The sequence below is a fragment of the Fringilla coelebs genome (genome assembly GCF_963513975.1).
Source record: "Fringilla coelebs genome assembly, chromosome: 2".
In the NCBI taxonomy this organism is placed as follows: Eukaryota; Metazoa; Chordata; class Aves; order Passeriformes; family Fringillidae; genus Fringilla; species Fringilla coelebs.
The window spans coordinates 5,700,876-5,771,815 of record NC_140029.1 but is presented as its reverse complement, the minus strand read 5'-3'; the positions used below and the strand labels follow the sequence as shown (position 1 = coordinate 5,771,815).

The 70,940-nt window shown below is 47.4% G+C and overlaps 1 protein-coding gene across 2 annotated transcripts; it reads left to right on the top strand.

Annotated features, from left to right (window-relative positions):
* The first annotated feature begins 48,573 nt into the window (after positions 1 to 48,573).
* SIK1 (salt inducible kinase 1) lies at positions 48,574 to 59,541 on the top strand. Of its 2 annotated transcripts, none has more exons than XM_084201497.1 (14): positions 48,574 to 48,708; positions 48,845 to 49,096; positions 49,868 to 49,984; positions 52,600 to 52,663; positions 52,859 to 53,020; positions 53,312 to 53,436; positions 53,551 to 53,674; positions 54,594 to 54,817; positions 55,049 to 55,198; positions 55,797 to 55,919; positions 56,166 to 56,391; positions 57,057 to 57,332; positions 57,857 to 58,091; positions 58,868 to 59,541. In XM_084201497.1, the coding sequence occupies exons 2-14, from the start codon at positions 48,944 to 48,946 to the stop codon at positions 59,289 to 59,291; spliced, it is 2,403 nt and encodes an 800-aa protein (XP_084057623.1). In that variant the 5' UTR covers positions 48,574 to 48,708; positions 48,845 to 48,943; the 3' UTR covers positions 59,292 to 59,541. The 2 variants fall into 2 exon arrangements, with proteins under 2 accessions (XP_084057623.1, XP_084057624.1); XM_084201498.1 differs by having other exon boundaries at positions 48,596 to 48,708; positions 48,892 to 49,096.
* Positions 59,542 to 70,940: the final 11,399 nt, after the last annotated feature.

Below are 70,940 nucleotides of genomic sequence, written 5' to 3'. Positions count from 1 at the left end.
GAAGGCTCAAGGAGTACCTGTTTGTGCTGAAATCTGCAGGGATGTGGGAACACAGCAGGGAACATGGGCATTCACAGAGAGAGAGACTGGATCCACAAGTCTCTCACACTGATATTCTGTGTCTGCAGCAAGCTGGGCTGCACTACTTTCTGATTTTGTTCTCTGCCCTGACTTTTGCAAGGCACCGTGTGTCCCTGTCTATGCCAGCGGGCTGGTTAAGTCTCTTCTAATTATTCTAGAATGAATATTGGACAGATGAACCCAGGCAGTGCTGCCAGCTCTAGTGATTTTGCCAGTCTTGCAATATTTGCTTTTTGTTCCCGTGGCTTTTGCTCCTAGATTCATGCAATGAAATTCCACTTTCCACTTGCAAACAAGAGGAGGGGAAAGAAAAGCACTCCAGGTGTCCAGTCTACCTGGCAGGGAAGGAAGGACAGGACCAGTGACACAGGAACTCCCAGACTGTCAGAACTGGGCTCATCAGCCCCATGAGGGCTCCATCTTTCCACCACAGATATTGCATAATAATAATAACAACAACAACAACAACAACAACAATAATAATAATAATAATAATAATAATAATAATAATAATAATAATAATCCCTGCTCAATAAATCAGACTAACAAACTACTGCTCCTCTTTCTCACTGCTGCACATCACCATCCACATTGTCTCATCACTCTCTTTTCTTACAATTTTCTTTCCTGCTGAGAGATGCTTGTGGTTTGCTGCTTTTCCAGGGGAGGAGCTTGCAGGGAGAGTGCTGCCTTCCCCACACAGAGGTGCTGGAGCCAGATGCAGCAGGGCCCTGACTGAGCCTGGGGAGAGCAGCCAAGGCACAGCTCTGACCTCCTTGGCAGCTCTGGGCTGAAGAGAGCAGAGTGGAGAGACCAGGGATACCAGACCCATGCAGGATCTTTTCTCAGCAAACATGGGGTGCTGCCTGGGGGATGGACAGGTGCCCCCAGGGGTGTCCTGGTGCTGTGGGTGGGATCCACTGCTGGTGCCTCATCCTGCATGGGAGCCACACTCCTCTGCTGTTTCTAGCAATGGACACCATCTTCCCCATCAGGCTAAGCCCCTCAGCCAGCCTTTCACAGATTTCCTGTACTGCACTCTCAAATGCCATGTCCTGTCTGAGAGGCACATGGGACACAGCTTTTCTTGTGTTCTTTTGCCATCTGGCCATTGCCTGCAGCACAGGCTCTCTCTGCACATGTGACTCAGCAGCCCAGATGTCCCAGATGTTTGCAAACCCTTCCAGCACCCTCCCCTACCCTGAGCCTGGTGCACTTTCTTCCACAGCCCCCAGGCTGATAAGGCTAATCCTTATCACAGAAACACTTCAGTTTTGGTCAAAAGGAGCACAAGCTCGCATGGGGGCACCTTGATCTAAAGATTTAGAGAAAGATCTTTCTTTAAGGAAAAAGCAGTTGTATTGCAAAGGTTGCTGTATACAAACTCAGATTATCTTGTTCAGAGTGTTTATTCTTGCTTTTATTCTTCTCCTTCCTGTTAAAACCTATCATTGTCAGTGAGCTACAGACATGATGCATGTCTGGAGATGGAGAAGTCATTTTCCTGCTGCTTCTGTTGGTCAAGCCCTGCTCCTGTGAGCACATCAGGTATAAGCATCCCTCTCCCTTTCTCTCTCACCAGCACCAAGCTTCCCTGGCTGTAGCTCCCAGATTCAGCTGATGAAACACAGAGATCTGAGCTCTCCTGCTTCTCTTCTACACAGGGATAACCCCATGGAAGTCATCAGCACTGGTAACTAATGTGCAGCACAGATGGGAAGTGCTGTAATTTTCTTTCAGTGGTGTAACTCTCCTGATGTAATCATTACCCAAGGATTTCATCAAAATCACAGTTGTGTTGCAAAGGTGTCAGTACACACAGAATCTCCCTGATATGTCAGAGGTGATAACGTTTTCCTGATACAGCACATAAATTGCCAAGTAAGTGTTCTCCTCATTTGCATCACTTTTACCCCAACACAATTCCACTAATTTGACAGTTGCAGGAGTTTTGGATCTCCCAGGAGGAAGCTCACCTTTGCAGTTCTTGAAATTGATGATCTCTGGGTTTCCAGCCACTGAGCTGTGATTGTTCAGCAGAAATGAGCTCTACACAGAGCTGATGGAGCTGCACAGCAGCAGGGTCATTAACAGGCAATGAGCAACCAGATCTTGTTTGCATCATTTCAGAGGCCATTTAGAGTCAGAACTGCACAAATGAAAGACAAGAGCCTTTGAGGAAAGAGTGGCTTAAGCTTTCTATCCTTAGGCAGTCACTAGCCTGAGTAGGAGTAGAAATTTTGGGTTCTCCCTGATCCATCCTCTGCCCAGTGGCAGAGAGATCAGCTCAGAGGAAGGTCTGACCTTGTTCTCTTTTCCTACCCCTCTTGCAACACCATGCAAGGGACATTCCTGCTTTACCTTTTCTCTGTGTGGCCGAATCACTTGCGCCCATTTTCACACCCCTTGGGTCTGAGAAGATTTCTCTGTGATTTTCTGCTTGCAGTTAGAAATCTGTAGATCACTTTAAAGCTTTTATCCTAGAAAAATGCTCTCTAGGAGCCAAAAAGGTTGCTGGCTCTTGTGTGAGGTTGCTTGTACTTTATATGATGTCTGATGCAAATTGAAAAACTGACGTTTGAATAGGAAAACTTTTGGTCTGCACTGTAGGTTTGGCTGATAGGAAGCCCTTCTGTGCTTCAAGGCTTTCCTAAGATGTCAAACATTTCAAGTTAATTAGGGTTAGGAACCATTTGAATTTGTGACAGCAGAGAGTTAAATAAAGCTTTGCTTACAAAGTCTCTCACTTGGAAACACACACAAAGCTGTTCAGTCTTAATTCCCGAGTTTGCTTTATGGTTTTTGGGTAAACATTGTCTCTTTTCTCAGCCTCTGTGAAGGAGCTCTTGCAGGTCTTTATTTGCCTTCCTTTCACAGCAGAGTTTGCCTAGGCTCGGTGGGGATTGAGCTAACTTTGCCACCAAGTTTGCAAGGAGACAAAACACTTTCTACTTGTGCCCCAGCCCTTTGGGATGATTGCTAACAGAGGGCTGGGGCTTCAAATACAATAGCAGCACTGAGATGATGACTTAAGAGTTTACAGATGACTTCTAACAAGACATTCAGAGCATTAAGGGAGGCTCACCACTTAGAAGTCGAAAAAAGCATTCAGGATTGTCACATGAGCAAGGTGATGGTGCCTTGGTTATGTCTATTCTTGACATTTTGACTAGCCCTGTAAGAATTTTGCATAAAAGATCTGCAGTCTTTAGGCTTTTGTTAGGATGTAGGACATTCTTCCTTAGTTTTATTTGAATAATCACTTCAAAAGATGTTAAGGTCTTGTTTATGCTGGAAAATTTACAATAATCTGTTTTAATATCAGAAAAGCAAAGCAGACAGCTTCATGCAGACTCTCTGATATGACATTAGACTCTTTTATCAATTTCACTTATGCCTCTTGGCAATAGCTCACATTTAAAGTTAAATACAAAAGGTCATTTTTATACTGGGCTAGGGGTATTTCCATGGGGAAGAGATGATGGTGTAAATGCACCATGTATGTCATAGGTAACTTCTAACACTTTGATAAGTAGACAAGGTCTTTGAGATTGCATGAGGGAGTGATTCCAGACCTAAATCTTGGCCCAAAGACAGGCTTGAGGCTTATTCCCACACATCAGGCCCTCAGCTGGGGTAAGATGATGCCTCTCTATTGATTTCTGAAAAGCTAAACTAATTTCCAGCAGAGGAGAATCTGCTCCAGATTTCCCAGCTGCCCTATCAAAAATCTTCTCAGAGCATTGACTGGGGAAAGAAAAAAGGCCTCAGCCTGATTTGAAAGAACATAATAGACCTTTAATTTAATTGACTTAATTTTATTGGCAGCCATTGAATGGTGAAATGAAAACAGATGATCTAGATGAACAAGAAAAGGTTAGATGGGAGTAACCCATTAGTAAATATCAAGGCATCATCCTATTGTCCTCATTTAATAAAGGAACGGGTCAGTAAGTATAATCATAAACATTTTTACATTTTAGTGAAGATTTATTTGACATCATTACTAGCAGAGAGATGGATTCTTGGAACAGCAAAAGATGAAACAATCTAACAGATGAGAAGTTAGCTCCTTTAGCTTGCAGAGAGTGGCACAGCTCTACAGCCTGACCTATTTAATTCCACCTTTTTAGCAGCTGAGCTATTACTTTGGACTGCTGTGGGATATATGACATTTTTTAAAAGTTTTCTTTGACAAATCTTCCATGCTTACATCTTCTCTTGCCCATTTGGCATTGCTCTTGCAGGCTCCTCACAGCCAGCAGGTCAGGAGTGGCTGGACAGTGAAACTGGACCCAGGGCTCTGTGAAATGGGCCAGCAAAGCAGATTTCCCACATCCCCCAAGCCCAGCAGAGCAGGGGAGGGGTGGGCTGCTCTGGAAACCTGCACAGCACAGCTGAGACCTCATCTGGAGATGCAGCTTCTCCCCTGCATTCTGTGCAGCCCAGCTTTCAGCTGTCTAGGCTGTCTGGAAGTCCATTCAAACAGGATTTAGCAGCCACACTAAAACTTCATCCAAGGACAGGAGTACCCTGAGGGGTAGAACAAGTATGATATGATGTGAAAGACAGAAAATTCCAAGTAGATGCAGGGAAACCAGACCTGACTCCTCACTCAGTCCTTAAAATTCACTTGTGGTGGGTGCCCCTTGTGTAGGAGTTTTAACAGAAAATTGTCCAGACCAACTTTGAAAAAATTTTTTTGCATTGCTATCTGCAAATAAATAAGTAAACAAACCCTAAAAAATATTTTAAAAAAAGAAAAATAAAAACTTAGATTTTTCTTCATTTTAGATGGAATTGGTTAGAAATATAATAGTCCAGGAGTGAAGACTTCTTGCAAAGGTGGGACTGGGTTATCCAACCTGGAGCTCCCATTGAGGATCACCAGCCTCACTTTGCATCTCTGGCAGCTGCCTGAGGGCTGCCCCACTCCCCTTGCTTGTAGAGACAGCCAAATTCTTGATGAGCACCCTGGGCACTCAGGAAATCTCCAAACCCTTACACCACCCCTCCTGGCATCAGTTGCCTCAGTCCCACTCCAGAGGGATGATGGATGCTGCTCTTGTCCCTGTGCCACAAGGAATGCTTAGGCTGTGCTGGTTACTGCTTTGGTTTTCTTCTGCCCTCTTTCCCCAGCTTCACTGAAGCAGCCAAACCTGGCTCTGTGCTGCATTCCCAGCCCAACCTGAGGGGCAAAAAGGCAGAGCCACCAATGGTAAAGAGCATGGCAGCCCAGTGACACCATACAGGCTGGAAGGGCACTCCATGGAGCTGATCACACAGCAGGAACTTCATTTTGCAGTGCTCCTGACCTTTCTCCCAAGATCTTTCCTTTGGGTTTGATAAGCAGAGGCCCCTCAGGCTTCACTGTGTGCTGGCTTACAGAAAGCTCACAAAAATCAGTGCTCATCCTTTGGTGCCGTGGCCAGGAGTGAGGAGAGGATATGAAGGTTTCTGGTTTTGGAGAGGGACTCTGGCAGCTTCTCTTGTCCCAGAGCAGTGGTGAGTTACAGGCATATCCTCTCCTCCTGGGGGGAAAGACTGCTGAGGGCAGAGTCTCTAATGTTGCATTCCCACAGGGCATAGCCCAAACCACTGCAGGATACACCTGCTACTGTGAGACCAGGTGTCAGAACAAGCCAGTTTCACCTGGAAATCCAAACACTTCCTCTAGACATAACCCCAGATCCAGCCCCTTCCCCTAAAGAAAACCCTAAATACCACCAGCCCCATTCTAAGTATTTTCATTTTCAGCACTTTTCAACAACAACAACAACAACAACAAAAAGGTGAAAAAAATTAAGGTCTTCCTGGGAAACAAATTCTTAGTGAAATTTTTCAGTCTGGTCCAGAACAGAACATCTTGCAGGGGATCTCCCTGTCTGAATTCCAGCACCAGCACCAGGCTGTGACTCAGAATCAGGACTGCTTTGCTTGGCTCCCAGGGCTCTTGAAATCCAAGCACCACAGACTGTGCCTGGCGTGGGGTGGGCTCCAAGAGGGAGGGCTGTTCCCTGCACTGCACCCTGCTACAGAGGAAAAGCAGCTTGTATCTTAACACATTTTGCCTGGCAAGCATTTCAAAGGCTTCTCCTCTGAATCAGGGCTGCAGGCACTGCCTACATTTCCTCTTCACAGGACCTGGCAGGTTGAACTATGCAAAATTCCTTAATCCTGTTTATCTGCTGTCTCCTTCCTAAGAGGCACAATGCTCCTGTGGCCTCTCTGAGCTTTCCTCTGCTCTGTTACCAGAGTTACATTTGCCCATTTGAAGGCCAAACACAGGCAGGATGAGAGCAAAGCAACCAACAGCCCCTCAGCACACCAGAATTTGGGATTTCAGTGTGCAGTTAAGGCAGGCAAGTGTAAAGGTATGTGCCCATTTAGCCTTTTCTGGATTAATGAAATCCACAGTAGATTCTGAGCACATAAAATTATCCATTCTGAGCTACAAGCTCAAAACAATGACCTTAAGGAAGGAGCAGTGAAGGTCAAACTCCTCCTTGCCTGTTCCTCCTGCCCTGCAGTCCTGATGGGGCAGGAGGAGAGTGGATTGAGGATTGGAGAACCATGGTTACCTGTCTTCTGGGCCAAAATCTTGATCTCAGGGCTCTGAGCTGCTCATTGCAGGGATGCTGTTCTGTGCAGCTGAACTTTGTATCCCTGAGGGCAAGAAGAAAATAAATCAGCTCTGTCCTTAACCTTTGCACAGGGAAAATCACTTCTCTGCTTGCCAGGGAGGAGCAGTGGTCTGTCCTCAGGGATTCTGCTGGACTGGGTGTCTGTGGGGGATAGAGAGTGACCTGGGGAGCTGAGCAGGGCTGAGGTGGGGATGGTGACACTGGGCCAGGTTGCAAAGGTAGGAAGTGAAGCACTGCTGGAGGGGAGGAAGAGGAAATGCTCAGGCAAAGTGTAAGGACCCAATCAAGCACCTTGATGAGCCTTTTAAAAGGGCTTAGCAGTGGTTCATGTACTCTGAGTTGGATGCCAGGAGAAATGAGATATTCTTAAGGGGTTAAAAGGAGATATTCTTAAGGGGTCAAAACAACACCAAAGACTTTACTGACAAAATTCAGAAAATCACCAATAGTTTGGCAAAACATTCAATCAACATAAAACACTTATCACAGCATTAACTTGGCCCATTCAACTTAGCAAACTTTAAGCCTGTTTGATGTTAAGTTACTCAAAATATTCCAAGCAGAGAGAATTAGAAGAAGAAGGAGAGAGAGACAGAAAAGATATGGAAAAGCACACATATAGCTACCAACTCCTGGGTTCCAGCGATGATAGAGGAGAAGTATGGTCTGGTTAAACATAATGGCCTCGTGTTCAGCCTTAAACACCCCTTGGCCTTCCTGTGTCGGGACCCAGGACATTCCTCTGGCTGCCCTGGGTGATTCAAGACCCTGGCAGGGGGCTCAGAGACCTTGGCACGGAGTCAAAGACACCTGTGCCTTCCATTTTAACCCATGGAAACAATTACCAACTTTGTGTGAGGAGCTACAAGCCACAAGGGTTTGAGTAGAATGACAGTGAATTTATCACAGGGTGAAAAAGTGGAATTTTGGGGTTTTTAGAATGGAGGTTCAAGAGGCAAGATGGAGGAACCTGAGCGTGTCCTGTCCTTCTTCTCCTTCTTCTTCTTGTCCTCCATCTTCTGCTGTGATGCTGACACTTTTGGATTGGTTTAGAGTAGAGACAGACTGTCTAACATAGGTGTTGAAAAAAGATTGTAAATAAAGTACTCATAGTTTTAGCATAAAAAAATAACACCACCCTGAGGGCAGTCAGGGTGCCTCAACCCAACCTGCTGGACAGATCTCAGCAGGACAGAATGACAATGTATTAGAAGAGAAAATAAGATAAAATAAACAACCTTGAGAATGAGAGCCGAAGAATCCTGTCTTCTTCTTTGGTCTCAAGGCTGAGAAAAAGAGACTTTCTAACACCTCGGAGTCATCTCGACACCAAAGGCCTCGTCATTCCTGAACCCTTCTCCCAGGTGGGACTTGTGGTCACTTTGCCACTCGGGAGCTGGGTCAGGGGCTCCAGGGGTGGGAGTGGAGCATTGCCTCCCCCGTGCCCGTGACTGGCAGCACCGCGGGGCTGGGACACGGGCTCCAGAGGGCTGGGCTCTGAGGAGCAGGGCAAGGGCCCACCAGGGCAAGGGCCCCCTGTGGGAACTCAGCACATCGCTCCGGATGTCCAGAGCTACCGAGAGAACCCTTGGGGGGCTTGGAGGTCTTGGAATGTTGCCAAAAGCACCTGGTGGCTTGACTTTGACCCTTTGAGAGATGTACCACCTGTATATGGGGATATGAGAATCACTGGGGTTTAAATGGTATAGAAATAGTATAACTACAGGGCAAAACACAGGTTTTAAGGTTTTGGTACAGGGGGGTTATGGAGACAAGATGGAGGAATTTGGGCCTGTCTCATGGTTCTTCTTCCTTCTTCATGTCTTCCATTTTCTATGTGATGCAGATATTTTTTGATAGGTTCTTGGTGAAGGTACACTTGCTAATAAGAATGATAAGTATTGGGAACAAAAGGTAAATAAGATTTACATAGTTTTTTTATAAAAGACACGACTGCCTTGTGGATGGTCAGAGTGCCTTTGGCTGCCTTACTGGTCAGATCCCGGCTGGGCAGAGAGAAAACTTTGTAGATAAGAAATAACAAACCACCTTGAAGACCAAAAACCTGAGAGTCCAGCCTCGTCCTTTGAAGCCTGATCAGAACGAACCATCCTGTGCGTGTCTGGGCACAGACAGACAACAGCCGACCCGGACACCTCCCCCTGCCCTGCCCCACACACCTGCATCCCAAAACGTCCCGAGGCATTAACCTTGCCAGTCTCTGACACAAGGGCAGCATGGAGGAGGAGGAAGAGAGAGGAGGTGTCCCTTTGGGAATGGCCCAGGCCCTGTGGCAGCGGGGGCAATGCTCACCTCCTTGGCCGGGCCCGCAGTGACGAGCGCGCTCCGCCTGCTGTGCCTGAAGGCATGTGAAAGCTCTCGGCGTGCTCGTGCCTCACCCTCTGCCCTCCTGGGGTGTGCAGGGATCCCTCACTCCACCAGGTCCGTGGTGGAGGTCCAGTGATGAACCTGAAGGTCTGGATCCTGCTGCTGAGTGCCTCGGGGGCTGGCACACGGCTGCGGAGCAGCCCCAGGGCGGGGCTGGGGGCACACGGGTGTCCAGCCGGCGTTGGGGCCGAAATCTTGGCTTTGCAAAGTTTGCCTGTGGGTATTGACTGAGCCAGGATCCCGCCTGGATATGATTCACCTTCCTTCCCCCTCAAGGGAGGTACGTTTGGGGACCTATGACCAGGTTGGCAGCGGCTCTGTGAAACGCTGACTGTCTCTTGTGGGGCTAAGGAGGGAGGTCGCCTCAAGCTCCTTTCTCGAGTCAGCCTCTTTCTGTTATTTACGACATAATTGTGCCTTATGAGGGTTGCTCGTGAGCCTGTTCTCTAGGATGGCAAACTGAAGGACCATATGTCATGGTTTGGACTGCCAACACATCAACATTGCAATCATTTGCAGACTGTTTTATATTTCTTTGATTCGGGAATGTGTGTAATTAGCTCCTCAGAACAGCCGGGTAGAGGAAACGCGGTCTGTTATTTAGGCAGAATTAACATCCTTGTTCTCTGCATTGTGATCCTTAGTTTCCTAGCGCTGCTGCCAGAGCAGTGGAGAGATCAGTGCTGAGACATTCGTTCTTTGAGCCTGCCTTCGTTGCAAAACTATTTCTGTTCCTTTTCTAGGCTATCCCGATGACCTACAACTGGCACAAGACGTGCTGATGCTGTAATTAGTAAATACCCTCTGCAAGTGGCAGCAAAAGATTTATAGCCACCATTGGAGGCTTCGCTTTCAGCAAAAGGAGAAGCACCAAAGTGTTTGTTGCTGTTTACTGCATTTTTCAGCAGATTCCCAGCAGGGCCAAGCCAGCATTTCGTGCTGCAGGCCTGGTAAATAAATCTTTATTGACCTGTTGTGGCAGAAGACACGTATGAATGTGCTGGTGGGGCAAGAGTTATGTTATTTTAATAGGTTAACAAACCCATACAGGCTTCTGCACTGTTAGCATTTGGCCTCCTACCAGGAGTATGATCACTCTGCTATGCTTTCCACTGCTATCCCGGTGGTTTATGTGGGTTGGTTTTTAGCAGTCCCTGTGTACAGCCAAAAAGGAGGAGAACAGCCATGCCAAATGGCCTCCCAGTCACTTGTGCTTTGGAGGCAGGAGAGGGCTCTGTCCTCAGGGGGAAAGGGAAGAAGTGAGAAGGAAGGCTATAAAAGGCAATTTCATTCTTGTATTTGCCCTGGCATTTAAATCTGTGGGGCATCTGCAAGGAAAAGGAAGCTTGTTTTTTTTTCCATTTCAAGTAGAATGTCTTCCAAAGAATACCAGCTCCATACTGTGTCTTGTGCTTAATTGGCCTCAATCAAGAGAGCTTGGCCAGAGGTGTTTCTGGTGCTTGGACACCTCTCTTGCCCTTTTTCTTCCTCACCCCTTCAAAGGTTTGTGCACCCATGGATCTTCTGTTGCTTAGAAAATGGTGAGACTATACTAGTCTCTCAAATAGGAAAAATTCTCTTCTTTGCCTGGCCTGACAAACTCTTACAGGGATGATATCTTTGATGTCATTGCCTCTTAATAAATTCAGTCAAAATTAGCCACTAAGTTCAAAAGTTATTAAAGTCAGGGGGAGGGGTGAGAATTTCTTTGTTTCCATAGTAAAACATGCAGAAGGGGGCAATGTGTGTGTCACAGAGGAAAATGGAAATGACTATTTACAGTCTTAGCGTGCTGTAACTTATCTCCCCTTCCATATCTTCTCTTCCACACATAAAAATGTTTTAACAGATCCTTTTATCCTCCCATCCACCATTTCTGCTCCCTTGGCCAGCTCCACAGGCAGCATGGACAGACTCCTTGGGTCATTTGGAATGCTTTCCTCATCCCAGACACTTTTTCTCCTTGGAATACCTATCCTCACTGCCTGGAAGAACCCACTCAGCTCCTCATCTACAAATGCAGCCAGGTTAGAAGTGGTACAGCTTGTCAGGTACCTCCTCATGGCTCCTGGCTCCTGCTACACCAGATCTGCTGTCCTAGCGATCCCCTTGTCCCGCTGAAAGGCGCTGTGGCCCCGCTGGACGGTTGGACACGGCGCTGGGCGCGATAGCCGGGGACAGAGCCAAAGTTAGGTCAGCTGGATGAGCTGGAACGTCCCCTGGGAAGCGCCTGACTCGGCTGCAGTAGCTGGCCTGGCTGACCCTCAGACTCGTGGCGTTTCAGTTGGGGGGATGCTATTTTGATGGTGCTTCTGCAGATTCAATGTCATTTTGGCCTTGCTCCCATTGACGTTGTGGCCGTAGGTCTGGACATCAGCTGGCCACAGCCTCTCCTCTTGCTCCCCTCCTTTCTGCTGCCTTTTGCCTCGCTGTACTCAGCCCTGGGTTCTGGGCTTTGCTTTCAGATGGGAAAGGGCTGAACAAACTGCTTCTGCCTCCATTTACTCCACCTCCCTTCTTCTCCCTTGTGTTGCTACTTTGGTTCATGAACTTGAGGTATTTTCAGACTTCAGGGTACCTTTTTGTTATTTAGTCCTATTTCTAGAGGTTTTTTGAGGAGCTTGAGGTGGTGACCCCTCCTGCTAAGAACCATTCTTGTCCTCAGCCACCATCCCTGTTTCATTCCATTTCTTTTTCATTTGGCTGCCACTTAACCATCCAAAGTTTTGGCAGCTGTAGTGGTATAACCAGGTATGAATTTTACTCCTATAAAGGATTTGGAAAGAATTGGGTCCTAGGTTTATTGGCAATTCAGTTGATCAGTAGAATAGGAAGGGGAATTATTTGCTGTCACCCAGAGGATGGCATTGTGATTGTAAATAGTATGAAAGGCAAGAAACACTAACTGTGCTGCATTAACTTGTTTGACCAGAAACTGCTTAGAAGATACAGAGGTTTTGGTAAGTTATTTGGTAAGAATGAGGCTGCTGCTGATATCTATTTATAGATGACTGTGACCCTGAAGGTTTCTGGTAAGATGTTTGCAAAGCCACAGCTATCCTGTGAGCATTCACGTAAATGAATTGGCATTTTCCCAATGATGAAAGGCCAGCTCCAATATAGAATCACAGAATTATAAAATCATTTAGGTTGGAAAAGACCTTTGATATCATTGAGTCAGTGCATCTGATCTCTTTCTGACTACATGTTGCAGGGCATTTGCAAATGAATGTAGAAAATAGATATCTGGGGTTATAAAAGGGCATGTTTGAGAGATTGCTTCTGGGGCTTTTCCCAGGATGATACTGGTCTGCCAAGCAATGGAGACTGTGAGCATGGAGCTGATAGCCACTCATTAATATGGTTTGTTCTATAAAAAAAGGCCCCTTCGAGTCAGTGGTTAAAATGTTCCCTCTTCCCTTGGCTTCTGCTGGAGTCAGCCTGTGACTTCCAGTAATAATTTTAATCTTTGTGTTAAGAATTTAACCTCAAAAGCATAACTGCACTGCATTAATTAAGCTTTATCTAATCTCCAGCTAAACTGACAGTCAACAAACAAACAGAGCTTTCTCAGGATAGCCTTGCCTTGCATTTACGTGATTCCCAGCACAGTTTCACCTCCTGGGCAGAAAGGTGTTCCTCAGTCATTGTGTGGTGCCTTTTCTGGGAGGAATGAATCCCCTCATTACAGCTTATCTATGTCAACCATAAAATACCTCTAAGCCTCTTGTTCCAGGAAATAGGGAGGGCAAAAGAGACTGCGCAGCATCCTCCAAGCACCTACAGATGTGACACCTCATAAAGTGCTCAGTTTGTAAGATCTGGTCTTATTCTGCAATTTTGTATTTCCCTCATTGCTGCAAGCACTTGCCCAAAATACTGCCTCTTTGAGGAAGGTATGGATGTCCACTTCCATCATATCCAAGCTGGGAAATACTACTAGACCCGTGCCTTACACAGAGGTGTTTACAGAGATGTGAGAACATCCCTAGGACTGATCAAGACTGAAGTTGGTTTGCTGTTTGCTGGCAACGTAGGCCAGATGGGCATTTTGAATTTAAATGGAATGAAAGGCAAGAAATGAGGTAGTGACTGTTAATATATACATTAGTGGGTGCCTGTGCAGGTTTTCAAGGAATACCAAGCTGCTATCACAACTGTTTTCATTAAAACTAAGCCCATCAGGATGTTATGTTTTCACAATGGGATTCTTAGGTTCTTTTTCTCTCTGAGACAATCTCACTGTTATCCACATCTGAACATAAATATCCCATTCCAGCCCGATTTTAGTTCAGAAGGAAAGTCATGAAAGATCTGTTAACTCAGGTGTTGTCATTGCCTGTGAGTTCCAGTGAGGCAAAGGCATCTGGTCTTCCTCTGGCTCTAGAGTCAGAACTGAGCAGCTCTGCTGCAGCAAGAGGGCCAGAGAGAAAGGGAAATGTGCAATTGTAAGGCCCATGGGTGTAAGAAAGTTATAAGAGAACCTGAAATCATAAATTAAAAATCTTTCCTGATTCAGGAGGAGATGCATTGTCTTCTTTCAATGTCTTCTTTCAATGAATTTTCACCCTTGAAATCTTCCATGGGAAGAAACACAGAAGGAAAACCTTTTCACTTGTACATGGTGGGATGCCAGCATGTGGCAGCAGCTCCCTGCCTGACAAAGAGGCTGTCCACATCTCACATCATCTGCCTGCTCCCTTGTTTATCTGAAAACAAAGCAGTAAAAAAATGTGCACATCAGAAACTCTTCCGACACTGTTGGAGTAGCTTAGCCCAGGTCTGGCTTGAGGGGCTGCAAGAGGTGAACAGAAACTTGGGGTCCTGCTCTGATCCCTTTGTGGAGAGCTCTAAGGAGACCAAGTAGTGTGGAGAAAAGGAGGGATGTGGGGTTTAGGAAATGCAGAATTCCTTTTCTGCAGGAGGAGCTCCTGTTGCTATTCTGGTTTCTGTGTCTTCATCATCAAATGCAGCTTTTGTCTTTTGATAGGACAAGGAGGAAAGTAGTGTACAATGGTGTTCTGACAGCCTGGCACACCCCAAATCAGTGATTTAAAGCTTTCTTTGTGCTGAATTTGTTCTTGTAGTGCTAATGACCAGGTTGCCATAAATAGCCACTAAATGGGTCTGACACGGTAAAGCAAAGTGAAGGTCACTGTTGGATCTTGTGTTGTATTTTAGATCTCTGTATCAAAGAACTTCATAAGGAAGGGGAAGGTGCATTTTCAACTTGGGTTTCCTTTTAGATACAGAGGGGGAAACTGAGGTATGAGAACGCCTGGTTGTCAGAGCAGGATGGGGATGAGAATGGAGGTGGGCTCTGCCTGATGTTCTGCAAGGTCACAGCCAAGCAACAAATTATCACCACACAGGGAAAAACTAACTCCCCATTGAAATCAAAGGTAAAACTGCCAGAGAATTCAGTAGAGGTGGGATTTGCCTGCAGCCCAGCTCCAGCAGCCTAAGCTTTGAGCCAAGTAGCCCAAGCTGAATGCCTGTGTGGGGAAGGAAGGCAGGCATTTTGGGATGCTGGGGTGAAGGTGCTGTGCTGGCCACAGTGGCTGCACAAGCAGGGATGGAAGGGGACATGGAAGGTGCTTGTGTGTGAAAGCAGGTGCTAGACTGCATGGCCCATATAGAGCTGATAGCTCATTTTAGGATCCCAGCACTTCACAATGTGTTTTCTTGATGGCTGGGTGGCTGAACCTGGCACCCTGAGAGGACATCATCCTTTTCATGGGTGCCAAATGGGTGAGAAATGCATCCTTGTGAGAGGCCCAAGTGCCCTCCCTCTCTGCCTCACTAAAAGGGGCAGATGCCTGTCTTGCACCTTGTGTGGGGAGCAAGTCACTGGGCATTTTTAAAGATGGGCACTGACAGAGGTTTGGTGGCTGCATTTCCTTAACATGCCCTAAGCCAGGCTTTGAATGTTACATCCTGAGCACTGAACCACACCACCCCTTGGATGTACCAGACCTCACTGCTGGCCACACAAGCTCAGTTATGCCCCAGAACTAGAGGAATTTAGGATGTGCTTCCCTTTTCAACCTGCCACAACAGCGGGACCATCAGGACTACAAGTGGCCAAACTGGTATGCATTTCACTGAGTGGAGATAAGCCAGAGCCTGGCTTGGATGCAGTCCCTTAGTAAAGCTCTGGTTGCACAAAAATAACAAATTAGGCAGGGCAGAATCCCTCTGAGACTGGAAACACACTTTTCTGGGTACCAGTGGTTGGATGGAAGGGAGAGCAAGGCACAGTGCAGTACCACCAGGAACACCAGCTCTGCTCCCAGTGACTATTAATATATACATTAGTGGCTGCCTGTGCAGATTTCAAGGAATATCAAGTTATTATCACAACTGTTGTCATTAAAAACAGGGTGCCAGAAGGTAACTCCTGCAAAATCAAGTACACTTCCTGCTAAGGAGGTTGGTTTTCACCTCAGGGCTGTGTGAGACTGCTCTGGGTTGGCAATGCTGGCACGTGCCCCACTGCCACACTTTGGGGACCACACTGGCTCCATTGCCCAGGGCTTTGTGGGGCTGGACAGAAAGCAGCTTTACTGTTGTTGATGCAAAAGGGATCATGGATAGGCAAGGGACAAGGAGCTGTCTCATGGAGAGCTGGCACCTGCTTTATTACATGGTAACCACAGCAATTTGTACTGGTGGGAGGACACAGAAATGACAGGTTACATCCATGGGGGCAATGCTAGACAGTGATGGCATCTGCCAGCCCCTGAGGATCTGTGTTTAGTTTGCAGCAGCTCAGGAAATACTCCAAAAGGAAGAAAAGGAGGGAGAAGTTGTCCTGCAAGAGAGGCTGTGGCTGTGCTAAGAGGGTCGAGCTCATTTCTGGGCAGCTCTGAGCAGTCACTTCAGTTCATGTGTTTGTGAAACACCCTGTACTGGCTTGAGTGACCTGTTCCTCTCCTCTTCCTAAGAAATGACCACTTCCTTTGGACATCTCTGTTTTTCCCTAGCACCTGTGCATGCCCAGAGCTTCCCTGCCTGGCATCAGCCCCTGTCAGGGGCTCGGGTGACAGAAGCTGAGCCTGAGAAGGCATTTTCCAGAACAAACCACTGCCCAGTACAGAACCCTCTTTCCAAGTAGGACAGGCTGGGTTGGAGGCCAAGGAATGACCTTTTCTGTGTGGCATTCTCCCACGTAGTGTGACCTGATGTCATTCAGCTGCTAGGCAGGGCTGTGACGTTGCAGCCCTCCCCCAAATCCAAATCCAGGCACTGCTGGTAAACCGCACAGGATGCCAACCAAATTTTGCCATTCTTCCCTTAATGTTGCTTAGGGTGAAAGTATTTGACCTTAAATTACTCTTCTTTTTTTTTTTTTTTTGAGAAGGGAGCTTGTTTCTCAGGAAAGCTGGGTTTGATTCTTTGGTTTTGGAATAAATCTGGTATGAATCCCCACATGGTTTCGTGCTGCCTGTCCTTCCCACCCAAACAGGGGCACTTCTGTAGTGGCTGGCATCAGATGTCTGTTGTTCAGGTAGGGAGTCTGAACCCTGCTCTGTGCTCTCAGGTTGGGTTCAGGCAGCCACCCAGGAGCAGGGACATTCCTGGCTGCAGAGCAATGCAGGCTGTGTACCCAAGCTAAATGGAGTTTACCACAGGCTGGTAAACAGCTCTGTTTAACACGTCAGCTCAAGTGGGAGACAATCCAGTGTGAAATGCTTGCACTGAGATGAAATCACTTCTTTTCCACTATCTGGTTTCATCCTGATACTACTCAGGCAGGCTTGAGGCCGTGCTAATTTGTATTGAGGGTGAAATTCAAAGAGGTAGAAAATAAAGCTCTGAATCTGCCACTGCCACTGCACTCCCTGACCTCATCTTTTGCAGGCTTCTTGCTCCCAGTGCAAAGAAGCAGAGAAGAATCATGGAATGGTTTGGGTTGGAATGGATCTTAAAGATCATCCAGTTCCAACTCCCCTGCCATGGGCAGGAGCACCTACCACTATCCCAGGCTTCTTCAAGCCCTGTCCTACCTGCCCTGGGGCAGCCACAACTTCCAGGGCAACCTTTCCCAGTGCCCTTACTACCCTCACAGCAAAGAATTTCTTCCTAACAGTGAATGTAAACATAGTCACAGTTTGAAGCCATTGCCCTGTCAAAACTATCCCTTTATCTGTAAGCTCCCTGTGGGTACTGGGAGGCTGCAAAATGTAAAATATATTCCTCCTAATTTCCCTATCTGACTTGCGTGTTGTCACACAGCAGGTTTGTTTTGCTTTGGGGAGTGGAGAAATGAGATGGAAATGACAGAAGTCTTTGATAGAAATGCAAAGATGGGAATGCCCACGAAATCAACAGAGTAAGTCAAAATTCAAAACTACCTTCCAGAGAACTGCACTCAAGAGTTTGGGATCTGTTGTTGCTCTAGTCAAAGAAAACTTTTTGGACTTGATAAAAAATAAAACAAAAAGGTACCAGCTAAATAAAATAACATGACTTTTGGAATCTGTGTGGTCAGATGATAGCATTCAGTGTTCGTATTTTGACCTAAAAGAAATCAATTAATAAAATGCTCATTTTATAAATATGGCAAATTTCCAATATTTGTACGTCTTGCTTTCCAAAGTCAGCTCAACTACTGGCAATAAAGCTTGTTTCTTTTTAATTTATTGCTGCTCTACCTTGTGCAAATTCTATCTGCAGCTTTACTTTTCAGTGCTAATGATGGCTCTGTAAGGAACCTGGCTGGGCTCTGAGAATGCAGGTGGGGTTTGTACCAGGAGCAGTTTAGCAGACCTTCCTGCTGACCTCCTGATGCAATTAGCTGTGGTCGTGCTGTGCTCAGAGAATCCCCTCTGAGTGCAGCTGCAGTGAACAAGCAGAAATTTCTGAGGCAGCACAAACTTGCAAACCCTTCCACAAGATTATCAAATGACAGCAGGTTGGAAGTATGTAATGAGAAGCACGGGTTCACTGACTAAGCATCCCTAAAGGGACTGCTGCTTAATCCTTTCGTACATCGTGCCCTGACACCCTTCTCTGAAGGAGCAGGAGGAGGCAAATGTGCTCTGTAATTGAGAGGAAGGTTGATTTACTGCTAAATGAGAATAATATGCAGTTTGCCTTCTTACTGATCTGCCTACAGAAGATCAAACAGGCCACTCTGTACAATCCTTGATTTGTCCCCACTCCTCTCTTTTGGGAGGCCAGAGAGTGCTCCCACTCAGCACACAGCAGTGGGAATTATGCAGCTCCTGCACCTAAGCAAGCCCATTCCCCTCGGGATTAGCAGCTCTGGCTGTCACAGCTCCACAGCAGGACATGCATGTGAGTGTATTAAGGCAACCCTGAGGGTTTTCCATGTAGACACCACAGGGGCAGGGGATAGTTTGAGTACCAAAGTCCTGCCCAGGTTTGTACAATCCATGCCAACAAGCTTGTGTTAGTATTTCACTGATATCTCTATCCAGGACAGGTCTTCTGAGACAAACGTGTGTAGGTATGGAGCTGCATTCCATCACACCTCCCGCCTGCAAACATCACCCGGCACCGTCCCAGCGCCTCCCTGGGATCTCCCTGGCATCAGCTCTGCATCTCCCCTGCACTGCCCTGGCATCCCAGTGACTGCACACAGCTGCATTATTTCCCTGGCTGCTGGGAATGTCCTGAGAGCTGTGGCAGCTGCTTTGGGATCCTGTGAATGCCTCCTGCTAATGTCCTCTTTTGTCTCCTGCCTGCCCTGCCTCACCCCTGCCCCTGCCCTCTTGTTCCGTGGCAAGGGGGCTACACAGCAGAGGAGGCATCACGTGGATTTGTCTGGCAGGTTTGTAATGAGAGGGGTGTGATGACCCTGCACATTCACCAGATGATTGTTTTCAGCCTGGACCCATCTGTGATGTTTGGATTATTTTTTTCCTCCCTCTGCTCGGCTCGGGCTGCTCCGGGAGAAGTGGCACGTAGGCACATACGTCCTTGCGCACACTATACTTGTATAAACTCCATCAGGAAGTCATCTGGCCAAACTTTCCAGAGCTCTGCTTTTAACTCTTCCCTAGGCAGGCTGTCCTGTCAGCCAGGGGATTTCCAGGAAGCATGGACTTGTGCATTCTGTTCTCTTTACTGATTCCCACTGCACTCCCTCCTTACAAGCCCCGAGCTACACGTGGATGAGCACCTTTTTTATCCATCCTACTCTGAGTTCCCACCAGAAAAAATCCCCTTCAGCTCTGCTTATGCACTCGTGCACCCACGGGGCTTTGCAGTAAAACACTGCCTTGGCTCTTCTGGAGGGTGAAGCAGCAAAATCAGTTACAAAAAAGTGCCCCAGTGGGGCAGGAGGAAGGAGTGTTGGTGGGATAAGGCTTTTGGCAGGGGCAATTCTCCCCTGCAGCTGTTATTTCAGAAGTGTGTCCTTGCTTAGCACATGAGTAGCAGAGGAAGTTCTCACAGCCCTTAAACGTCGTCTGTGGTGTGGGAATGATTTTAAAAAGGCAGCCCCTTCAGAAGTGACCCTGTGTTCAGTGAAGACGTGTCCCACTGTGCATCCCACTCTGCACAATTAAACACCCACCAATGTGCTCAGAGATGTTTCAAAGCACGGAGAAAATCCCTGTGAGATGGCTCACGTAGCAGAAAGGCTGCTATTCCTCCCCAAGACATGTGTGGATTAAAGCTAATTGTTAAATGAAAAATAAGTCATCCCATGGTGTTAGTGCCTGTTAACTACCCACTGACAGGTTTCAATGGCTCTTACAAGGTTTATCCCTGGAAGTGTCCAAGTAATGACTGATGTGGCACTTAGTGCTATGGTTTAGTTGACAAGGTGCTGGTTGATCAAAGGTTGGACTCGATGATCTCTGAGGTCTTTTCCAGCCTTAATGATTCTGTGATTCTATTCTATTTTGGAGCCTACTGCACAGGGGTGAATAACTGGAATTGTTGGAAATGTTATCCTCTGCAACTGGGCATGGAGCAGGGATGTCTGAGTCCATTTGCTGTTTGCCCAATGGTTCCAGCCACTCTTTGCTCATTCTTGCCTTGGAGTGAATACAAAAGGAGTATCAGATCAGCACTAGAGGTGTGCCACCGGTGGTAATGCTGCCTCTCTTGACTTGCACCACTATAACCAACCCAGAATGTAACCATTTATCCATGAGGCTGTTCATAGGCTTTGTCCCTGCTTTACTGCATATTAATCTTCTCCAGTGTTACAAAACCACGACATGATAAAATAGATTGCACAGGTCTTGATTTTTCTCCTGAGTGCACAGGTGAAAATAAGAAGTGGCTTAATTGAAGTTAATTCAGTTATCCTGGCATTAATGTTGCCTTCTCTATCAAATTTATGGGCGCCTGTATGGAATAGAGGGGTGTGAGTTTGCACTCAGCCTGGCTCAGACAGGTGTGGAAGAGAAGGGGTTCTACCACCAGAAATTCCCAAAAATTTAGGTATGACTTTTATGACAGACTCATGCAGATATGTTTCTTTTCTCAAACAGCTGTTTGTGTGCCATAAACAGCAAAGCAGCCTCTGTTTGTCAGACTCCTGAACTCCATGAGGTACAAACCACGACTGCTCACCAGCTGGAGTCAGGGGTATTAACAATTTTCCTTGGTCACCTCCTCAACGGCAGTTGGAGGAATCAATCAAGCTCTCATGGTCCCTCATGTGGAGGTGGAGAAGCTGAGAGCTGAGGAACAAGCAGGCTTTCACCCATGCACAGTGTTTTCTTTTTCTCTTCATTTCTTTCTTCAGGTCATTTTCAACACTGTTTTCTCTGTCTCCTCAACTGGAGAATCATAACTCTAATTTCTGCACTTCTGCTCTCAGGAGACCCCACCTGCACCCAGCCCTGGGTCCTGAGCACAAGAAGGACAGTGACTGTTGGAGCAAGCCCAGAAGAGGAGCATGAAGATGATCAGAGGGATGGAGGAGCTGTCCTGTGAAGAAAGGCTGAGAGAGTTGGGGTTGTTAAGTCAGGAAAAGGGAAGACTTTGGGTTGCCCTAATTGCACACTTGCAGTGCCTAAAGGGGCTACAAGAGAATTGGAGAGGAACTGTTTAAAAGGGCTTGTAGTGCTAGGACCAAGGAGCAATCTCTTTAAACTAAAAGAGAGTAGTGCTAGATGAGATAGTGGGAAGAAATTTTTAGTGTGAGGATGGTGAGGTACTACAACAGGTTGCCCAGAGAATTTGTGGATGCCCCATCCCTGGAAGTGTTTCAGGGCAGGTTGGATGGGGCTTGGAGCAACCTGGAGAAAATACCTGTACTGAAATGGTTGATGGTGCTCACCAAGGCCCTAATTTTTGTCACTGAACACTTAAATCACAACACCTCCCTCTGCCATCTTAGGTAAGCCAACAGTCACCAAGTGATGGCCCACAGGCAGAAGAGATTTGCCTTCTGATTTTAATGCACTGCATATTAATCATGTGTAAGGACTGTGGGATTGTTCTCAAAGTGTCCAGCAAATAAGACAAAACCTGTCCAGCTCAGGGGATTTGAGCTGCATGGGCTGTGAGTTGACAGTGGTACCTTGTGTGGCCCCTGGCCACAGCTGGGACCACCATCCCAGGGTCTGGTTTTTTTAGTGTGTCTCAGAACTCCCTGGGCTAAGTCAGCACAAGGATAAATCCCTTCTCACCAAGCTTTGAACCTAAACCTCAAACAGGAGGAAACTGCCTCACATCCCACGTGGCTGCTGGGCTTTGTGCTCGGGGGTAACCTGACAGGCAGAGCGGAGAGAAGGCATCCTCGTAGGTATGTTTCCACCTCTGGGACAGAGCCTTTGGGATTAAGTGTCCAATATTTAGGACACAAAAGGATGTACAGTGCTCAGTCCTGACCTTGCTGTAACCTGTGGAGAAGCAGCAAAGATTCTCTTTAACCATGTATGGCATAAACAGCGAGGAAGGAACTTGTAGCAAAATCGGGAAGGAATCCGATAGAGAGCCCCAAAGATAAATGCCACTTTAGGCAATGTTGCTTTAAGCTGTTGACAGGAGCACCATCCAGAGAGGAACTGTGAGCTTTAAGTGCTTCTCTGCTTCTGGGTGGGATAAGGTGTCATGTAAAATGCATTTTGTGTTCTTGTTTCATCTCCCTCTCCCCACTCTTCTCCTGTGAGAGCGCACACACCGAAAGCATTAAAACCAGACTGCGGTGAGTTTGCTTCACTAATACATCTCCACATCAAAGGCGTTGCTGGAATCTATTGATTCTGGCACAGTTGCAGAAACCAGTGACGTTTTCAGTGAGAAATCATGCACTCCTCGCTTGATTTCGGGAAAGGTTAAAAAAAAAGGGAAGAAAAAAGCTCAACCATGTGCAAATATTCGCCCTACAGAGAGGCTGATAAACCGTAAAATGTTTGGTCTGGCTCCCTTGGTGCCAGCAATTACTGAGAGATGACTTTATTGACAGACAGATGAGCTTTAGCTTACATGATGTTACAAAAACCTGTCCTATTTAAGTTTTGTTTTCTCTGTTTGTGAATAACATGTGACAGTTCTTGTCTGACGTATTCTTCCCTTCCTGTTTCTGAAGCAATGCACCCTGTGCCAGTGAATAGCACTGGGACACAGTCCCATGGCTTATCTCAAAAGGCCCAGAGATTATCAATGGCTCCAGGTCAGAAGCACAGGGCGGGTTGTTCTTATGCTTTGGGAGTGGCCCAGGCAGATTCACCTGCAACACAGGTGTATCTTGACAGCATTCTCATTGGAAATTTGCTTCTGCTCATGAGATCCATCAGCTATTTCTACTGAAAATACTTCTGCTTTTAACTTTGCCTCATAAACATGAAACCATTGTATTTGTATGTTACTTTAACTAAAACTACTCATTTCCTACTGAAAATGTCTCTCTTCTGTAAGACCTGTATTACCCTTGCATTTTGGTGCAGAATCTGAAAATTACATAGATCAAACCACAGAGTGGGAAAAATAGTTTTGTTCTTCTCTTAGTATTTGTGGGACTCTGGCTTTACTTTGTTTGCATCCTGCCCATGAACAGCTTCCAAAATGTAAAAGCATTAAGGTGTTTTCAAAAGGTGCCTTCAGACCCCATCTTCTCCTTAGAAACATCCTCCTTGAGGCTCTCCCAGCCCCAGTGAGCCACTCACTGCTTTCTTCAGAGCCCCTAAACACAAGTCAGCAGCTGCAGCCCTCGGGGTGGGCTCTGCTGGTGGCACTGCTGTCACTGCCAGCCACAGCCTGTCCTGGCAGTGCTGTCCCTCTGCTCACTGAGACAATGGGGCCTTCTCCTCCTGCCTTGCCCACCAGCACTGGGCTAGACCCACAGGACACAGTGAAAACCCACCCTCACCTCCTCAGTGGGAAGAGTGTCCTGGGCACCTAATTATAGTGAGATGGAAAAACGTCCACAAAAGGATGAGGTTAAGTTTTCCAATACGTAGCACAACAGTAATCAATACTTGCATCAATACTTAATTTATCTATGTCAAGCAGAACAGCTCCAGCAGGAGGGAGTGAGATCATCTCTTCCAACCCATCGTGTGCCACGGCCCAGTCACACGGAGTGGCAAATGATGGTTTTAATCCCTTCACTCTCAGGTCTGAATTCTCAAAAACTTGGGTACAAGGGTGCTGCTGCTAGCAAGACTTTGCCAGGATGGCCCCACCCTTAGCTCCTGCACAGGAGGAACACCTTAACCCCTCTGTGAACCTAACCCCAGACCCCTAGCCCCTGAATAAAAGCCCACTGGGATCAGCGTGAGTCTTCTTTGATCCAGGGAGAATTTTCAGCTGCTCTCTGATGAAAGGCATCACAGCCACTGAGTCAAGCCTCTGGAGGACTCTTCTGCCTCTTATGAGGAGCTGCAGTTTCAGTAAGAGGCTGCAGCACTCCCCAGATATCATCCCCCATGAACGTGTTCTCCCTTGCTCTGCAGCAGCTGCTCAGCCAAGGTATTTGCAATGCTCCCCATGAGATATGAAATTTTGGGCACCTCCCCGCAGGGACATCAACAGCGTGACTCAGTGACACTGAGAGTCTGCTGGGAAGTGGGGGAGAGCTGCCTGCCACGCACAAGTGGTGACATAAGTGGTGGGCAAGTTAGAAACAACAACTCCTCTGTTGCAACAGGAGGTGAAGGTTTCATCTCCCCGTGAATGGTTCCTCTCACAGTGACTAAGCTGTTCCCCTCATCCAGCTAATGGAGAGACTGTGCCATGTGCTGTGTATTCCTGTCAACCAGCTTTGGGTCATCCCATCCCAAGCCTTCTCAGAAGAGATCTCTCAATGTGCTGGTTTCATGAAAGGTGCTGAATGCAGACTGAGTTGGATTTCAATCACTCTTTCCTGCCTTGCTAAACACTTCCCGTAGGAGTTGCAGCCCCTCAGGAAGGTAAGGACATCTCCCTCTCAACCCCTGTGTGTTTTCACAGCTCGGGTCTTGCTCCTGAACCGTGCTGTTTGTTATTACCCCTTTGCCTGCAACACGAGATGGCCATCAGCATTTTCACCACACTCTTAGTTTTCACAGAAAATCTATCTGGTGTTAGTGCCAGCTGTGAACTTAGAGCACAGTGTCTGCTCCTGGGCACCTCAAACAAAACTGAAGAATTGAGTCACATGTGCATTCTGGGACAGGGGTGCTGGCACACAGGCCTCTCCAGGAAAAGCTACCCCAGAACAGTTCCAGGAATCACTGAGGAAAACTGAAAAGGAGAAATTGATCCCAGTGGATTCAACAAATCTCAGATTGCAGAGAGATTCCAAATTAATTGACAATCCTTCTCTCTTCAAGGGTTTGTGTTTCTAAGGTTTCAGTGGACCACAAGTGGCTGTTGATGATTATTTTGGGTTTAGATCTTACTCTATTTTATGACTACCTCATTACCTGAGACAGGTGCCCAGCACCCAAACAAGTGTCTCCTGCTGCCCAAGCAATTGTGCAGGCTGTCCCTCCTCTTTTTGGGGACAGGACAAGAACACATGCCAAACATCCACCAGACAGGCAAGGGCACTGCCAGAAGGGGGCTCAGACATTGTCCTGGTGAGTGAATACAACAGCCTGCTCAGAGCACAATGGAGGCTCCAGTTTATTCCTGAATTATTCATGTTCCCTGAGGAGTGGCTGCATACTGCTGACTTGGGCACTGTGGGAACACAATCCCTTCCCAGTGAGGCAGTGGGATCCTCCCCTCAGTGTCTCCAGGTGGGATCCCAGTGGAGCTTGGCCCATCCCAGGTGGGTTATCCCAGGGGGCAGGACGTGGCTTTCAGTGTCAGCTGGGAGAGGACGCCTGCAGCATGGGGTGGCAGCCCCATGGGTGGGGCTGTGGGTGGCAAATGTCCTCTCCCCTGGTTAGCAGGCTGGCAGCACCTTTCCCGATGGAAAACAACATCATTCACTGCCTTGGGGTTGTCATCAGCACTCCTTTGAATCTCTGTTGTCTGCTCTGTACACAGGAGGATGGCAAGGCAGGACTTGGGCTCCCTCACCCCACAGACTGTGATTCTGCTGTAGGGTGACACCCCTCAAAGGCTTTTAAAGGTGTTTCAGCTCAGTCTCACCGTAGCCTGGAGAACATCCCAGACTGAATGGCACAGACACAAAGCTGTGGGACACTGTGCAGGGGGGCCTGTGCAGACCTCAGAGGGGAGAGGTGTGGAGGAGCTCCTAGGGATTCGTTCCAACCCCCAGGCAATCCAGATTCCTCCACCCTCACACAGGAGCTGTGCCTCTCTCCTGGACAGTGCAGCAGAGGCATCCCCCAGGCACCCCAAAGGCAAGATGCTGGGCTCTGGCAAGACCTGGGTCTCTTGAAGGAGAGGGAATGGCACAAAATGGCACAGCAGGGATTCCCTCTGTCAGGTCCTGGTGCTGATCCTGGCTGTGAAGGGGTCCTGGTTTGGCTGCTGGAATGAAGAGTGACACTAAAGAAAGAACCTCTGAACCTTGGGGAAACCAATCCTACAACACCCACCACGACAAACATCCTGTCAAGAGGGAGAAATAAGTGAATCCCAACAGACAGAACCTAGGGTGAGCTAGAGCAAGTGGGGGAAGAGGAAAGGTAGGGAGAAGGTATTGAGACAGCCTCTGCATGGCTCCACTTCCCCTTTTTTCAGTCATGTGGCAATGCCATTCATTAGGAAACATGAATCAGTGGCTTTTCCCTGCTCTGTGCTTCCCAGAGAGCTGCTGCAGTTCTCCACAAGACCTGGAGCATCTTCTCCCTGCTTCTGCACTGGCACAGGCTGAGGGCTGAGGCCATGGAGCCACCAAGGACTCTCCCTGGCATGGCTGAGCCCCAAGGTTGATTCACAAGGCTTTTGGCAAATGTCAGCAGCAGCAAGGATTGCCACAAACACAGTCCTGCAGCAGAGGAAGTTGTTGTGCTCGTGCATCTTGCCCAGCAAAGGTGGAGGATGACCTTTATGGTGTTTCAAAGGCACACACACAGTTTTGGCACCTCCTGTCAGCCTAAGGGTTGTCACTGCCATAAAACCTCCAGCAGCATCAGGGTGTTATCTTCACCAGAGCTCTAGCACATCTCCTCACCTTGTCTGCAAGGAGCCAGGCTTTATCCCTGCTCTCAGGACACACAACTTTTCCTGGCTCAACAGCTTCCTGGGGAAGGTGAATTTACACTGACCCCAGCAGTGGGTGGTGAAGCATGGATACCGTCAGGCCTGGACATTCTGTCACCTTCTGTCACCTTCTGTCACCTTCTGTCACCTTCTGTCACCTTCTGTCACCGTCTCCTTGCTTCCATGCAGAGCACAATGAGAGCTTCAGCCACTGTGGTTGTGTGTCTGAGTCCCCTGCATGGGCTCTGAACCTGGCTATTCCTCTGGACACAGTGGGCCATGGCAAAATGTCACGTGGGACATGTTGTAGTAGATAGAGAGGTCCTCCTCCTTGGGCACTTCCCAAAGTGACACTGCCCAAGGCAGATCAGGCACTTGGGTGCCAGCTCTGGAGGTGGGTGACAGTCACACAGGAGAAAGGAAACCATAGACAAGGTCACTGATTTCAACAGCAAATGGCACAAAACTAGAGGGGAAAGAGGATCTGGAGACTGCAGCCATCAACTCTTCCAACACCTCCACCTAATGGAAGAGGAGGGTGGCCCCATAGCACTGCTAGTGCCCCTGATTCCCCTGGCCTTGTGGGTGGGTAGAAAAGCCACCCCATTTGATGTCACCTCCAAGAGCCCCTCGGTCCCCAGTAGAGGCCGGTGGTGGCTGCAGCCACCAAGCCCTGTGGTGCCACAGGACTGTCCCCACGGGTCACACCCTCCCCTGCACTAGGGCCCTGCAGGGCTTGGTGTGGCCACCAAGTCTGCTTGGAAATGACATTTCAGTCCTGCTGGCAGCCTTCCAATTTCAACATTCATTTTTTTCTTCCATGAAAAAAGTCAAAGAGAGAAGTGAGGCCAGGAGGGGGTCAAAACAGAGAGACAGCAGGGGCTCAAACCAATGGCTTCTGACACTTTGTTTTGCTCAGGACTCCTAGAAAGGCTTGTTTGGAAATGGGACATGTTGAAATGTCCTATTTAGATGGAAAATGCCTTATCTAGTAAAGAAAGTTAACCTCCTTCTCCTCTGAGACGCCTAAAAAAATTTCCCTTGGCTTCCTTCCACACAGCTGACGGACGACCCCATTCCAGCCCTGGGGCTGCGTGCTGGCTGCACTGTGTCCTGTGCAGGGGGCATGGTGTCACTCCTCTGGGGCCTGGGACAGCAGCCAGAGTCCCTGAGGGTGGTCCTGCTTCCCCCAGTGGGGAGCTGAGGGGATGGGTGCTGCCAGGGGCACAGGGCAGCTCCCTGTCTGCCTCTGGCTCTTCATCCCGATGAGTTTTGGCAGTAACTGCAGAGTGGAGACAGGCTTTAGTTAAAGGGCACTGACATTCCCATTGGTCAGCGTCAGCCTGCTCCACTTCATCTCTATCTCCACCTCCAACTCCATCTCCATCTCCATCATCTCCATCTCCATCTCCATCATCTCCATCTCCATCTCCATCTCCATCTCCATCTCCATCTCCATCTCCATCTCCATCTCCATCATCTCCATCTCATCTCCATCTCCATCTCCATCTCCATCTCCATCTCCATCTCCATCTCCATCTCCATCTCCATCTCCATCTCCATCTCCATCTCCATCTCCATCTCCATCTCCATCTCCATCTCCATCTCCCCCTCCATCTCTATCTCCATCTCCATCATCTCCATCTCTCCATTTCCAAGGCAAGCCCCTTCCTTCCTCCCAGGAGCACAGCCATGTCCCCAGCTTCCTCCCAGTGCCACCCCTCAGGGATGGAGTCACAAATCCATGGGCTGTCCTCTCCCATCAGGGAAAGGACTGCCAAGGCCTCTGGCTGCCTGTGCTCAGTTTGCCTGTGATCCAGCTCTCACAGCTCCTCCTGGGGGGGTTCAAAGCCAGCTCCAGACACTGATGGGCAGCACAGCCATCTCCTAGCCACGATCCACCACCTCAGCAGGCTACCCAGAGGGGCAGGGGGACCAGCCAGGCTTGGGGAGGGTCTGATCCATGCTTGCAAACACGGCGTGGTCTCTGCTGCTGGGAGTAATAAAGGACCTTCTTCAATTACCCCGCATGTTTTGGGAGGCAGGATTTCAAAGCAGCAATCAAGCCCTAATTGATTAAATGCTCACCGCATTCCCGGGAGTGAGCTGCTGCCCCCCGGACAAATGGGAATAAGTCACAGGCAATTAGCGATTTGCCTGAGGTGCTTCTGCTTGTTGGATAATGTCTGGGCTCAGGCTCCTCTGGCCCTGTTAGTCATCAGACCACACATCCTTCATCCTCTCCTGGTGGCACCACGACAGCCCTGGCAGGCTGGAAAGAGCAAAACAATCTAACTTCACGTTTATCTAGGAAAAAAGTTTCCCACAGTCCCTTCTGGCTCTTTTTGTTTTGATTCTGAGGTTTTGTTTTTCTGCAAAGTTAAAATAAATCTTGAACTGCAACTGCTGGGCTTTTTTGAACACAGTTGGTTGCTAGAGCATCATTTGAGGGAAACACATTAAAAAGCAGAACAGTGTGTTTATTGCCAGAGCCGGGCTGGCTGGACAAGGCTGATCAAGTATTTTAAGCACCATGTGACATTTATGCATTGCAGAATGCAGTTGTGGTCTCTCTGAGCTTGTGGCTGCTGCTTCTATTCCTTCTGGACAGACTCTTATGGCCTTTGTCTCCAAGATTTTGATTTGCTATGCAGTTCCCAATTTTCTGTCTGCTTACCCTGTGCTGTTTCTGGAGTGCAGGGGGACCAGGGGACATCTCCCACCCACCCACTGACCATCTCTTTTGCCCACATCAGCAGTGCTAAGGGCACTCAGTTGGTATCAGTGTCCAACAAGCACTGGATCACATCTCAGTTGTCCCCAGGCCCAGCCTGTGATTTGGGAATCAGTGAAGAAATCTTTGTTCTTTCATGCTTTCTTTCCCATTAAAGCCACTCTAAAGCAAATGTTGTCTTCTTTAGGAATTTTGAAAAGCTTTTAAGATCGTTTTTGTCTTTTTCTTTTTCCCTTTGCTATTCAGTACTGTCAAAAGGGACTGGAGTGACATTAATGGAAGTTAAACAGGGTTTTGACCTTCTCTAGAATGTCTAAACCAGCACTTAGTGTCTCCACCTTGCTGCACATTACTGTGTTTTGGAAATCCTTCCCATGTGATGGTTGGGTGAGCTGGCTGGAGGGCTCTTTCCAAGAAAGCTCTGAAAAAGCACTCTCTTTGCAGGAAAATGGGTATTTGTAGGTAAATGCAGCCCTTTCCCCCAGAATGGCTTTTTCAAAGCTGTACAGTAACCACCCAGAGAATTTCTTCAGCTGCACACACACTGCTGGTCTGTAAACCCCTGAACTTTGCTTTGACTCTATTTGTTTGAGAGTATCTTGACCTGCCATTCTGTGGTGTGGGATGGAAGTGCTCCACTGGTGACACCTGGGAAGGTGGGAGGAAGGGACTCTGTCCTCCCAAGCCGTGCTGCCCTCAGTGCTGGGGCTGATCTTATCCCACCCTGAGCTCTAGGAAAGGGCAAAGCTCCTCCGTGTCCACACCCCAGAGTGGGATTGTGGCCATCCAGCACTGAAACCCAGCTTCAAATGCTTCTCCTGGACAAAAGAATCTAATTAAACCTCAGAGGGCTGAACATATACCAAATCAGCGCTTCATTTTGGGATACTATGGATTTTTCAGAGAAAGTGATTGTGTTTCACTTAAAGATGTGGCCTTTAAATTTCAGTTAGCAGCGTCTTCACTCCAATCAAAGTTGTCTCATAACCAAGTGGTGTCCTACAAGATGATAAAGCAGCATTCCTGACCACTGCACACATTTTTTGAATATCTCAGTGATATGGATTTCATTCCTTGCAGTCAGCGGAAAAACCTCCAGTGACTCACAAGGGATAGGAATCCTTAGGAAAATAATCCGTGCTGGAAAACCAACACTTCCCCTGCACTATCTCTGCCTGCTGCCAGCGGGGGTGAGAGCAGCACAGCCAGACAAGGACTGCTCCTGCCCACAGCGGCTCGGGTTACCCCGGGGTGAGGAGGGCACCCGCAGCCCTGCCGGCGCTGCCAGGACAGCCGTGCTGACAGCAGCCCTCCCTGCCAGCTGCCACCCTGACTTCTTAAGGTTTTCTAAGCCTTCTGATGTTTACATTCTTGTAATGAACTTTCTCACACCCTTTATGTAAATAACTTATTGTTTTGCATTCTTTTATGGAGGAGGAGAAATTTGATGGGCTGTTGGTTTGTCCAGTGTCATTGGAGAGGTGGCACTGTCACCCTCCAATCCACCGTCACTTTTGGACATCTACAAATGTTGGAGTCAAAAAATAAAAAGTCCCCTTTTACCTTGGGAAGAGCAGTGAGTCTGTGCCGTGTTGTTTGGTGTCCTATAGTGACAGTCAGCCTCAGAGAGCAGATCTGGGTGGGAGCTCAAAGAAAGGCCCTGTGTGGCTGCTCTGCAGTGACTGCTCTTCAGCCGCTTTTAAAGTGTCATTTCCACCTGGCATCATTTACCACACCTCACCTGGCTTTCACAGGGTGGAGATGTGACCCAAGGAGATGTGCTTCTGGGGTCAGGAGCTGCACCCCAAACTGTTCACGCTTCCAGGGGGCACCTTCAGTTTGTGTCTTCTGTCATCTCCTTTGCATTGCTGCTGCTCTTGCACTGCCAGTTCTTCCCACGGCTGCTGTGCCCATCCTGAGAGTGGGATCAGATAAATGGGATGGATGGGATGGGATGGGATGGGATGGGATGGGATGGGATGGGATGGGATGGGATGGGATGGGATGGGATGGGATGGGATGGGGGTTGTGCTAGCAGAGGAAGCCATGCCAAGGTGTGAGTGGCATTGCCGCCACAGTGGGATGGTAGCTCCATGGAAGGGCCCATCACAGGGAAATCTTCTCCTTTGGTGGCTGGGGTTGTGTGAAGCTGATCTCAAAATGCAGACAGAGGTTGTGCTCCCAGGGAGCTGAGATGAGGGAGGCTTGTGGCAGTAAGATCTGAGCATGGAGAAAGTGCCAGTGTGATAGACAGCATGGGGGGCTGCGCCCACACTCCTCCACATCACCCTGTGTGGTGCTCCCTGGCACAGGATCCCAGCAGGATCTCCCCTCCATCCACGGGCTGTGCTTCCCTCAGGACTGGCTGCCTAGCTGCAAGCACACCCTGGTGTCTCAAAGACAGAGGAAATCTCCCTTGAAACTAAGTGGCCTCTCTGGCTGCAGCTTTATCTTCTCCTTCCTGTTTACAGTGAGGTCCCTAAGAGGGCTGTTTGTTCCCACCATCACAGGGCCCAGCGCCTCTCAGGGATGTCAGGATGCCTTCCATCACCCTGGAAGCCCTGCACTGGCAACTCCCTTCCCCTCTCCATCTGCCCTCACCCTGTGCTGGGCACAGCAGGTCCCCTGGAACACCCAGCAGTGCCAGTGTCCTCCCTGCCTGCGGGGCTGCCCCTTCCCTCCACTGCCATCCCACTTGCTTCCCTTCCATGTTTGGTCAAGCTCTTCATCCTGACATTTAAAACTCTGCTCTGAGCAGCCTCTACTCACAACTCAGCTCAGCTTTCCTCCTACTCTTCCTCTCCTCATGGTAGCACCACAGCCTCATCTCTTCTGCTATTCTCTTCAATCTCTTCTGCTATTCTCTTCACCTCTGGCTCCTGCTCCTGCTTCCCACTCCCCATCTCTCCAGGCTGCTCCCTCTGGTCTTGCTCTCACCTGTTGAGCAACTGGCCCATCCTCCCCACACTGCCCCAGAGCTGCCTTCCTTCAGCTTGCCTTTCACCTGTGCTCCCTGCTCTGTATTCTTTGCTCCTCTTTTGGGCCTTAGGACAAAAATATCTCCCCACCCAGGCAGCCTGTGCTGCTGGTCAGATATCCCTGTGAGCTGTGTTTCTGCTGGGCAAATACACTGACCTAAGAGCAGGCAATTCCTATGAAAATGTGTTTTTATGTTACTGCTTTTCATCAACCTTTTTTTTTTTTTTTTTTAATAGGTCATTCTCACTAGTTTAATGCTTGGTTTTTATTTCTAAGTACACAGGCACGTCTCTCCCTCTTTTACTGAGTGCAGGAGGTTATTGCAGTGTTGCAACTCTGTCAAAGAAATCTGCCCCCTGTATAGAGCAAGGTGTGCTGAAAGCCCCAAGGTCACAGCCATAAATGCTGCTCACCTCCCTCACTCTGCTCTCTGTCAGGCATTGCTGTGTCCCCTTTTCCTTCCTTCTGGAGGTACCCATGGGTTTGTTCTGCTGGCAGTAAAACACAGCAGTGGCTTTGGCATGGGATGGAGCCCCTTGTCTGCTCCTCAGCAGCTGTCTGTCCCCCTCCTGCTGCAGGACACAGGGCAGGAGGTAAGGGCTGTGGCACAGGATGTGGGGGATGCAGATCCCACTGCTTCCCCCCTCGAGGGAACCTGACCCCTCCAGCCTCCTCTGCAGCACCCTGAGTGTATCTCTGTGTCTTGGGAGGTGGGTTACTCCCAGTCCCTTGTGCTGGAGTTGTCCCACTTTCCACAGGCTCTTTAAATAGTGAGGAGCAAGAGAGAGGATGACCTGGGAGTTGAGAGGCTTCCTTGTGTGGTGGGACACTGTCACCCTGATTTTTTAGGATTTTCTAAGCCTTCTGATGTTTACATTCTTGTAATAAACTTTCTCACACCCTTTATGTAAATAACTTATTGTTTTGCATTCTTTTATGGAGGAGGAGACATTTGACGGACTGTTGGTTTGTCCAGTGTCATTGGAGAGGTGGCACTGTCACCCTCCAATCCACTGTCACTTTTGGAAATCTATCAGAACATAGAAAGTCCTTTTTTACCCTGGGAAGAGCAGCGAGTCTGTGTCGAGTTGTTTGGTGCCCTACAGTGACAGGACACGTCTCTTCCACAGCTTGGTCTGAGAGAGGCAGACAGGTTTCCCTCAGCTCTGTGCCCTGACCACAGAGTGCTGCTGCTGGCTCCCAGTGGCTCTGTGACTTCCCCCTGAAATGTCAGCAGATGAACAGGGGCTGTGTGTTCCATGGCTGTTGGAGCTGTGTTCCTTGTGGAGCAGCTCTCAGCCAGAAGAGAAGCCCTGTGTTAATAAAGCTGTAGCTTAGAGACAAGCAAGAGCAGATAGAGCCCTGAGGGTCCCTGATGCAGAGTGGCTCCCTGCAGTCCCCAAAGTGAATGAGAGGATTTCTGCACTCTCATTTAAGAGTTATAAAGCAGAGGAGAATTCAGCTCAATCTCCATCCTCAGGGCTCCTTCTTGAGTCACTGTGACTCGGCTGGCAGTGCCACAGCATCACAAAACCATGGGCTCGAGTGTGTCTGGCAGATCTTTGGATGACATCTGGTCCCAGCCCCTGCTCAAAGCATGGCCAACAGAGTTCAAACATCTCAGGGGCTTGTCCAGCTGAGCCCTGAGTAGCTCTAAGGCTGCAGGTTACACAGCATCTCTGGTCAGCCTGGTGCACTGTGTGACCACCCTCACAGGCAGAGAACTTTCTCTAGGACCTAATCAGAATTTCCCTCTTGCAACCCACGTCTGTTGCCTCTCTTCCTGTCCATGTGCATCTCCACCATGACACCCTCTGTCCCCCTGCCAAAGGACTCCAACTCCTTGGCTTGTGCTTTTTGCAGTTCAGGCCACTGAAAATGCCAGCTGTCGATGTGGTATTTGCAAAGAACCCAAACAAGCTTCACTTTTTGCCCATGAGACACAACCCCTGGCACAGGAAGTTTCTGATTTGGAAGAAAGATTAAATTCATGAGCCTTTGTGCCCAGCCCACCTACCTGACATGTCCAACCCATTAGTGAAGCTTGCATGGTGCAGAGATCTGCCCATTTCATGTGCCAGTCCTGCAGGAGTACTGCACCAGCCACGCTGCATTCCATTGCCCAACACGGTTTGGATGCTATTAACACATCCATACAGGAATATTTTGGGCATCTCCATCTGCACTGGGTTCACTGGCTTCCTGAGGAGCTATTGAAAACATTGCAATGCTCTTCAGTGTGGTGGTGAAAGGACTGAGCCCTGCAGAGTGCTGTCAGAAAGAAAGAGCTTGGGCTCTTGCCACAGAGGAAATGGGAGCAGAAGAACCAAGGTCTGTGACTGAAGATGCAAGCTGTGTATCCAAAGGGTACTTCTACCCCTGAGAACACAGGCAAAGCTATAAGCCTGGCCTGGGGTTCAGACCTGACATGACTTTGCAGAAAAAAAGGGAAAATAACGGATGACAGACTCAAAATGACAGCGCTGCTGGGCTCAGAGCTGCACAGGATCTTCACAGCTTGGACCCCAGCTAACAGCAAGATTGTCTTGGAATTACCTCTCCTTTGACTCATGGTGCTCCTGCAGGATGCCTTGACTAGAATGTTACTCCTTCCTGAGAGCAATTATCAGGGAAGCATTCATTTTCACTGTTTAACACAAAGCACTCATTAAACACGCCTCGTGTGCAGGGGAGGGGAAGTCAGCAGTCAGAGCTGGGTCTGCTGAGTCAGTAAGGATGTTCTCTGGGATGTGCATCACATCCCAGGGGCCAGACCCTGAAAACTGGGTAGCTGCCCACTGCTTTTGGCAGTGAGAGCACCTGAGCCCCTCTGGCACTCATACTGACCCAAAAAACCCTCCAAACAAACAAAACAAACAAACAAACCAGAGAAAACAACTCACCATAAAAACCACCACAAAACCAAATAAAAGAAGCCACAAGCTAATTTTATGGAGCACTTGCTCAGTCGTTTTTCCATTGTGCAGAATTAGGTCCCTTTCAAGCAGACCTGGGCTGGAGACACCCGGCTGGAGCAGTCCAAAACAGAGCCCCAGGGTGAGCCAGCAGCACAGAGTGGCAGCTGGGCATGCCCTTCCTCACCTGGTAATGCAGGTAACCTGTGAGTGCCCACCTGGGGCTCATTCACTGCACTGGGCTCCTCCACACAACCTAGGACTGAAAGACTTGTTCCTTCTGCACAGGCTGTGTGTCAGGGAAGCCTGGTTCATGAATCAGTCTCCTTCATGACTTACTCTTTCATGGAGTAGAGGCAAAAAAGGAAGTTCCTCCCCAAAACATCTGTGTCAGTCCCTTGAGCCAGCAGAGCCTTTGATGCTGGGGTTGAGGTGGAAGCAGAGAGCTCATACTGTTCTTCTGTGTTTGTTCAAGCTCTCTAGTCATTAAAGCAGAAATTCAGCCTGTTTGCAGATTCCTGTATCACTGCTGTTTACTGACCTGGCAAACACATCTTTGTGGTGACATGACTGCTTGACATAAAGGCTCTTCCCCAAGGAGCTGGGAGAGGTAGGGGGGAGAATGCTGGATCACATTGGTCAAAGAGGTAAAAAGTGCCCATGATGCAAAGTCTTCTGTTTGTTTGTTTTCTTTTTGTGCATAGATTAATTGAAGTCAAAACCCAACTCTGGTCACTGCGCAGAACATCTACCCCAGTGGGTGGGCAGGCAGCCCTGTCCAGGCTCCCCACATCCACCCTGTGGGGGTCCCCAGAGCCCTACCAGAACTTGTCCAAATCCTGTGCACACACTCAGCCAGATTTTGCAGGCACTTCATCTTTTTAGCAGGGTGAATAATGAGGATGCACGGCTCAGCTGCCTGCGTGGGGCTGCTTACGCAGAAAGGCGCTGCAGCTTTGGAAACTGAAGATCACAGCACCACAATCTGTTCCCTGGTGGGGATGTCCACCTTCTTCCATTACCTCTGAACACAGGATGATGCTGCAGCCAGAAGCCCAGAGGCCTCAAATCAGGCAGAATACACTGCCTGTGTTCCCAGCAGTTAGCACACAATTCCAGAGCAGGTAGGGGATTTCTTTGGATTCAAGGAATGGAGACATCAGAAGCAGCTGTACTGCTATTATCACCTATAAAAACCAGCTCTCAGTGATTCCAGGAGAACTGGGGAGATGAGGTAATTATGGTTTTGGCATGTTTAGCACTGGCTGAGGGCATTTTCAGTCCAGCCAGGACAGAGAGTGTGTTGTTCCTTTCCAAGGCACTTGAGACAACTGTCCGTGTTACAGGACCCCCTTCTCCCCTCCGGAAATCCAGCTGTTGCACAGCACATGGAAACACTGAGCAGCTGCTGGGGGCCATCCACGAGAACCTGCTGGGCACTTTTAGGTGGACAGGATGCAGTTGTCCTAAACTATTTTAGACCTGGAGCACACCAACTATGCTGGCTCCAGAGCAAATGAAAGACTCGACAGCTGCGAGGGCTTTCAAGGATAATCGACTGCATTGGCCAGGTAGCCCCTGGGAGACAAAGATGGATTTGGGAACCCTGGGAGGAACATTTCCCCTTAGACTCCCCCCAGGGTCAAGAAGGATGGAGAAAGGGACAAATGGGGACAAATGGCCAGTCGGTTTGCTTCTGCCTGGACATCCAGAGCTGCCTTTAAAAAACGTCAAGGAAAGCTTAGGATCCCTTCCAGCAACCTGCATGCCTAAGCAAAGCCTCCTGCTGTGAGGAGATACTGGAGACAAGGGCAAGGAATTTTTCTGGGAGAAGCAGTTGGCAAGGTACACAGAGCTTCCCATGCTTGGCAGGAGGGAATGGAGCCCCCAGAGAGCAGCAGTGAGGGAAGGGTCGAGGCTGCCAGGAAAGGGCTCCCCTGGGGCAGGTCCCTGCTGCTGGGCACTCTGGGCTTGCTGGCAGATGGCAGCAACAATTGAGGTGGAGGGGAAAATGTCAGATTCCATAGAGCTCTGAAAAACACAGAAACAGGGTAAACACTGCAATTTTAGCTTTTAACTTTCTTCCAGTTTTTTGTTTGTTTGTTTGCTTGTTTGTTTGTTTGTTTGTTTGTTCTAGTCTGACGGTTGCTATTCCTCTCCCAAGGGCTTCAGCCAGGCACACATTCCACTGGCACTTGAGCAAGAGGGAAGCCCAAGAGGAATACCTGTGTCTGTGTCCAGCAGGGGTCACTGATGATTTTCTGGCTTTTAAAGCTTTTTTCCCTCCTTCTTTCTATCTTTTTTGGGGGAAGTCTGCCATTCCAAGAAAGCATCCATGTCACGGGTAGGGATGCCCTGCTGGAGCCAGACAGGAGTGTGGTGAAACGTCCTCCTGAGCAGTATTGCAGCAGTGGGACAGATGCAGGAGCTGTGGACAGACCAGTGCAGCATCCCCCTCACACTAGGACTGCACTGGGACAGTGTCCAGAGATAAATTCATGGCCAGTGGGCCAGCTCTGGGTGTGAAGGTCCTGTCAAACAAGACACACTGTGCATCCAGCACAAGTCTCCAGCTCTCTCAGCCACTCCAGAGAGGAAAAGTTGCTGCTATTCCTCCAGGATAGGACCCAGCCTTTTTCATCTTAGTTTATTAGGACTACTGGTTTATGGCTCGCTGTGTTTTTATTGTGTTCACTAATGGATTTTATGCAAAACAATTCACTGATGAGGCTGTAAAGGGCGGCAGCCTGTGCTGCTGATACTTCTGCAAAGCTTCCCTGTCCTCCCTGGTGATATTTACTGCTCAGGAATGTTGCTCCCTCTTGTCAGGACATGGTGATACAGCTGCACATAAACTCCACTCCGCTCTCTTCTAATGCCAGGAAAACAGTTTGCCATTAACAGCGTGACCAGGAGAAGTTGTCTTTCTGCCTGCCGATGGAGCTGGATGCAGAGAGAGTTTGTTATCACAGGAAATTCCTCAGTGAATGGCTTCAGTGGCTGGCACTGGATCACCCAGAGAACTGCACTCTGATAATGCCTTTGCTATCCATTTCCCTTCAGGTCTGGCCTTGGCATTTTTTTCTGAGTCCCAAAGCAGTATTTCCTTCCCATAAATGTCGTTGCATGAGTACATTCTCTCTGAATGCTCATGTGGTGTGGTGTTATCTAACAAGACCCACTTCATGTAAAAAAAAAAAAAAATAAAAACCAAAAAAAAGAAAGAGGAATTTCTGAATACCTTTCAGTCCTGTGAAGATGCAGTAATAGGTGTTCTCACCACAGCCCCATCCTACTTGTGGTGAGGAGTGTTCCTCCTTCCTGTGCTTTGTCCCAACTATACTTCAAGTTTGTATTTACCCAACTTGATGCATGTTCTGTAAGGCAGATTATTCCACTTTCCCAACAGCATTCCACTTTTCCCAAAAGTACTTCTAGTGCTAACAGAGAAAGTACATATCTCTTTATAGCTTATCCCTTTGATTTCAAAGGTGAGAAACTTTTTTGTCTGAAGAAAATATTTATCAATATTGCCAGCAGGCTAAAGCCTCAAATCCCAGCTTAGACTGCCTTTGATATTGCTGTCAAAGGAGGGAACATGACAATATATTGACTTTCTTATCTAGTATCTCTTATTAACAGATGAGTCTGTGGAAAGATTTGGCCATCATGTTAGTTTTTATTGGCACACAGTGAAGCAAAAAGATGTATCTGGATGCCTTGCAGACTCCACACCTTTTTACACCAGTTCCCTCAATCCCAGATCATTCCCCCTGATGGGATGTGCCATCTGCAGCTCTGGGGTGGGGTGTCCTCCCACAGACCCACCAGAAGAGGTTTTGCACTGGAACCCACTGTAAATCTATGCCCATTTTGCTCTCCTTCCTCACACTTTTCCTCCTTCCATGACAAATGACAGAATTTAGAGATTTCCAGCCTGAAACGCCCTGCTGCTGACATGAGTGACGTGACACACCAAAGCAGGAACATGCTGACTGGGGGAATTCACGTCACACATCTCAGCTCCTATGGAAGCATCTAACCAACATTTTCAGATGAGTTCAGTTCCTGACTTTCTCACCCTTGCTTGCAGTGAGAATTTCTGCATCGCTAGTTCTCTTCCTAATTTGACTCTCTACCTCTTATGCATCCAGAAGTGTTATTCTTTAAAATAAATGCCCACAGAATATAATCTTTCCCTCCTCACATAATCTGAACACCTTCTAAAAAGGCACCTCTTTAGACCAAGACAGCTGCCTATCTTCACCACCAAGGTGAGCAGTGGCAGATTAATTGTAAGGGTTTGCTCCTGGTACGTCCAACAAGACTGGGGAGCCATCTGCCCAACTGAAAAGCATAAATTAAGCAGGGAAAGAGAATCTGTGTCACTGATCTTGTGAGAGGTGACGGGTATCAACAGAGAGGAAACAGTCTGAGCCAACTCAAAAAATTATCAAGAGTGTGCAACAGGAAGACTTCTTGAAGACAGCACGTCCTGCTGAGAGTGAGGACAAAGCCGTGCGCTCCCTGGTTGTATCAGCTGCGTAACCAGGAGAGCAGCTCTAGCTGAAGCAGGAACATCTGGTTTCCTATTTGAGGAGTCACAATCGATCTGCTCCAGTAGCACAAACTGCTTTCTTCACCCCAAACTTAAAGCTCTTGTGAAACCATCACTGGAGAACCATCTGGTTTTGAGTTGTCTTGTCAGTATCTGTCTTGTGAAAGATATTTTCAGGATGTCAACAAACAGCCCCATCCAAAAAGTTCTTCCATGTTTCTTGTCATCCATGATGGCATATATTTAGATGCCATATGCCCTGTACTTTTCTTCCCTGGAAACTCAGGGCTGGCTTATGCCAAGAATTGCACATAAGACATCTCCCATGTGTTATTGTTCATAGGTTCTCGCTCAGCCCTGGGACTGGAGTGTAACACATGTGCTCACGTTTGAAAATAGATTGTCTTGGTGTCCCACTCACAAACTGTGAGCCCACCCACCTCCCCCACTCGTGCTTCACTGGAGTAATTTCATCAGTTGGGACGCACAAAGGAGGAATTTTGCTAACCAACCCTTTGTCCTCTGAAATGTTATTTATTCTCTTCCCCTCCATCACAGCCCACGTGCAGAACCAGTGTGTAAGGAGGCATCACGCGTGATTCAACGCCACGCAAACATTCTGCTGAGCTTCTCACCCAGCTCCAATGGGAACCTTTGTCTGGTGTGTGACTGCAGAGTGCCAACCTCCAGTGTGCAAAATGCACTCGGCTCCAAGCACCCACGGGCACACCCAAAACACCACAGGACTCCTTACATTCGTGGTCCATAAAGGGGTGGTTTTGTTCTGTGTCCTGGCTCTGCCTGACTCGGGGTGAATGCAGCTGGAAATGCCAGAGAGGCAGCTCCCAAGGAACGTGAGAGCAGGATTACAGTTTTCCTGACATCGGAGGGGGGTGACAACAATGCAGCTGACGTAGGAGGGGACGGATTAGAGCGCATCTGACAGAGCAGCAATTATAGGAAATGTATTTGCAGGCATGGATGGGTGGAAAATGAACTGAATATGCTGTTCCAGAGGAGGACAATAAAGGTGTGTTGCAACAGTCCTTCCCCCCGCTGGAAAGCCGCATTTCTGACTTGTGCAGCGGCACAAACAATCTGTGCTGCATGGCAGGAAATATCCGGCGCAAATATCGCATCAATCTCTGAGGAAGGATACCTGTTTTCGTAACTTGCTCGTTGACGAAGGGCTCCTGGTAGTGGTTCAGACAATAGGTGGATATATCAGGTTTTCCCTGTGGAATAACTGTACCACCAGCACTCTGCTGTAAACGCAACTTTTATTTTGTTTCTGTTTTCTTTCGCAGTGAGCAAAGTAGAGAAGGGAGAGGGGGAGGGGAGATGCTCCTGATTTTTTGGTATGCCGTAGACAAATGCCATTAAAACCCTCTTCAAAGGAGCCAGTGCACATCCCCTTGCCTGGCAGAGGTACAGGCAGATGAAGAAATTACCTGGGACTCTGGGGAAGAGATTGCCTTTCCATTTCAAACTGCAGTGAGAGCACAGTGGATCTCAGACTCTGATGCATAAATATAGAGGAAAGGTGAGGGGGCCCTTATTAATTTTATCCCCGGGGAATGATTTGGAGCTTTCCGCATGAATCACTCACCAAGAGAAGGGAGGGGAGCGGAGGCTGCAGCGAGGGGACATCAAAACTGCCTCACTCAGGTCACCAGCACAGCCACCAGCAGAGAACATCCGTGTGCAGTGAATTCCATTGTCTCGGGAAGCTTCCTGCTGGGCACGTGGCCACGGCACCCACAGCTGCACAGCGGCCAGGGCCACCCTGCATCCTATGGCACTCCTGTAAAACTCCTGCAAAAGGACACTTGGGACAGTCAGTCCAAAAGGAATGAGGCTGAATTCCCTTCCTGTCCTCACAGATTGTCCCTCCAGCCCAGCACAGAGCAGAGATCCAGTCCCTGCGCTGGCTGAAGGATTGCTGGCAGGTCTTTCCCAACTGGGAACAACTCATGGCAACAGCAGCAGCTGTAAGGATGAGAGCAACACCCTCAGTCTCCTGGCCTGCCCAGGGGAAGGTTCCCAAACTTGTTGGACAGGGGCTGGCATCCCACCACTCCCATCAGGCTGGCATAATTTCCCCAACCCTTCTGTACAGATCCCAAAGAGAAAAGATCCCACACAAGGAGAAGGGGAAGGATAATTTATAGGAATGAAACCCTCTGTCACATGGATCATGGACATGCCTCCCTCCCACCTCTGCTCTCATATCTGAGGTCTACTTAGCATTTATTTTTTGCTTTGGAAGCTGGCAGCTTCTGACTGATCTGACACTGCTTAACTCCCCTGATAAAGTGTGGCCTAAAAAACCCCAAAACACAAAGCAACACATGAGCTACTACAGTGTGTAGGATGTTTCAGGAAGCAGTGAGAAGCAATAGACACTTTCAACAGAAACTGCTGGCAGAGAGTGGCAAAGCTTGGGAAAGCAGCTGCCTCTGTTTGACCTGCTCCCTGTCCACATTTTATCTGGGAGTGGGAGGACAGCATTAAACTACAACTACTAATCTTACAGAAAGTCCAGCCTGATAGAAAAATCACATATAAGAGCTGCTTCTTGTATAAACTGTATTAAACCCAGTGTGTACATAACTGTATTTATACCAGCTATAAGATCAACATTAATCACCTAATTTCAGTGGCAAGGATCGAGTTAAAGCAAATTACCTGAGCTCAGGACACACAAAGGTATTTCCCAGCTGTGTCACAGACCTGCCTCATCACCACCACGGGCAAGACACTTCATCCTTGTAGTCTTTTTGCCCTCCCAGTTGTAAAGCAGCTGAAGTGGGGAAAGTTTCATTTTTTCCTCATGTTTTGTGCCTTTTCTCTGTGAAGATTGTATGGTCTTGGTGGGAAAGTGCCATTTCCAAGTGTTGGTCTGTAGGCATCTGCAGTCCAGGTGGTTCTGCCCCAGGGAGGTCCCTGCCTGGCTGACCCTGATGCCAACACTAACAGCAGCTTAACACAGATGTGCTCAGACCCAGGGGATTTTGGTCCTCTTCAGTCAAATTTTGGTAGAATAAGTGCTTTACCTTGCAGGATGCCTTGAAGATGGATGTTTTAAGAGATGCAAACAAAGTGCCTTTCATCTCAATTTAAATAGGCACAGTTGGATTATAGATGTGTATTCTTTACTACCCTGAAAACTTTTGGTCATTAAGCTTAGTTGGAAAAAAATTAAAAAAATTCAAAAGCCTAATTGTTCCATATTGGCACTGCATTTTTTTTTTTATCCTGGGCAAGGGAAATAACCTTTTCTACCTTTTCACTTATCCTTTTCCACATATTTTTTTCATGTATTTGTTGCCAGTTGTCAGTCAGGCTCACCTGTCCCAGCACAGTGGAGCACTGTAAGAGTGACAGACACAGAAGGGAAATTATTTCAATGAAACAGAGAAGCTCTCAAGGGCACAGATCACCTTCTTTGTTCTGTGTTTGTACTTCCCTTTACACAAACAAAGACACTCAGAGCCTCAGCATGAAGGCAGATTTTGTACCCCATTATATTTAGGAGGGTGAGGAACCCAAACACACCTGGTGGTGAGCCCTTCAGGAGCTATTTCCTAGCCCTAGATAAGGAGGAATGATGAGGAGAAGGTCTGTGTCCCTTCATCCTGCAAGACAAGCTCCATGTATTATGTCACTGAGATGTCATTGCCTCGTTAATTATGAAATGTCATAAACCTTAATGACAAAAGATCATTGTTGTGATTGTAATTATGTAACTGTGATGCAATGTTATGACCAAAGACATTCCAGTGGGCTGAAATATATTTGTGGATGCCATTGTGGTGCCTCAGTAAGGACATCCTAGCTTTAAAGTATTTTTGCCAAAATTGCAGTGGCAGCCTGGATTTTTTCAAATTCAAAGACCCTTTGAAGTCATATTAGAAACAGTCATGCATCATTTTTTTTCAAGATAATGCTTTTGTCTTTGAAATAAGCCTACAAGTATTTTAGTTGATTATCTCCCCTTCTTTACTTCAAATGTCACTATAGTTTTTTCAGTGTGACAACTCCCATTTCACTTCTTTTTAGGCCAGAGTTTAACTTGGTGTGACTGGAAACAACTCTATTGACTTCAGCCAGGTTTTACTCAATTAAGTTGTGGAAAATAATTCCACAAATCTGACTTTCAAAATAATCCCGCTGGTATTTTCTGGGGGAAAATCCAACCACAAACAAACAGAAAACAAGCCCAACAAACAAACAAAAAACACCAAACCAAATCACCCCATCCCCCCACTCCCTGCCCAAAAAAAAAGAAAAAAAAAGAGAAGAGAGAGAAGAGAAGAGAAGAGAAGAGAAGAGAAGAGAAGAGAAGAGAAGAGAAGAGAAGAGAAGAGAAGAGAAGAGAAGAGAAGAGAGAGAAAAGAAAAGAAAAGAAAAGAAAAGAAAAGAAAAGAAAAGAAAAGAAAAGAAAAGAAAAGAAAAGAAAAGAAAAGAAAAGAAAAGAAAAGAAAAGAAAAGAAAAGAAAAGAAAAGAAAAGAAAAGAAAAAAAAGAAACCAAATAACTACAGCTGTACTGCAAGTAGTGACCCAGTAAATCCACCACAGAAAGCCAGGCTGACTTTATCTGTGGAGGGTGAAATGGGTAGAAAGGAATGTCTCCACTTCTTGGTTTGTTTTCTTTTTGCCCGGTGAAGAAAGTTGCTATTGTTGTCAGTTTGCTTTGAAACTGATAGAAAATGCTGAGTGAAATGACCAAAGACTGAATTGCTGGAAATATCTGCAAGATGAGTTCTGGAAGGCATCAGTCTGTGTGTGCATTCCCATCCAGGGATCATGCTGCCCTCGGGGAGGGAGCACAGAGCTGCTGCAATGGAAAAACTTAGCAGTTGTGTCCTCCCAGTTTCTCCCTCTTCCTCGAGGACTCAAAGGAACATCCTCGTAAAAATGCTCTGAAAAGTGCCTCCCCACTTCCCTCGCTTTTCTTCCCTGATTATGAAGAAGGCAGCTCTGTAATTGCACCTCTCCCGAGCACGGATATCATGGAATCATCCAAGGTGACTCCTCATCCAGGATGTCTGAAACACCAGAGGGCAGCAGAAGTGTTAAAGCAGAAACTGCAAAAGCCTCAACCTTCCCAACAGCAGCACCTCTCTGAGCTGATAGAACCCGATTGCATAAGAGATCTGCGATGCCTTCACAGCATTCAGAGTGAAAGTGGCAGAAAAACGATGCAATGATGGCACTACCAAAATTGTGCAATGGTTACTTCTGGGCAGGGCTGCTGGAACATGTTTTTACCTGCATGAATGAAAACACCAAAAGAGAAACACCAAAAGGTTGCTGAGAATGATAGAGGTAGGGGGTCTTTAATTCCCAACAAATGATCCAGCAGCATTTTAACTTTAGAACTTAGGTGCTCCCTCCTTCACTGCAGATGCCCTGGAACAGAGATCACTGTAAGTACCTTTCATAGGGAGAAACACTCGCCAGTCCTTCTTGCCTCTTCCATCCAAAGCAGGTAATTAAAACCAGGACAGTGGATTCTCCTCTGGTGAGGACTTACACTCCCCAGGAAGTCCCATGGCACTGGTGTCCACCTCTCCTTAGTGTGGGAAAATCGTGAGATGTTCTGGAGAGCACCAAATCCAGTCATCCTCTTATCATTTTGGAAGAAAGAAATTCTGAGTCCTTTAAAAAGGAATAAAAATGTTCCACTCCTACCTGGGACTGGATGTCTTTGAGTGCTCTTTCTAAAAAGACCAGCTCTGTTTGCCATCCTAAAACACTTAATCAATTTCAAATGAAAACAGCAACTATAATTAAAGGGAGGAAAATCCCACCACAGCAGAGGAACCATTATTAAGGTAATTTTTTTTCTTTATAACTCCTGGGGCACTGTTCACATGCAGCTGTTACTGTATGTGCTGTTTGTGCGTCACCTCCTCTTCACGAGCTCCACAGAGAATATACTGTTAGCTTAATAATAACAATAATAACAATAATAATAAGTCAGCTTTTCATGTGAGTTATTCAAGGCACTGTGTAAGCACTAATTGAATGCTACAATAGCCCAGGCTGGCTCTGTGCTATTCCCCTCTCTCCAGCACATGCCACAGCAGTCCCGTGACCTGGGTCACACCATGGAAGCAGCTCCTGTCCTTCAGCTCCTGACCACCAGCTCTGCCCTCTCCCAGCTCCATCCAAGCCCTGAAGAATGCCAGCCTGCCTGCTCACAGAAAGCACTGGGACAGCTTTCATTCTGTGGGTTCTGTGCATTAACAAAGTTTGGGCGTTCATTTAAGGTGCTCTTTCTCCATTTTTTCTAAGAGAAAGAGCCTGCAGTGTAAACACAAAAACTTCACTAAAACATCCTGACAGATCTCTCTCAAGCACATGGATGATATACAGCTCGTGGATCATGTAATTGATTATGCAGAGCACCACATCTTCCTCATCCCACCTTTAAATTTACAAAAATTGACAAAAAGCTTGCTTTCCTTCTCTAGCACGTCCATGTTGAAACCTCTAGGAGTCATCCAGGACCTTAAGGAGAATGCCAAGAACAAGTGAACACAATCTCAGAATCACAGAATTGTCAGGGTTGGAGGGACACATCCAGGTGGGTTTGGAATGTCTCCAGAGTGGGAATCTGTGTCCTCCCTGGGCAGCTGTTCCAGAGCTCTGCCACCTCCATGGAAAGAAATTCTTCCCCATGTTGAGGTGGAATTTCTTGTGGTTTATTTTATGGCCATTGCTCCTCATCCTGATGCTGAGCACCACTGAAGAGTCTGAGGCCATCCTCTTGGCTCTCACCTTGGAGATGTTTGTATGTATTGATTAAATCCCCTCTCCAGCTTCTCTTTGAAGACATTTTTACCAATTTTTACCAACTGCTTTGAAATTTTCAGCGTGAAGCAGAGCTGCAACTTTTCTACCTTATTTCCAGCAGTCTGGCAAATCCAATTTGTATGGTGGCCCTGGATGGAAGAGGAGGGTCACCTCCCAGAGTGCCATGGGCAGTGATGGTCAGGGGAGAGGCTCAGACTGAGAGGGAGAGTTTTCCAGTCAGAAACCCATTTCCTGACTGAAGAATTACCTGTCTGAAAAGAGCCTAGACTGACTGCAATAGAGAAGATAATGCTGAAAAGCAGATATGGCTGGCATCATTCAAAACTTTTTGAGACTAGATTGGAATTTGACTTCAAGTGTACAAACATTTTGGTCACTTGCTGCATGGAGGCTGAAGATGTCCATGTTTGAACCCTGTGCATCTGCTGTTTCACATCTGACCTTGAGAGGAGTCTCTTGGCTGAGGTTCAGTCCTATACAATATCCTTAAGCCTTGGTGTGCCAAAGGGAAATTTCCCAAGCCTCCCTTCCACGCTGAGCAGGGATAATGGCACTGCAGGTGTATTCTGAGTGTTGGGTTGCAATACTATCACAGGGCTGCACAAATATATGGGAGATGGATGTATTGGAGAGAGCCCAGAGGAGGCCACCAAGATGATCAGAGGGATGGAGCACCTCCCCTGCGAGCAAAGGCTGAGGGAATTGGGATTGTTCAGCCTGGAAAAGAGAAGCTTCAGGGTGACCTAATTGCAGCCTTCCAGTACCTGAAGGGAGCTGACAAGAAAGATGGAGACAGACTATTTACAAGGACCTGGAGTGACAGGACAGGGTGCAATGGCTTCAAATTGACAGAGGGTATGTTTAGGTTAGATATCAGGAAGAAATTCTTTACTGTGAGGGTAGTGAGACACCAGAACAGGTTGCCCAGAAAAGCTGTGGCTGCCCCATCCCTGGAGGTGTTCAACATGAGGCTGGATGAGGCTCTGAGCAACCTGGTCTAGAGGAAGGTGTCCCTGCCCATGGCAGGACATTGGGACTGAAGGATCTTTACATAGTCTCTTCCAACCCAAACCATTCTGTGATTTTATATATATATATACACACACACATACATATATACTCTTTATTATTGCTTTTGCTGCTGTCAGTGTTCAGCTGGTGGACCCAGAGGGCTGCTGTCCCCAGATCGGGGTGTCCCCAGCCCTTGAGGGGATACTCTGCAGCATCCCCTCCATCCCACCCTGGAAAGCAGGGACAGGGAAACCGGCCTTGCGCAGGGGAAGGCGGCTCCGTTTCCTGCTGCAGGCACCAGTGCAAAGGGTGCGGCGCATCCACAGCCCCCCTGTGCCTCGGGATCGGGGAGAAGCGCTCCCCTGCAGGGCTGCAGCCGCACTTTTCCGACTGCCAGCGGGACTTCCCCATCTCGCTGCGCTAGAGGTGCCTCGGCGGCTGGGGACACCGGCGCTCGGCACCCCCGCCGGCAGCAGCGGCGGTCACCGGGGGGTCACCAGCGCCAGGTGCTGTCGCCGGGGCGGCGCCGCAGTCGCGACATCCCCGCGCTGCGGGGACGCCCCGTCGGGAGCCGCCGCCACTCCGGGGAGCGACCCCGCCGGGAGGGCGGGCCGGGCCGGGCCGGGGGGTGGGCAGGAGACCCCCCGACCCCCCCCTCCATCCCTGCCTCCCTCCGCCCTGACGTCACCGCCCCCCCGGGTCTCCCGGGCGACGGCTCCATCAGCGCCCGCGTCAGCGCCGCCCGTTCCCTGGCAACGTCCCGGTGTCTCCGCTCCCCTTCAGCCCCGCGCCCGGGCGCGCGTCTCGCTGGCGTCAAAGTGACGTCAATGGGCCCGTCTCGGCTTTCGGCGGTGGGCGGGGGGAAGAGGCGGGCGGGGAGGGCGGTGCGCGGATGGAGGCGAGGGGCGGGCAGGGCAGGGGGCCGGGACATCCCGCGTGGTGCCGCCTGCCCCCCGGTGCGCGCTCGCCCCGCCGCACTCACACGCACGGCCGCCCGCCCGCACAGCCCTGCGCGCACACCGCGCTCCGCCCGCCAGGTACGAGGCGGCTCCACGGCCGCTCCGCCGGGCTCTGCGCGGCCGCGGGGGGAGCGGGGCCGGCGGCGGCGCGGACGGGGCGGGCAGGGCCGGCGGAGCGGAGCGGAGCGCGGCTGACGGTGCCGTGTCCGTGCAGGTGCTGCGCGGATGCTCCCGTCCTGAGGCGCTGCCGTGTCCGTGCAGGTGCTGCGCGGATGCTCCCGTCCTGAGGCGCTGCCCGCCCCCCGCCTGAGCCATGGTGATCATGTCGGAGTTCGCCTCGGCGCCCGCGGCCGCGCACGGCCAGCAGCGGCCCCTGCGAGTCGGCTTCTACGACATCGAGAGGACCCTGGGGAAAGGCAACTTCGCCGTGGTCAAGCTGGCCCGGCACAGGGTGACCAAGACGCAGGTGGGTGCGCGGGGCCGGCGCTGTCGGGGCGCGGGGAGCGGGCGCGGAGCCCCGCGGGCGCTGCTGCCTTCGCACGCCCGCGGTGATGCCGCGCTCCGCAGGACAGGGGCTGCGAGTTTTCCCGCTGTGTGAAATGAAAACTCGGCGAGGATGCGTGCAAAAAAACCCACCCCAGCTCCCGCGGTTCTGAATGTTACTGTAGCTCCGTTGAGTTACTCTCACTTTGCTGAAAACGCCGTGCAGATTAAGGATCTCTTGAAGACTTCAGGCGTTTTGGTTTTTTGGGGTTTTTTTTCATTCAGTGTTCTTCAAGAACAAAGAACCCGGGGTCTTCTTTGCAGAAATATTTTTTTCCTGGGCGTGCAGCCGTATTTATATTTCTGGTGCATGTCAAAATCGTCTCAGTCACTACAGTAGGAGATAGTCTGTTACAGGGATCTGTTTTTCACTGGCATGGGACGGATTAAAAGATTTACAGAATCCTGTCCAGTGCTAATTTCTGCAGTTCTGCTCGCTACCTTACGTGTAATCCTTTGACGTAGAAAAGAAAAACGAAAACGTTCTGTGCCGCGAATTCTGTGCGGTTCAGAAAAACAGAATCAGCTTTGTCAAGTCCGTGCTTTAAAAGCTACTTTAAAAGCTACTTTACTTGGATTTTGTGAGTGGTGTGTTTGTGCGGGGGTGTGTCTTTTTTTTTTTTAAGGTATCTGAACAGTGAGAGTACCTGTTTTGTAATACCTGGGGTTGTTTTGTTGTTATTTAAATTTGCAGGTTGCAATAAAAATAATAGACAAAACAAGGTTAGACCCGAGCAATCTGGAGAAGATTTATAGAGAAGTTCAGATAATGAAGCTTTTGAATCATCCCCACATTATCAAGCTATATCAGGTAAGAGTCCACCTTTGAAGTGCAGCACGTAGATAAAATATGCTTGTGGTCTCTTGCATGTGATTTTTGCATCTAATATTTGTGGAGAGAAAGCACATTGAAATACTGAAATACTTTTTGAAAAACGTTTGAAGTAAACTGGATGTCTTCAAAGTCATTCTTCATTCTTTGAACAAGATTCTGGTATTAGGCAGCTTTTTGACAAAATGCACTTTAAAATTTACAAAGTTGAAACCAGGCTGACGTTTGTTTCAGACTGAGGAACGGGTTAGCTGAACTTCTGTGATTAACTTGCTTTTCCTATCTCATCTGCTTTTCCCAGTTTAGAGGACTGGAACTTCTTACGTGCTTTAGATAAGAGGAAGACTTAAACTCACATTGGGTGGGAGAGAAGGAAGCACTAAAGTTGAGTTTGCCTTAAGTGGAAGGGATTTAAAATCACCAATTAAACCAAATTAATTTAAGTAGAAAGTCTAAGTGGAAACTTAATCAAAGAATTAGATTAGTGAAAATGGAAAAAGTGGTAAATGTTGGTATCTTAGAATATGTAAAAAATCACCTGTTTGGTTGTTCTGTTGCAGTTTGTGTAGTTTTGAAAGTGTATTTTAAGTATCTTTCCCCTGCAGAGTTTCTCAACATGAATTTTGGTTTAGATTTGTTTAGTTTCTGCACTGATGGATATTTTTAACCGTGGGAACAAATTAATGTGTCGTGCAGAAAGCAGGATCACATTTGTCTTGTGAGCAAGGACTGCTTTGCAAATTCTAAACGTTTGATCTGAGTACCTTTGGTGTAAGTTCCTCTTAATCATTTAAACAATGCCATGTGGATTTAAGATGACAGAACAGTTTGGGTTGGAAGGGACCTTTAAAGGTCATCTGGTGCAAGCCCCTGCCGTGAGCAGGGCAGAGGTGTCAGTCTTTCTGGACCTGTCTGAAAGGGCAGAGGGGAGAAAGGTGGAGATGGGATGAAGCAGCAGGTCTGAAAGTCCATGTGCAGTAGTAAACACTATTATCAGCTGGGATCTTACTGCTGGGTTTGTTAGCTTAAACAAAAAAAAAAAAAAAAAAAAAGAAAGAAAGAAAAAAAGAAGTTTAATTAACATGTAAGGCTGAAGAGCCAGTAAGGCAGGTGCTTAGGCACAGCATTATTTTAAAAGACCTTGACACACATGAAGTGTTTGTATTTATAGTGTTACCCATCATAACAAAAATGATTCTGTGTTAAGGGCTGACGTCAGGGTTGCCCACGGGGCAGTATAGGACACACAGAAACATTCTAACAGTTCGGTTGAGTTCATTTCAGTGGAATGATGTGGGTGAAAATACTGTTTCAGAGCATTCAGAAAAGCAGGTTAAATTCCATCTCGTTGAACCACTTCACTTGATGCAGCAAATGACGTTGGTAGTGGACCATAATTTCTTTTCAGTGAAGTTTTCTTTTCTTTGTTGTTGTAACTGATGCTTTACCTGTTTGATGGAGGCTGAGAAGCAGAGATGGAATTAGATGACATACCAGTGTAGGGTGTGTGTTCTTGTATTATTTCATCATTGTTTTAGTTTCAGCACCACGTCTTAATTTCATTCAGCTGGCAAGTTTCCCAGAACACTTTCCTTCATTTTTTTAAACTGGGAACCTCTCTTCCTTTGCTCCTTGTTTGTTTATTTTCATTTTGTGTCTGTGTGTACTTGTAGTGAGGGGAGGACAAGAGTCTTTGGAAAAGGTTACATGTTGGGAGCCTGGAAGTTACAGCCTTTGAAGTAGGATTGAGGCTTTTTGGATTGTTAACCTATTGTGAGCCTCCTGCTTCCAAAACAAAGTATCTGCTCCGTGAGAGGGAAATGCTTCCAGGGAAATGTTGTATTCTGAAATGCAGCATTTCAAAGGTGTGCTGTGGCAACTGAAGATGAACTTGGAAACGCTCAGCATCTCTCATTCATCATTTGGCTTTTAGTAATTCTTTTTTATTTTCCTCCAAAGGCAAATGTTGTGAAATATCAAAGCAAGTTGATACTAGATTGATAGGCAATATATTGACAGTTGTTGATGTGCATCAAGCACTGCTGTTACACAAACAGCAGCCTGTTATCACTTGCACAGAAGGCTCCCCATGTCCCAGCCAACTCCAAACAGGAGCAGGGGATCTGATACCACTTCTTGCTTTGTCCAGCTTGCAGCTATCTCTGCTGATCTGAGCCCCTACTAGCCTTGAAATGAAGAAAACTTTACATAAACTTCTAAGTTTCTTTGCCTGTTCAAAATATGTCATAAAACTATATATGCATGTTTTAACAAAAGGGGAGTGTATGAAATTATCTAAACACTCATCTGCTCTCTTACAGAGATTAGGTAGCTTGGTAATGGTGAGAAGAACAATGGCCTGGGAAGCCATTGTATAATGTAGGCACATAAGCCTTGATTTGTTATCTTTTTCATTACCAGTTTGCTTGGAAAGAACTCTGTGGTGCAAAATTAGACACTTTTACTGCCAGCTGCTGCAGCAAATATGAATTTGAATGGATATGTTTGAGAATTCACATAGAAAAATAAATGAAACTGTAGAGCTCTGGTGGTTGTGTTTTTTTTTTTTTAATTGTGTCCTCATTTCTTCACAGGTTATGGAGACAAAGGATATGCTGTACATTGTTACTGAGTTTGCAAAGAATGGAGAAATGTTTGGTAAGTCCTCACTGACGGAGCTCACAGTTCCTTAGAAACCCATGGCTTTATTGTCTCATTCCTGAGTAACAGATATATTCTGATTAAAAACCTGGGGCTTGTGTTGTCAGCTGTCAAACAGCAAGTGCAGCACCTGCAGGATTATGAAAAATTTCCTCGGGGTGTTTCTGAATCCTCTCTGATTTTGTCTGGCAGATCACCTGACCTCCAACGGGCACTTGAGCGAGAGTGAAGCACGGAAGAAGTTCTGGCAGATTCTCTCAGCAGTGGAATATTGTCACAGCCACCACATCGTGCACAGGGATCTCAAAACAGAGAACCTCCTGCTGGATGCTAACATGAATATCAAATTAGCAGGTAATAGGAAATAAGAGGTCACTTTATAAAGAACATCAGGCATGTTGTTCAGACGTTGGGTTTCCCTAGGATAATCCTGTAAATGTGTTTGTATTTCTGTAAGGGAAAATACAACAAAAGTCACAGATATTTCTCAGAACAGATTTTGTGAACAGAAGGGAATAGCTTAAATGAATAGGCAGAAAACAAAGCAACACATCTGTTCCTTTCTCTCCGTTTTCTGCTACTTCTGAAATATTAGTATGTGGTTGAGTGTTGTTGTCTTACCCCAGATTTTCACCTTTATTTCAGACTTTGGCTTTGGAAACTTTTACAAGTCGGGAGAGCCCCTCTCCACTTGGTGTGGAAGCCCACCCTATGCAGCTCCAGAAGTTTTCGAAGGCAAAGAATATGAAGGACCTCACCTTGATATATGGGTGAGCTTGCTATTCCTCAGAAACTGTGTTTCACACCTTGTGAGGGCCTGTGGGCCTTCAGAATCATTGCTTTTCCTGGAGTCACTCATGTGCTGTGCTGTTTTCTATTGGCAGAGCCTTGGGGTGGTTCTCTATGTCCTTGTCTGCGGTTCTCTGCCTTTTGATGGACCCAATTTACCAACTCTGAGGCAAAGAGTGCTGGAGGGCCGGTTCCGCATCCCCTACTTCATGTCCGAAGGTGATTTTTTCCAGATCCTTAATGTTAGAACAGGTGCTGCAAAGGAGTAGCTATCCAGTTTGCAGCTGGCAATTATTTTGTTTTTATGTATCCACTGTAGGGCAGAAGATGTTTTCTTTTCTGGGATCTGCTTCGTGGTGCATCTAAAAAGCTGTAGTTTCCTTTCTTAGAATATCCCTATGGATTACAAAAACACTTGATTCTCTAGCTGGAGAAATAATCACTCAGAAAAGAGAGAAAACAGGATTTTAATGAGACTAGCCTGCAATGCTAGATGTAGTTCTCCTAAGATATTTTAGCTATGCAGAAGGGGTGTTCCAGTGTGGCTGTGCTGCCAAGGAGAGCAGGAATAGTGGGACTCAGCAGTGTTTCCTGAGAACTCCAACAGTCTGATGAGAAACATGAAACTGAAGAGTGTTATCACCTCTCTCTGATTTGGTTTCAAAACCAAGTGAACGTGCCTCTGTTCTCACGTGGAGATTATCTGCTGAAGTCTGAAGTTTATCAGTTATAGCCATGAACAGCTTTATTTCCTGGTTATAAGTAAATAAGCAATATAGGGCCAGGACCAGGAAGTTGTATGTGATGGGGTTCTGTGCTAAGTTCTGACCTATTTTATGTGCATGTAATGCCATCAAACCTGCATCCTCTCGAAACCAGATCTTGTACAAGGTGCAAGGCCACCTGGTATCCAGTACAGCTTCCTGTGGTAAAATACTGTTTTTGTGATATGCGTGTGAACATCTCTTGTGCTGTCTGGAATATCTGATAGTCAGATCAGTCATCAGCTGCACACAAGCCTTTAATTCCTGTTTTCATAGGCATCTTACACTGTTTCTGGGAAGTGTTCTTAGCAGTGACCTGGGGCTGGGCTGTTACATTTTTGCCCTTTGCTCACGAGTTTGTCTTTGTCACCCAGACTGTGAAACACTAATCCGACGGATGCTGGTTGTGGACCCAACCAAGCGGATAACCATCTCCCAGATAAAGCAGCACAAGTGGATGCAGGCTGACCCCTCCCTTCAGCAGCAGCAGTCCTTGTCCTTCTCCATGCAAAACTACAACTCCAACCTGGGTGACTACAACGAGCAGGTCCTTGGGATCATGCAAACCCTTGGCATCGACAGGCAGAGGACTGTAGAGGTGAGTTCTTGCCCTTTAGATACATTTCCAGTGACCACCAGAATGCCAGTGGTGCAGTCAGGGGTCATTCAGTGAGTGGCCTTGATCTGGTGTCACAGCATAAAATCTTCACTGCCCTTCTGAATTTTGCTTGGTTTTTCGAGCGTGCTACTCTGAGCCCTTAGTGACGAGTTTTGGCTGCTTACATCCTGAGTTACCTGTAACCCAAAAGGCCCTTCCAATGTCTTCCAGTCCCTGCAGAACAGCAGCTACAACCATTTTGCTGCCATTTATTACCTGCTCCTGGAGCGCCTCAAGGAGTACCGGAGCAGCCAGGTGTCCACTCGGCCGGCAGCCGGCCGGCAGCCGCGGCCCCGCAGCTCCGAGATCACCAGCGCTGAGGTGAGCAGAGGCACCTTTGCATCCCCCTTTCCATGTAGCTGCCAGGCTTCTGAAAACCATTTCTGATAGTGGTGCCCTCTGACAGGACACAGCCTGCTGTTCTTCAGCAGGAGGCTGAGTGAATATTAATGCCCTGTTTCCTAGGAAGTGACCGCGGGTCATGGTCCAAAGAATAGTCTGCCTCCAGTGCAGGTCAATAATGAGCCACAGGATTAGACTTCTCATGGAAATCTGCCCTTTTAGGCATGGCTTGGTTATGCTTCTTTGTTGCATATCCTGTAGGTTCCTCAGAAGGACTCCATGAGTCACTTAATGTGTTTTTCTGACATTAATTTTATTTTCTTCGCCCCCACCCCCTTTAAAGTGTGGTTTGGGTGCCTCTGCAAATTGCACTTCCAGTTAAATTGCCTAACTTAGGAGGAGGAGGATTCTGTGTTTGTGTTGGCATTGATGGATTAGCTTTGTTCATTTTCATAGAAAGCATGAGGAGAGAGCTTGCAGGGAAGGTGGCTCTGAAATTCTGTGACTCTCCAGTATCTGAAAAGTCACGTGGAACTGCAGTGTGTGTGATGGCTTCTGTGCATCGCTCTCTCTCCAGATGCCTCAGGACACTCTCACTAGTGAAACCCTGCGATCATCTCTGCTTTACCAGCAACCTCAGAGCCTGATTCAGCCATCCTTGCAGGCAGAAATGGACTGTGACATAAGCAGTCCACTACAGGTTGGTGTTCCCTGCTAAACTCTGTGTTGTTTCTTTTTTTTTCATTGTTCTGCCAATCCACAGCAATGGGGGTTGTGGCTTTTGCTCTCTCCCTCCTATGTTTTGTTTGGCATTTGGACACATTGTCACGTAGTCTCTCAAACAATATTTCTACTGAAGACATGCCACAGAATTATGGAGCGTGTTAAAAGGTAATGCAGAAATAAGGAAAAGACCCTGAAGTCTGTGATCTGGCATGTTTTCCAGCCTGTGTTCTTCCCTGTGGATACCAACTTCAATGGGCTCTTCCGGAACCGCTCCATCTCCCCAAACAGCCTGCTGGACACCACCATCAGTGAGGAAGTGAGACAAGAGAAGGAGCTGGAAGATGAAATTAAGGCATATGACCACCCCATCTGCATCCCTAGCAACACCAGCAGGAGGCACACCCTGGCAGAAGTGACCACCCATTTCTATCAGCATGTCCCTCCATGTAAGTAAGTCTGGGAGAGATGAAGGGTGTCTGTAGGTAGGGGAAAAGAGCACAGAAGGAGTGCCATAGAGCCCAAATGCTGAGGGAGAGTGTGCTGATTTTACTTTGACTGGGTTAGGAAAGCCTAGAAAAGAGGTTTGTCTTCCTACAGATAAGCAGGGCCCTTAGGGAAGAGAAGCTTTGCTGTTGTATTTCACCTAGATCTCTTCAGAGGGGAGCATGCAGGTCACAAACCTGGTCTGCTTGCTTCTGCTGTTGTACTGGGGAAGGAAAAAGTGCCTGAATTTAACAAAAAACACCTCACTGATTGTGTTTGGTACATACCCAGACCCTGTGAACCAACTAAATAAGCACAACTGTTCACAAAACAATTGTCCTGGTTGTGCTAAAGAAACGCTGTGTGCCTGATCCAGCACAGCCTGGTGATGCTGGTGTTGCTGGCTGAGCCCTGCCAGCTGGACAGGAGCCCAAACTGAGGTTATTTGTTGATTTGTTGACCCCTTGCTGGAGTCAAGCCCTGGGACAACAGGAGTTGCTGGACACCTCTCCAGCTCGAGGCTGTTTATTAGTGCCAGTGTAGGTGGGCAGAAGTCTCTGATGTCATGTTTGTTCCTTCCTGTACTCATCTTGGGAATGTTCTTTCTCTTCTTCCTTCCCCTCCATAGGTATAGTCATTTCCTCCTCTGCCAGCCCCACAGAGGGAACTAGCTCAGACAGCTGCCTTACTTCATCTTCAAATGACAGCTCAGTGGCCCTGAGCAGCTGTTTGGCAGGTCAAGTAATGACGGGGAGCCCGGCCACAGCGAGGATGACGTCGCCTTTCCTCGCTTCCCAGTCTGACGCTCCCGTGTTACAAGTCCAGGGCTGCATGGGAGGTGCTTCTCTCCTGCCTGTCAGCTTCCAAGAAGGAAGGCGAGCATCTGATACCTCATTAACTCAAGGTAATGCCTTCCTGGCCTTGTTGCTGAGGAATTACTCCCTCCCAGCAGCCGCTGGGAAAGGGTAGGGTGCAGGGAGACTTGCTGCCCGTTCGTGTTACACTGAGGCCGGGCACCTGGATCCTCTGCCGCTCGTGTTCACGGGCCCTGAGGGAGGGTGGGATGCCCTGGGGAAGGTGTCTGGAGGAAAGGTTCTCTGACACTGATTCAGCCTGCCCATGGAGATATTTCTGCTGCCGTGAGTGGGATGGCAAGCTCCACCTTCCTCCTAAAATATGGAGTGAACAACGTCATGATTTCTCTCAGGCTTTTCCTTTGCCATGCACGTCCATCTGCACAAGGGTGCAGCTGTCCCAGTCCCTGTTTCATTACTGAAATCCTGCTCTGACCACCAGGCAGAGGGTGAACTGGAGTCTCTTCTAGCCCAGTTCTCACACGCAGGAAGGCAGTGCCCAGAAAGGCTGATCTGTACTGTAGGCAAGCGTTGAGGAGGATTAAAGTGCATTTCTTTTCCTCGTGTCCCACAGGCTTGAAGGCTTTTAGGCAGCAGCTGCGGAAGAACGCTCGAGCCAAGGGGTTCCTCGGCTTGAATAAAATCAAAGGCTTTGCTCGGCAGGTGTGTCAGTCCTCCTCCTCCTCTCGGGCAGCAAGGAGTGCCATGAGCCCTTTCCAGCACACGCAGCCCAACACCTGCATGTACAGCAGCAGCGGGAGCAGCAGAGAGGGGAGAAGCCTCCTGGAGGAGGTGCTGCAGCAGCAGAGGTGAGGGAGGAGCTTTGGTGCCTTTTCATTGCGTTTACTTTGGGTTAAGGGCGAGCAAGGAGGGGTAAACACAGCAAAAGAGGTTGGGGGTTTGGTCACTGGGGGTTTCTTTCGTCCATCTTTGCTGTGTGGCAGTGGGTAAACTGCTCGGCTTCCTTTGTGGCTTCCTGCCCTGGCACATGTAACACAGGACGTGCAATTCCACTCAAAAATCTTGGTGTTCAAATATTTGGAGGTTGCTGCATTGAGAAGCAGTTTGGTAGTGCGGGGGAAAACATTGCTTCTCCCTACTGCAAGCTGTGTTTTTCTTTGTTAGTTTTGGGAATGATTTCTTTCCTCCTCTGCCTCCTCCTGTAATTTTCCCATGGCAAGGAAGTGAGACCTTGTAATTTGGAAAAGTTACAGCCCACAAAGGAGGCACAGTTCCAGTGGCCTCAAATGTCATGTGTGGTGGCACCTCTTCATTCCCATAGAAGCGAGATGGAAAATTGAGCTTCCGGTTTATCTGCACACATTGTCTCTAGAACATCTATTATTAGGTGGCCAAATCGTGATCAGATAAACTTGGTTGTGACAGTTGCCCTCTACAGAATGAGGGAAAGCCTGGCACGGGCAGCTCGCTTTGATTGTGCTGGCTGGGGTAAGGAGAGGTTTGATAGAGAGAATGAAACAAAGGGCAAGGTTGTGGTCAAGGTTAGGGGCAAGAAAGGAAGGAGTCGAGCATGAAATTATCCTAGCAATGGAAATTAACCTCTTCCCCCTTGGATTTTTTTCAGAATGCTCCAGTTCCAGCATCACCAACTACTCCAAACAGCTTGTCCCCAGACCTCCCAGACACCTGCAGCAAGCAGCATCCCCTCCTCTGACGGAACCTGCAAAGCCTCCAACTCCATTCTGCTGTCAGAGCTGCAAAGAGAGAACTCCTTTGAGCTGGCCTTCGCTGGCAGCAGCCAACTGCTCCAACCTCATTTCTTCGGGCTGAGCGTGTCCCCGGTGTCGTCGGCCGCTCACCTGCTGGACACTCACCTGTACATCAGCAGCAGCAGCAGCAGCGCGGCCCCGCTGGCCGCCCCCTTCTCCCAGCAGCAGAGCTTCTCCACGCCATCCCCGAGCTATGATGCTGTCACCCTGCAGCATGGGGACTGTGAGATGGAGGACCTGACTTCCAGCCAGCTGGGCAAGTTTGTGCTGGTCAAGTGAGAGCTTCGGGCCGCTCTCGTTGAGGGGGAACTTTCACCGCTGCTCCGTGGCTGGCTGGCGGCGTGGGGACGAGTGACTCTCAGAAGCAATAAATTTTGAAGTATGTGAAGAGGCTGTCTGGCTCAGAAAGCTGGCAACTTTATAGGACTGAAACAAGCAATATGTATGTCTTTTTGCTTCTACTATTCTTGCACTGAACAAATACGAATAGAAACTGATTTTTTTTTTTTTTTAAAGGAAAAAATAATGATGGGGCAGATGGGTGGGGCGTTTGTGGGGGCAGGGAGGGATGTGGCTGGGGAAGAACTCTTCGGTACTGTACTCAAGTCAGACCAATACAGCTCTGCTGTTATGCAAGATTAGCAGCTGTCAGTAGTGGTGACACAGCAGGGAGAGGCTTTTCAAAGAAGGGACCAGAGCCTCCCTTTTTCACAATATTCATTTATGGGTTTGTGAAGATGATTACCTCTTAAAAAAAAAAATAAACAGAAAACCAGTGGCATGCAGCATTATGCATTCATAGAAGACAAAAATGGAAGCATTGCCATTTGTTGTTTTTCCTTTTCCCTCCTGTTAACACTCATTTTATTTAAAGGAACCAACATCCCCATTCCACACCTCCCAGATACACATACTTTAAATGAAAACTGTGAACTTCTTGCTTGATACATCAGCTGGAAAAGCTCAGCATGCCCTTCTAATTAGTACAGAAGCAGTAACTATTGGAAATGTATCCCTTGATAATCAGGATCCAAATTGCATAATGCCTGGTCTTTTGCAGGGATGTTTGTTGGGGAGTGGTGTGTGTGTACATACACACGGGTGCACACATGCCCATATTTTGTTGGTCTGGGTAATCTTTAGGAACCTTTCTATAAACTCTTAAGTTTGTTCATATTCTTGCCGAGGCACTGAGGAGGGAAGCAGCAGCACCTATGGGGTAATGGGAAGGCTTTTCTTTTTAAAAAGCCCTCCTGGAGGTTGCCTACAAAGTTGCCTGAGGGGTATTTCTTAGTGCTGCACATTGTTATTTCCGCTGCTAATTATGTTTTTATGCATTTCATTATCAGGGTCCAAACAGAACTGACTCTTGGGGAAATGTGCAATATTGGTTATAATTATATACTGACAAAGACAAAAGGAATAGGCTAGAACAGAATTCTACTCTAACAGAGTACAGCTTTTTCTGAACAAAACTGTATTAAAAGTGAGTAAAACAGCACAATCTTTGGGTGTTTGTTTTTGGTTGGTTTGTTTTTTGGCATATTAGCAAAACGAGGTTTTGCATTAGATAGGTGTTTTTTCGTATGGTTTTTAATGCTGTATATGTATATAAATAGGAAGCAGAAAACTATGTAACACTAGTTATTTTTTATATTTTGTAATATGCTTCTGTTGTGTTTCTGGTATAAACCCCAACTCCCCTCCCGAGGCAGACCATGACTTCTGTTGGTGTCAATAGAAGTTATGCTGAGGTTTTAAAGGGGAGGACAGGCTGTGCTCCTACAGACATGAGTTGGGGAGTGCATGCAAACTTTGGAAGCAGGTGAGCAGACAGTGAGACAGCTTGGTTGGGAGCTGCCATCCGAGTGTCAGAGTGTAGCTGCATTCTGTCTAAATGCTTAAAGGACCCATCTCCCTAGTATGACACAGGGTGCCTTCAAGTTACCTTGGCTTCATGCAACCTGCAGTATTACACATTTGCAAATAATATAGAGACCTGTTTTGGGGGTTTTTTTTGGGTTTTCTTTTTTGTTTGGTTTGTTTAGTTGTTTTGTTTGGGTTTTTTTTTTAAGGAAAAAAAACAAGAAAAAAGCCAAAGATTGACCAGGTTAATTGGTGGTAGTAGGAAGAGTTGAAGATGTCATGTGGCTCTGTCTGTGGCTCTCCATAAACAACCTCTCTATCTGTGTGTTGTATCTGTGTGTCTGTACTGGTGCATCTCCAGCTTGCCACTGCTGCTCCATGGTCTGGAAGCTTCAAAGTGACAGAAAGTTGCTCGAGTTGAACTCCTGTTAATGAGTGGTGCCTTGCAGCAGAGAAAACACCAAAGTCTCATGCTCATTTGTAGTGTGGGTTTAAAAGATAACAAACAAACAACCCCCCAAAAAACCCAACCCAAAAAAGAGATTGCATGGAGATGGCTGGAGAGAAGGGCAAGAAGAAGCCAGCTTGTCACAAAGCAGCAACTTGGCCTTCATTTTTGTAAGGGGTAGCACATGTACTTAAACCACAGAACTTCCTCCTCAATTTGTGTTTTGTTTAATGCCATGGATCTAAAGGCCACAGGTTCTTTTGTTTCCTGTCCTGAGCAATGACAAGCACTTTACTTTCATAGTATTTTTTTTCTTTTCCAATTGCTGTAGAACCTCTTTGGAATTATTGCTGGAGCAGAAGAGGTCAATTTAAAAGTCTGGGTTTTTTTTTTTTTTGTAGATATCATGACAGTGCTGTTCTGCAGACTGCAATGCAATAGGGTATTTAAAGACACTACGTGATTGGTTTAATTGAGATGTATAGTTTATTTTTTATCATGACTGAACAATCATTTTATTTCTTATGTTAAAATGAGAGGTGTACACCAAAATGATTAGTTGATGTGTTTTATTTAATATTTAAATAAAAAATGTTTTAAAATTGTTGTGAGTCTGTGGAGTATCTTCACCCAGTGCACTTATGATTTGCATAGTCAAGACTCATTTTCAAGCCAAAGTCCCTAGGACATTACTGACACTTCCTATTACATCCTAAATGAAGAGGGATGGTGGGCCCACAAATCTGATAATGGGATATTGAGCGTTTTGCTGGTAGGCAATCTGTCTGAATTTACCAAGTCTGTGGTAATCGGGTTATAAAATGCAGCAGGACCAGAGAGAGGTCTGGGCAGTGAGGATGGCCCAGCATGGTGGAGTGTCACCAGATGGGCCCTCCCTCCCTCAGTGTCACCTTCAGCTGAGACAGCCCCAGCCAGATTAGGGCAGTTCCTGAAAGAGAGCAAAGGGATGGAGGGGAGGGAGGGATTCACAGGGGAGAGTGGATTGTGTCCTGTAAAATATAACTTGAGAGTTAAAAAAAATACTGAAAGGGCTTTGTATTCAGCTTGTGCAGTCAAAATGACAGCAAGGAAGGATTTTGTCTGCAAAGGGACCCTTAAATATTGACAAGCTTTAGTTTGACCTGACAAACACTCAGGGAAAAATAAAAAAAAAAAAAACAAGCAGTGTTGTTTTTTTTAAAAGAAAGTAGGGATCAAGTTTTTTCCCCCCTTTTTTTCTATTTTGAAGTTTTTATTTTAAACTCCACCTATTGCATTTTGAAGGAAAGGGAGAGTGATGGAAAGGTAAATCCAAGAAGTTAAACAGAAGCTTGTGGGAAAAGAGATAATATTTACTTATTTTGCTTTCTAAAGTAGTTGTTTGCTGAGCTGGAATTTGTAGAGCTCTATGTGCATTTGCTGTGACTCCTGAACTGACAGAAAAGTGTTACACACATTTTTACAGGGATGTGTTTTCAACGTGACCATCCAAAGTTGGGAATTCTGCGACTCTTACAAAATAATGCATGCATTCTAAATAATCTTTAATTAGGTTTTAGTATGGCCTGAGTTAAGGATAATCCTAACTGTTGTTTTCAGCTGGGTTCTCAGGGCATTATTTTAAACTCCAAAAATTCTGGGAAATTTGAGAAAGTCACTTCTTAATGGATACAAATCAGTGCAGCTCCACCAACTTTCATTGACATCACTGACCCTTGGGTATAGAGGGATCCCGCCAGCATCATGATTTCTGTGAAATGGTAGGAAAAACAAGTACAAAGAAACCCTGGGAGTCTGGACTCAGTTTCCATGTGTACACTGTTTTCACTCTTGGTGCTTTAGTCACTGTCTTCCTTCCTTTCCTCTGAAATCTGTCTCTGCTCCTGTTCACAGCATTTGTTTTTGTCTTTAACATCTCTCAAGATGCTGTTTTTCTTGCTTTCATTTCTCACATTATAACTTGGTACCTTCCCTTTCTCTCCCAGTCCAGGACCAGTGTTTTTCCCCTGCTGCTCAGATGGAACAGATGCTGGCAAGTTTAGCACAACCCCAGAAGTGAATGATCCAACCTCGGTTGTTTTTTTCTTCAGAAAGGAAATGCCTAGAGCTGGCAGGAGATGCCAGACTGGTAGCAGTGAAAAACACAGGCTGTTTTTGCACTGAGCAGGCTGAGCACAGCCAGCCAGCCAAGCGCTCTGGTGCCAAGGTCCAGCCACAGCAGCGAGGGATTCTCACCTGCCCCTCTCCTCCTGCGGGTGATCCATAACTCATCCCCACCACCTTCTCCTTCACTGTGTCCTGCACAGCAGCCACACCTCAGCAAGGAAAGGAATCCCTCTTGGCAAAAGCCATGGTTGTGTAATGCTGGCCTGTGTCAGCTGGAAGGGGGAAGCAGCAGAAGGGAGAGCAGAGCAGATGAGTGAACGAAATGATGGAGCGGGAGATGGAAAGTGATCGGTGCTTCCTTTTTACTCATCCTGCAAAGTGAGAATAAGGCACACGTCACGCAATGAAGGAGAATTAATTTAAAACTGATAAAAGGAAATATGTGCCTCGGGAGGGCATTGCTTCAAATGCGCTTGCTGGCTTATTTCATGACTGCTAACTACTTTTAGTGGTGACAGTTAAATCAATGATAAAGGTAATCCACTGTCATGGTTTATGGATTTAGCAGAGCAGCTGTGGGAGATCAGGAAGGAGCTGGTCTTTGGTACAGACTGCGAGGGGCATGATAGATTTTTAGGACAGAAATGCCTTTCTCCCAAGGTATCAGATATTAGCACCTGGCAGAGACAAAACTTTCTTGTGAGGTGAACAAACTTGGTCAACACCTGCAATAAATACCCATTTCTTAATGGGTATTTATTACACATCCTATGCCATGTGTAATATGCCTTATGCAGTGATAGTGGCTCTGAGCAAAGGTCCAGCTAACTGGGCAGCTCATTCCAGCAGCAGACTGTGAGGTAAAGGGTGTAAGGACAGGGCAAGCATAGCATGATTCCTCAGTGATATTACCAGCTCAGTAGAGAGCAGACTGTGGTTAAGGGAATTTTTGACTGGCATTTGGGTCATTGTGTTTAACAGCTGCAGATGGGTCAAGCCTCCAAGAATTTGGCTAACCCCTTTTGGAATTCTTTTATAATTCTGGTCTTCACAGCATCCTGTGACAAGTGCCATAATTCAATTTTGCATTGTGCGAAAGAAGTACTTCCTTTTCTTCGTATTAGACCTCCATCCCAATAGATTGGGTTGTGCTGCCTTTCCCTTGTGACAACAGGCACAAATAATGGTCCCCTGGTCACATTTCCATGTTGGGTTGCCAGGATCTCTCTCACATCCCTTCTCAGCTGAGGTGGCCAAGAAGAAGGACACTGCTGTAGTTCTCATCTCTTCTGTGTCTTCATGGATTGTTCTATATCCTCCTTGGTGGACACCCAGTGTTTAAGGCAGTGTTCCTAGAAGGAAACATTCTCATTCTCTTTTAATTCTGTAGTCATTCCTAAGGCTTTTTTTCTTGCATTGTTAACACCTTGAACAGATGAAGAGTAAACTGGAATTTTCAGCAAACTCACTGACTGAGGTTTCCTTCCTGCCTGACGTTAATTTAGTGCCCCTGACGGTCTTAGTAGGCTTGGCTTGGTATTTCTCACAGTTCTCGCTTTTTATTTGCTGCTGGTGAATTTCATAGGTGATTTCATCAAGCTGCCATTCAGTTTCTGAGATTACTCTCCACCTTTTGCAGCTGGATTTTTTACGAATACCTCAAATTGCCCAGGTCTTGACACGTATGGATTTGCAATGCCTGAGTTCTCACTCAACAAACTTTGCTCTTTCCCATTCTATCGCACTTTCAGCTATCCTGCTTTTTGTTATGCTTTCTGTCAATCCGCCTTGCCCAGTTTCCCAGCCCACAGGTTTCTGGATGACCTCTAAAGGCCCTTTTTAAGAATGAATGTAACATTTGCCACCTTCCATTCCTGTGGTGCCTCGCCATTTCAACAGCTGCTGTGGTATTGTACTGAATAGGTCAGCAATTTCAAGTCTGAGTTCCCTCAGAGCTCTTGAGTGAAACCGTCTGGTCCCAGCAATCTTTTAATATCACTTTTATAGTTTTATCCAAAAATCTCTTCTAGTGGCACTTGGAGTTTTGAAGAGTTTCTGAGGCTTGTCCTCTGTGCAGCTGGAGTGGAGCACAGCTGGAGTGAAGTAAAGCAGAACTGCCAGGACTAGATGGATGGGTCTGCACAGCCAGAGGCTGAGCCACACAGACCACATGTCCCTTTTGCACCTCTGACAGGTGACAAAGCTGTGACAGCAGGGTGGGCACTGGAGAGTGCCCAGGTCAGCCCAACAGCCCCCTTCTTATGTCCTCCAGGGATGACCAAGCCTTTCTTCCTTCACTGTATTTACATTTGTGGGGCTGAATTTACAGATGGCTTCCTCAGCTGATGTAAACTGGCGTTGCTAAATCAAAGCTAATGCAGCGATGCTGCTTTATGATATAAACATTATTAGCAGCACATTAAGGCTCCAACGTCCAGAGCCAGACAATCTCATCCTTTGTTTCTTCAGCCACTGAAACAGTGAATTTAGATTCATTATTTTTGATGGAGCTTTTCCTGTATCATGCTTTTTTAGTTCTTCTGTCTTACATCCCTTTCCGCTACCCTGGGAAACTGTGTTTTTTTAACAGTCCTTGGTTTATTCTGTGACAAGAAAAATATCTTAGTCAAGAGCTGGAAGGGATTTCAGAAATTCTAGAGAAGTGCCTGGTTTTTTGCCTAATCTTGCTGATCATTTCTTCCCCATTTCCTGGTAAGGTAACAAGATGTTATCATTTGGTGAGCTTGTCTACACACTTGATAGGTAGATGGGTATTTAGGGCTTCTCACAGCCATTATCTCCAGGCATCTGCTTGATTTCCAAACAGACCTGCTCCTGCAAGAAGCATCTTGCAAAAACTGAGCTTTAAACCTTCCTGTTCATACCACATTAAAAAAAAACAAGAAAAAAAAAGGTCATTAATCATTTGATTTTAGCTGCTTTTTCCTGGTTGCCTAACAATATTACTTGTACATTTGCTGGGATACATTCACACTTTCTGCTCTTTGGACCTAGTGAAGGTAATTGTGCAGTGGTCAGCTAAGTGTCTTCATGGGTTTTTCCTGTTCAACTCTTGTTTGGTAGGAGATGATTTTATTGAACATGTAAAATTAGATTTCCAGGAACAGTTATGCGCACGCCCCTGAAATCCATTTTCCATGAACATTTCTGCTCTCTGCTCATGAAAAGTGAGCACAACAAGAACGAGGACACAGAGCCACCAAACTGACTGCAATGCTGGACAGATCAGGCAGTTGCTGCTTTCCCTTCACTGGTATGCCTGAGAAAAACTGGGGTATTTGTCTTAATTCTGTGCTAGGGAGGTTAAAAACTCTCTGTGCACTTTGAATTTTGGGAGTGAAAGGGTGTCTCTCTGTCCCAGAGGGAGGAAAGCCTTCCCTATGGATTAGTTGAGGTAAGATGGTTTTAAAAGGCTACAGGGATGTCTTCATAATGACTTTGACACAGAAATGTAGCTTTGGTTCTTAATTACTCAGATCTCTGTTGCAAATCTCCAAGGTCAGACACAATGAGTTGCAGGCATCCAGAGGATGGGGCCCTGGGGGTTGTGTTCACACAGGAGGGGAGAGGAGCAGAGAGGAACAGGAGGTCTGACAGGACAAATGACCTCAGGCCACTCAGCCCACCTTACACACTGACTGCTGTCAGGAAAGAGATCCCATTCACAGTCCAGTGTGTGGTGGGAGCTGTGGTCTCCAGAAAAAAGGAAGGAGATTGCTGTGTTTCAGCCTGGGAAGATGAATATCACAGTGGCAGGAGGGAAACAGGAATCCTGGTTCCCCCTCATGCCTCCTGTTTGGGGAAAGAGGCACCCTGGACAGCTTTGGTGCATTCAGTGCTGGTGTCTCTTCTATCCCCAGCCACCTGTCAGCAGTGGCAGAAGAGGTGGGAGATGCTGGGATGTCCCAGGAAGCAGGAGGGCAGTCCTATGATGGAGGTGTTGGTGCAACTGGGCTACAAGTTTGTTCATGCTGCTGGACCTGTGGGAATGGGGGGATATTGTTTGTCCTCAGAAGGAAGTGAGTCATGTTGCTGCACAGAGGCCCATCTTGGCACATTTTGGGTTAGTCACACACTGCAAAATCCACTTTCTCCCAGCTCCAGGGAGCAGACACAGGGGTGCAGCAATGCCTGGTTGTTCTTCAGCACAGATTCTGTTTCACAAGCCCTAACCACCCTCCTGGTCTCCAGGTGCATCCACTTCTGTCCATGCAGGACCCTACTAACAGGATTCAATAGCTAGCTTAACACTGTAAATGCAATCAAGTCACTGGCTGCACTCAGCCCTCGAGCCAGCAGGATCAACCAGTTCCTCAGGGCAGGATATGCCCTTACTCCTCAATTCTCCACACAGCAGGGCAAGACCCAGGCACCCCAGCAGCACCTCTCCCACTGGTTTAGCTGCCTGCTGGATTCCAGCTGCCATGGATGCCTTCTCTGCATGTCACAGCCACATGGGCAGACCACAGGTTGGGTTTTTTTGCCTGCTGTGTATTGGTATTTGGGTTTTTCCTGGTATCCAGCACATTTGTCCAGGGCTTAGGTTGCTTTGGAGCTGACTGCAGCAAGGCTGATGCACCACCAAGCCTTGCCTTTGAACTGAGCTTGCTCTCACCCGAGTTTGTGATCTCTGAGATCATACTTTCAGGTGCATGTTGGTTGCTGGAGGAGCTAAAAGGATAAAAGCTTCCAGTGTTACCAGTTTTTTCCCCTGTCACAACAGCCATTGCCAGAGCTGATGAGGAAATCACAGCAGCTCCTAATTGCTCTCTGCAGAAGACCTTGCATGTCCAGACTGTCCCAGTCACTCCCTTGCCTGCTCAAGCCCAGTTTCATCATTGAAATAGGACTTGGCTCCAGTGCCAAAGAGGAGCCTTCTCTCTCTTTGCAGAGATGAGCTGTGTTCCTCCTGATATCCTCATGTGCCAGCAGCAGGGGCTGTACTGGAGCAGGAGCCAGGGAGAGCTCCCCAAACTCATCTTCCTACATCTCACCCTGGGGCCAAGCAGATGCCTGGTCTAGAAGGGACTGCCCTCTGAAAGGATTAGAGCTTTTAAAATTGCAGACAGGTGGGGATTTTGTAGTGGGCTAACCCAGGTAGGTTAGGGGTGCAATTCCAAGGGCCTCCTGAACTGTTTTTTGAGCACTTGCAGGAAGATTTGCTGTTCCCTCAGGTGCAGTGAAGGGAAGGGCTGAGTTTTTGATGCTCAAGCAAAGGGGGGTTTGTGTCCTGGTGGCAGCAGGTGGCTGTGGCAGGGAATAGGAGAGCTGCCACTGCAGGATGCTGCTCAGAGCTGGTGGCTGGTAGGGCAAGGTGAGGGATCAGACGTGACTGGCTGTAGATGTGCCCATTTCAGCCAGAGCACCACAGACTAACTCACCTCCTTTTCCCTGGCTGATAGGCATTACCAGGGGTGGAATGCACATGTACATCCATGCCTGTGTGCCTGAATCCGTGGGTCCACAGAGTGCTTTGAACTCTCTGGGCTGTATTCAGAGTGAATCAGTGCCATTTCTCAGTGCCACAAAAAATTATATTCCCAGATTTAATAATGGCACTCTCAGGGGCTCTTTCTTTGCCTAAATGACTCGTTGATTATTGCTTATTGTCAGTCCTATCAGGTAATGAGGGGCTAATTAGGCTTTGCAAGACTCACTAACAAAGAGGAAACTTTTCCTGGGGTGGATGATGGGAGAGGGAACCACAGGCAGGATGGATGGGTCCCCTTTGCTGGAGTGTGATGGGCAGCTGTTGGTACCAGGGGTTCCTCATGCTCTCAGATGGATGGAGGGTAGAAATGGTGCTGAATTGTGGTGACAAAGAACACACAAAGGCTTAAAGTGGGGAGCTCCATACCTCTTCCTTGGAGAGGTGGTAACGGGAGCTTAGAGAAGTTGTTGGTGGGTTTGAACCCTGACTTTTGGCTGAGCCACCAGAAGTGGTGTGCAGGCATGTACATGCATGGGCTTGAGTGAGAGCTTCATTTCTCAGGCAATAAGGAAGAAAATGTCTCATGCTTAGTCTCCCACATCCTGGGAAACAGGTCTCTGCTTCCTCATGCTGATATTTTACTCATGTGAGAAGAGAAAGGTTTCTTTAAGAATTGAAATCCTTGAAGGGATGAAGTTGATACTAAGAGTATTAAAATCTAGCAGGTGGATTGTGTGCATTATTATAAACCAAAATTATCCCAGTGTTTTTAACCATTTAGTCTTTGTTGCTTGTTTCTTTACTTCTGCACTGTGGCTTTTTAAATTTGTGGAGTTAGGAGAAAGGCCTACATTTTATTGATCCTGGATTAAGATCAATAGACTTGTGGGCCCTTCCTTTCCACAAAAAATCCCAGACTGAGGTCCCCAAAAGTCAAACATTGGAAGAAGAAAAAAGGGAATCTGGAAGGCCCCAGAAGCCACTGATCTAGATGAAGTATTTTAGCTATGAAGAATGACTAAGGGATACAGATGTCCCAGGTTTCTTCCCTCACCCTCTAAATAGCACATGGGCTGGGTGATGACATGCACCCACAAGTCAGATCCCTAATCCATGGGTGGTGGAAAGCAGTTTCCACACTAGAATACGAGTTGTCACTCATGTAACACATAGGTCAGTGTGGTCACCCAAAGCTCCCACGTACATGGATATGGGTGTTTCCATTTGTGCTGCTGCCCCAGCCCTCTTCTGGCTCAGGTCTTGTCACAGAATCCCAGAATTACGGGTGGAAACAACTTCTGAGGTCATCTGAGACGTCCCTCTGCTAAAGCAGATTGATTCCCTCCTGCCCATTTTCCAGCACTTGGTCCAGTCTATTGTTCAAATGACTCAAACCTCCACTGCTTCCCTTGAGGGACATTGGGAGCCTCACAGACCTTGCTGTCAGGATTTCGTTTCCCGTCACGCTCCTCCTAAAGGTTCTTCTGCCTAATTTAGTTACTTACTCTGCAGAGCAGTGATGAGGAACAGACCTGTAGGAAGAGGACATTTATGTCTTACTTATCCAGCTAATTCCTGTTATCCTATTTTCGATGGCCCTGCCAGTCCTGGTCTCCCTGGTGTTTATCACCTCACACTCCTCTCCCAGGAGTGCTCCAGCTTCACCTGGGATACGTGGTAAACTGCCTGTGAACTTTGGAGGGGGCAGAATGGAGTCAATACCTTCACAGATGCAGATTTCCTCACCTCCATTTTCATTCTGAACAAATCTCTTAAGCCTTGGCATGAATGTGGTGCATCTGCAATGATATTTGAGAGTGAGACTGTTAAGTTTGAGTGGCAGTGGAAAGTAACAACCATTGGTACAGCATTTTGATGCTGTATTGAATTTAACATTTCCCTTCTCTCCCTTTCATTAGTTACAACTAAGTTATAGGAAAAAGAGAAAAGGATGCAAAGTTCAGGCTGGAAAAGGAGCCATGAGGAAGTCAGGAAATTTAAAAGGAGTGTAATAATAATAATGGGGTTTCCCAAACAACATGAACTTAGAGTTATT

Coding starts and splice junctions, on each gene's coding strand:
- SIK1 (XM_084201497.1), top strand. CDS start 48,944: ATGGTGATCATGTCGGAGTTCGCCTCGGCGCCCGCGGCCGCGCACGGC. Junction 49,097..49,867: donor ACAGGGTGACCAAGACGCAG/GTGGGTGCGCGG, acceptor TTAAATTTGCAG/GTTGCAATAAAAATAATAGA. Junction 53,675..54,593: donor CCCCTACTTCATGTCCGAAG/GTGATTTTTTCC, acceptor TTTGTCACCCAG/ACTGTGAAACACTAATCCGA.